General features: G+C 33.8%; 2 protein-coding genes across 2 annotated transcripts; both read left to right on the top strand.

Moving 5' to 3' along the window:
- The first annotated feature begins 36,768 nt into the window (after window positions 1-36,768).
- On the top strand, window positions 36,769-38,001 carry LOC140748986 (NADH dehydrogenase [ubiquinone] iron-sulfur protein 3, mitochondrial). The gene has a single exon (XM_073081986.1). The coding sequence runs from the start codon at window positions 36,819-36,821 to the stop codon at window positions 37,611-37,613; it is 795 nt and encodes a 264-aa protein (XP_072938087.1). The 5' UTR covers window positions 36,769-36,818; the 3' UTR covers window positions 37,614-38,001.
- A 1,172-nt stretch (window positions 38,002-39,173) lies between these two features.
- LOC140753693 (lachesin) lies at window positions 39,174-68,657 on the top strand. The gene is made up of 9 exons (XM_073088460.1): window positions 39,174-39,316; window positions 46,502-46,637; window positions 47,307-47,413; window positions 47,493-47,678; window positions 50,398-50,590; window positions 50,998-51,126; window positions 52,605-52,724; window positions 66,249-66,419; window positions 67,919-68,657. Exons 2-9 carry the CDS (start codon window positions 46,568-46,570, stop codon window positions 68,299-68,301), a joined length of 1,359 nt encoding a protein of 452 aa, XP_072944561.1. The 5' UTR covers window positions 39,174-39,316; window positions 46,502-46,567; the 3' UTR covers window positions 68,302-68,657.
- Window positions 68,658-70,969: the final 2,312 nt, after the last annotated feature.

Here is a 70,969-nt window from a genome sequence, read left to right as displayed (position 1 = left end):
GACATAGATATATTATACTTCAGTAGGATAATATATCTATGGTGACAGAGATATTTGACACGGCTAGAATCGTATTAGGCTTTGATCACAGATGTCCATAGGTCACAGAGATTACTTAAAAACTGGATCCCAAATTGGAATTCGTGATTATCCAAAACGTATCCCTTAGGTTACAATAAATAGGACCTCCCGCAACTCGACAACACGATTTAATTTTTAACTTAGGTATTCTTAGGTATTATTCTTAGTTAGCATTGTACATAATGTCCTCTACAATCTGATGAAATAGTTCCTAGGTTTTGCTTTAGAAATTTCGCACGTACGGTCCGTCAGTAGCAGACAGTACTGACTTGCATACGACGAGCGGTCTGTCTGTTGACACAGGATGAATATTAAAATGTTCTCGTATTTATTTTGTTCAGGTATTTTCAGTCTCATAAAAGAAATTGTCACACAAATTTCATCTAACGCAGAATTATGGTACATGAAGGAAAGTACTTTATTTTCGTAATATTAGTCTTACATTTTATTTAGTTACATATAGTTGCATGTAAACTGCAATATAAAATATTAAATAGGTTGACATCGACGGCATCATGGCACACTTATTTCTGCCCTATAAGTTAATGTGAAGCGCTAATGTGTCAAGTTTGAAGAGTATAATCTTTAATTATATTTCTGCCTAATTACAACAATGTTAAGCACTGCTGTGTTTAGGTATGAAGGGTGTGGTAAGGGAGACATACTTTTCCGAGGCATTCCAGCTCAGTCTCACCTGTAATGGCGCATCTGTGGTCGACCTCAGGTAAAATCTTATCTGGGGTTAATTGCAAATGTCCATACGCTGTGTCATTTACCATCATGACTGTGTAATGCATGCTACTCCTATACTACAAAATCAAAAAATAAATAACACTATCCTAGATGGCTTACAATAAGTCCAAGCAATACTTCTGTAAGGAAATTCAAACAAGCGTCACATACAAGCCATCTGGTTTAAACTGCAATGTTATATTGCTCGGGTTGGGTCTTGAATATCAGCCAGTTCCGAAGGCCAATAAAAATCCACGAGCCGGTTCAAGGCGGAAGTATAGTAAGTAGTTGTATTTAAAGCCTGAACGTGTAGGAACGTAAAATGTGGCTACACGCCAGATTTAAAACCTTTTTTCTTTGATATATTTTATTAATATCATATCACAGCGGAATATTGAAGAATATTTATTTATTACACTTGACGTAACTTAAGTAACAATTTATGTGATCGTTTGTTTCACATTGATGCCGTTTCGTATTTCAATATTTTTATAACAGTGAAGTAGCAATCAAGAATGTACCTAATTATAGACCGCGTAAAACTGCTAGTCCTCTCTGAATATAGAAATGAATCGCATCGCCATAGCAAATTGTATGGCTACATCTGCTCGCAGCAACTTCAGAGCGGACTAGCAGTTAGGCGCGGACTATATTTCATGGTAAGTGTTCCTTGCCGCCCATGGAAATTTATAACAAAGTCCATTTAGCTTATATATGAGCGGTTATCATATATCCATACTATACTTTATTATGGGTAAAACGTAGCCTATCTTCCTTTCTACAAAGGTATCTATTTAACATAAAATCGCTCCCAAAATTAGACGACTCAGACTCGGTTTATTGTTATTGTTATACACATAAATATAAACATAACAGTATGAACGAAACAAAATTAATATTGGATTATAATTTGCTTTCCGTTATATAAATACAACAGACACACACTTCAATTTTATTTATGTACAGAATATTACATAGCTTTCGCAGTATAACTAAGCAGAAAAAAATATAGTGTCGATACAAGCAGACAATCCAAACAATAATTGTTTTAAGTACTTTTACCTTTTTTTCTTTCTTTCTTTGTTGTTTAAATTTTACCACAACGTAAATTATTATCTTAATCTAATCTAATCTAAGCTTAAGTACAATAACTACACATACTACCAACACATACCAATAATAGTGGGTGGTTCTATTTGTATAGCCTTGGTACGTTGCTAATCCGGAGAGGACTGTTATTTAATTTGATGTTAGCAATTCCACCCATCGAGTGTTCTGTCCAGATAAGATACTTGATTGTCGATTATTATTATCAAACCGGCACAACGTTCAGAGAGGCATACGGATAGTTCTATACGGTCTGAATTACATTGGAATTGTACGAGTCTTGTTGTCAAGTGGCACATTATGAACGTCGATTCGCTTGAAGAGAGTAGTTAGTAATAATGAAGGCACGAAAATGAGAGGTTTTATTTATATAACTGAATACTTTTATGTAAAGATGAAAAATAAATACGGTTTAACTCCGGTATAGCCAAATAGCGCCAAATTGTGCTTTGAAGGGTAAATCAGGCTTACATACAAAATTTTCCATTTTTGATTGTACGATGTCATGCTGTGAAATATCTTTGATTTACAGTAATGTAGTTGTGGTGATAATATCACGGTCTTCCTTTCCTTGGACGAATAAGGCAATAAATCCAGGATGCTAGCAGTTGCGTTCCTTTGTATATTAGTTATTGCATCCTCATCATTCCTTTGTATATTGTTCCTTAGCTATTCCTTAATTATGATCACCTTATTAAGCCCTGTATCCAGACGTTTAAAAGTTGTTGAAGAACGACAGATTCTACTTTCCTTCTAATTTCTTTTTCAGTCTGCGAATCTATGAAAAATCTATCAATAGGCTGACATAGTGATCTATCAACGCACAGCCCAAACCACTGAACGGATCGGGCCGAAATTTGGCATGCAGGTAGATGTTATGACGTAGGCATCCGCTAAGAAAGGATTTTGATCAATTCTACCCCCAAGGGGATGAAATAGGGGATGAAAATATTACTTCGTAACGCGAGCGAAGCCGCGGGCAAAAGCTCGTACTCACTAAACACAAACCTGATGCACATCCACTATTCCCAACAGTCAACTAAAATTTGTATGCGAATAGTGCACAATACCTAAGTACGTTCCCGAGTAACCCTTTGTAAAAGTATAAATATATTTGTGTTTAATTTCGCCGACGCTAAATAAATTCATTCGTACTGTGCAGCGGGTAGCGCGTAAATCTGGAGGGTCCTTTTCGTACATTTCCGAGGGAGACTAACGGATTATGCTCCGCGCCCAGAATTTGTATATTTTGCTCTTTGTCGCGGAGGAATATTGTAGAGCGAGCCATTGTGGAAAATAATAAACATTTTTTCCAATATTCACGCTGCGTAAATGTGTTATCTTTGTATCGGCTTCTATACAGGATTGTTGTTGTAGACGTCATTTGTTTTAAAAGTGATGATGAATTGTTGACAAATTGAACGAATTATTTACCTTAGTTGTTATGTTTATGTTTTATAAAATAAAGTTACCTGTTTACCCGTTACTATGTTTTATGTATATAAATATAATAAAATAAGATACTGTTATGTAAAACAAAATTCTGATTTCAGAATCATTATTTGATGCGTGTATTTTAGCAGTGGAAATAAATAGACATAGTGGCTCCATTTTTGGCTTAATCTTTGGTCATACGTGTCTGTCAACTTGTCAAATGTGGTCAATTTATATTATCAATTAATCATCGCAATAGTTATTTTGAATCAAGCAGAGTTTTCTGCTTCTCTATAAACGCACCTATCAACTACAATAGTTCGCAGTGTAAAAGTTTAAAAAACTAATATTTCAACTGACTTCTCTGCAAGTACGAATTCATGTTAGTTTAGAAAAAGAGTAAGAATTAAACTTACGTAGTTTCGTATATATTGCTAAATTGAAAAATGAGTTTTCAGAACAAAAATAGATAAGATAAATCCCCGATATTAACTGAAATATGAATCCAAATGGATTTTAATTTTTAATATTTGGAAAATACAAGTATTTTGTCCAGGTTGACACATATAAACAAAAACCATTTTCTATTAAGAATTAATGGTAGGTAGGGTATAGGTAGTATTCTATGTGTGTTATATTATAATTGTAGATAATTCATACATATTATTAAACTCATATACATTAAGGTAACTTTCTTAGATAAAGTGTTTACGCAAGAAAGCTCTATGAAAAAATAATTGTAGTTTTATTTTGAATCAGGGCGATCACAATTAAGTCATACCAAGGCACGTTAATGATAATAAAGACTTATGATATCCTTAACATCATAATAAATTTAAAATACTTGTTACCAAAAAATCAAGTTTAACACTTTTTAAACTACTTACTGTATATTATAATGCAATTTATTCAAAAACTACTTCTAAATTTGACGTCTTTACTGGAACACGAATAGTTAATTCACCGACGAAACGAGTACAAGTGCACGTCTCCAATTCCAATATGAACACGTACGTAAAGTATAGACATCCAATCTATTGTTAGACTGTTTGCAAACAGACGCTTTATTGTTCCTTGGGCTAACAGTGTCGCGAGGTCTCGTTCTTAAAACAATCTTAAAGATCTCTGAGATGTTGCTACTCTATATTTTGTTTACGGAACGAAGTATACGCCGTTGATATTATGTGACGCGGGATTATACGATCTATAGATAATATAAGCCAAACTACTCTGTGACAATAAAATATCATCTATATCATTTATTTGATATGATTTTTTATATTTCCATTTATATTTCAACGATTTATACGATTTTCATGTATATCCGGAAAATCGTCAACATTATTATATATTATTATATATAGTCGGAAAAAAATACTTAATTTCTAACTTATTGGTGCAGTGTTAAGCGCTGTTGTGTTCTGGTTTGAAGGTTGTGGTATCGAAGACATCCGATCTTCCAGCTTAGTCTTCAGAGATAACGGCGCATCTGTGGCCGGCTATCTGGAGTTGATTACAGATGTGGGCGGCAGTAGCCACTTACCATCAGGTGGACTGAATCGTTTGTTACTCCTAAATTATATTGAAAAAATATTTCTTACCGTTGATACCGTCCAGTATTGTAATACCTGTTACAATGCTTTATCATTATAATCCGAATGAATTAAAACTCTCTTCATAATTATTATTTGGCGTCCGAAATATGAGCAATACATGTTGTTTATTTAATTATTTAACTTCATAATTAATCCGAAACCCTTAATGCTGGCTGAAATGCAAATTTATGGCTTATAATGTAATAATGTTCTGGTTAAACAATGCTTGCCGATATATTTATCAATTCTTTGGAATTCTTTGGAAACAGTAAAGTGAAATTATTAAAATTCCCTTGAAGTCTCACTAACTATTTTCATACAAATCAAGTTACGTTTTTAATACCATTACAAATGCTCGTTATTATTAATCAAACTATCCTGTTTTACCTAAATCGAAATTTGGCAATGTCTAGTATGAAAAAAATGACAAATGTCGATCGTCGGTACCCAAAAATTGTAATAGATTGATTATTTCAAGCGTTAGTCTATCTCTTGGATGCAAAACTAAAATTATATTGATAGAAATCAATAATTTGCTGTCATTCTGTAATTATCTATATCAATACCAATTTCGAATTTATTTTCCTTCTACTAGAAATTGTCTTAATTTTTATGTACATAAATAAAATAAGCGCGTACTTATCAATGTAACTTCTTTCTCCCTTTCCAAAAGAAAGACGGTAACTCCACCACGCTGGCCAAGTGCGAGTAGATTTTACACAAATTTGAAAAAAATATAGAGAACTTTTAGGCATGTTCCCTTAATATTTTTCGTCGTTATATCAAGTCGCATTCATTATCGTTACGTGCATTATATAGCACTTGTCGTAACTGTGACCCCAGACCAATGAACTACTTTAATCAAATACAATAAGACAAATTACACAAGATAATGCTTACATAACGATAACTTCCTGAATCTGAACGATCTTGATTATAGTAGAAAGGTATATTTAATGTTGTATTGTTAATAGGACAATTAATACTTGTTATGTAGCGTGCATGATGGTGATAATGATCGAATAGAGCACACGTGTAATTATGTATTAAATAGGTTAGTAACAGTATATTTTATACATTTTTTTTTCTGGAACAAAAACAATACATCCCTATTATCCCTATCCTTAGTATACCATTGTTGTATATTTCATATCAAATTCTATACGTCGATGCGTAAGGTAAGACTCTTCTTTGACAATTCTGTTTGATTCATAAACTGCATTGATCGCTTACCTTCAAGAGGAGATTCGTATTCTTAAAGAGTATTTAATGCCACATCAGCGATAGCAACGCCGAAACGAAACTAAAACGTGACACCTATAGTCCAAGGTACCGTAACATCGTTATGTTACCAAGGAAAATAAAAGCTCAGTCAAAAAAACATCAAAATCTCATTAGTTCCCATTTCATGCCGAAACGACACTACGGAAGCAGTATAACTAATGTACGGTAATAAACAGAGACGAGAAATGTCGTATTTCTTTTTATAACTTCTCAGTTCCATCCATTTTCTGGTTTAAAAGGTATCTACGGAGCACTGGTGTGAAAATGGGTATCAGAATTACGGAGTATTGGCTGAGTTAGCACCCGGTCTGCTAAATGCTTGCTTGAATAAACTTGCAGGTTATAGGATCGAACTTTGTAAGAACACAGTTAAATGTTTAACCACTTTACTGTCGATTTCATATTAAGTTACATAAAAATCGTTTATACATAATTCCAAGATATAACAATAAATAAAGTTCTAACGTAATCGATTTTTTTCTGATTGACAAATAAAAAGTAAAAAATAATCACGACAGTGATTAAGACATTAAAAGCGTCGAAGAAAAATATCGTCAGGAAACAAACACACCCGAGTGTTCTTTAAAAAAAAATCGCAAAGTTGTGTGAAGTCTACAAATATGCACTTAGCCAGTGCGGTGGATTGCGTACCAAGACTCTCTCACTTTGAACAGGCCTCTGAACAGTGGGACAATAAGTAACCGCGTAAAAAATATAAGCAGTGATAATTTAATGCTTGAAACATGGCCTCTCAATCGAAAGTATGAGGTTCGAATCCCACGCGCACTATTGATTTTCAAACTTATGTGTACATTAGAAATTAATTACCACCGCAGAAGTAACTTCTTCAATTTCTTTAGATTTTTTTCTAACAATAAAATGAATATTCATCCCGCCTACGCAACCCTTCACGATGTGTGGACACGCACTTGGCCGCTTTTTTATTCTTTTGCCATGATAATATTATGTATGAATTGTGATGTGCCAAACTTTGCGCCGAGTTGAGCAGAGTCACATTTCAGTCAGGTAGGCAAATGGAGGTTTCGTGCTCTTGCTGCAACTGAACATTTCATCTGTCTACATAAATTTGCAGTCAAGTGAAAAGCCATCAAGACTTTGGAGTCTGTAACTTATTTTCGGAGCTCGAGTTATATTACTAACGACATTAATAATGACAGCTTCTAACTAAGCTCGAATACTTTAGTGCAGCTGCGTTAATTTTATTAACGTTTATGTCCATTACTGTGTTTTTCCCGTTCCTTTGACGCTTCATTTCTATGTTTCGGCTTAATTATCATTATTATTGATTTTAGTAACAAGAAATATTTTTCTATTACATTATTCTTATTCCAGTGACTTAATAACGTTATTTACGTTACAAGTATTTACCATTATAATATACTTACTAATTAATAAGAGTCTTGTAAATGCCTTTCATAATTCAAAATTGTTTTTCGTCGTAAAAGTAACAACAACGACAATAAAAAGTACAAAGTGGATAGAAACAATGTAAGTATAGAAAAAAATCTTTGATATAAAACCTAAACACAGTTTTGTAAAACAGTCGTAATAGCGAAATAGTTATACATTTTGTTTCAGTAGTCCGTACATACGCCGTAAAAAGCCTGTTTGCGCTGAGCTGAGCTAAGACCCAGGCATTTCGGTCAGGTAAATGGAATTCTCGTGCTCTGTTAGCGCACAAGCATTTTGTCTGTCTATTTAAATTTGCACGTGGACTACGTTCAAAAGTTTTCGCTCCTTCCGACATGAATATGTCTCTGACATTTACCTAATTGGATCCGCTAATATTCATAGATTTAAACCAACTTTTGCTCCGAACGGATGTAAATTGTTGAAAAGGGAAATCCATAATTTCCTGCTGCATATGGCACGGACAGGCACGGAGGCAATAATTTCATTTATTCTAAATCAAATGTGTTCGAACATAAATTTCAACTGTGAATGTTAGTGATTTTGTAAATGCAATTTTTATTTTCGAATCAACTTTCGTTCCATGGAGTGGAGTATTGTCGACTTAAAAGAATTCCATGGCGATTAATTACCTGAAACGGCGTTCTAAGCCCTTTGTTTAAACGAAGAACATTCCTTACCAGAAGGGTTTCAAGATTTAATTGAATGCTTTGATAGAATTTTTGCGGTAGGTCACTAGGATAATGAATAATGATTACTGTGATGGGTCTGAATTAATGGCTCGTCTCAAATTAATGTTTCAGCACCACTGTATCTGCGATAGTTGGTGGTACAATTTGCAGAAATATTTTTGATATTTATTATATATGGTACTCTATATTATATATGATATCCTTTAGTAAATATTAAAGCCCTAATAATTTCGTACTGTAACTAAGTCTACCTGTATATCTGTATAAATGTATTCCTAGATCTTATAAGGTTAAATAGAGGTTGAAATTTATAAAACAGAGCATGTAATTTATAAAACAAAATATAAGTATACTTAATGGCAATAGAGAATGGTGTCAAGTATTTTGCTTTGCAGTTCCAATACGTACTAAGTATTGAACCTATAGTGTAAATTTATTACAATGCATAAATTGTGTGTTTGAAACCAAAAATAATTGACGTTTTTAAAGTGTTACTCGTATATTAATGTCACAAAATAATTGTATCTTCATGTGAAGAGGAAAAATACGCAGTTTATTAAAAACAAGGATGTTCTGATATCAAAATGACACACTTCCAGTGTCTTTGTTATTAAGATTTCTAGAATATAATACGCATTCATAAAAACATTAAATCAAAACAGACTTATCTATAGATAAACGTTTTAGATACTACGTAGTGGAATATTATTTTTTTCCTTTACAAATACACATATATTAGTAATAAGACTTATTTATATAGGGCTCATAAACGTAATACAGAAACGCATTTTGATGGCAATGTTGTTGACAAGTAGGCCTTGACTCTTCTTAGTGATAATCTCTTGTTGCTATTTGTATTATTTTGGATCACTTTGCGATTATGTATTATCTACATCTACCGTATTACTTATACCAGTTATACATATACAGTTACCTACATCATAATACGAGTATAGTCGTAATGCCACCAGTCTGCATTAAGCACAATAACTCGACAATTGAACTACCTCTTGAAATTGCTAGATTTTAAGGTGGTTCCTTTGTGGTTCAACTCCGGCGGCACCACCGCCACACCTATTTATACCTAATAACAGCAGTGTTAGGCGTTTTGAAGGGAAAGGGAGGTGGTAAGAGAGACAAACTTTTCCGAGGCGTTCCAGCTTAATCCTCAGGAGTAGCGGCGCTTCTATGGGAATATCTATTCCTATCTGGGGTTGATTACAGATGTCCATGGGCGGCAGTAGCCACTTACCATCAGATGGACTGCATGCTCGTCTGCTACTCCTATATTATAAAAAAAACTTTCCCCTTTATGAACGCCTTACATATAAAAATCGGTGGCTTAATATAAGTAAATGCGAGATTCTAATGGCTTCTCGAAATACACAAAAGTATTTCTGTAGATAACTTAACCAATACCATACCGAATCATTAGTAGAACATATCGACGGATATTCACAGGTAGGAAATTGGTATGGCAGGAAAATACCAAAGGAAAGACTAAATTAAAAATTCCTTACACCCAGCCACGTTCCATTTCCATGTTCAAATAATATTCCAAGAACGGTTAACAAAATTATCATTTAGTATTCCATAATATATTGCAATAGTCCCTTAATTAATTTATTTATATGAACTAAGTTGAAGGGTTATTGTTATTCAAATTGACACACTTATGTATTTTTGCCAAAACTGGTGAACTCAATAGAACTGCCTATTTGTTCGTTTTCGTCAGCGCATAATAGAAAAAAAGCAAAAATCTTTTTTCCAATTTTAATTGATTTATTCGATACTTAAAAGCAAATGCTTACTTTAAGCATCGCACAAAACAGTTGAAAGAAACAAATCGAAGCAAGACTACAGAGGATGGCCGCCAAAGCGCTTTGAAAGCGAGTAACCGCCGGAACTCGTTTGACTGAACTAAACAAATCCAATCGCCCGCAAATACTTTCAGCAACTGTTACAGCCCTAAGTTTCTTAATTGAGCTTCGGTAATAGTGAAGGTGGTCGAACACTCCTCGATTCGAATCCGGCGGCAACACCGCCATACGTATTTCTGCCTTATAACAGCACTGTTAAGCGCTGCTGTGTTCTGATTTGAAGGATGTGGTAAGGGAGACATACTTTTCCGACGCGTTCCAGCTAATCCTCAAGGCTAGCGGCGCGTTTCTTCCCGGCTTCAGGTAGAAATTTGATCTTATCTGGGGTTCATTACAGATGTCCATAAGCGGCAGTAGGTACCTTCCATGAGGTGAACTTCATGCTCGTCTGCTCCTTCTTCTATATTATAAAAAACAAGTTATTCAGTACAAAAATTTCACCAATTCAGAAAAATAATTATTTTATTCGATACTTAAAAGCAACTACTTACTTTAAGCATCGCACAAAACAGTTAAAAGAAACAAATCGAAGCAAACTAAGCTTGCAGAGGATGGCCGCCAAAGCGCTTTGAAAGCGAGTAACCGCCGGAACTCGTTTGACTGAACTAAACAAATCCAATCGCCCGCAAATACTTTCAGCAACTGTTACAGCCCTAAGTTTCTTAACTGAGCTTCGGTAACAAGTTTTCATACATAAATAGCCATAATTCGAGCGAGTAGATTAAATTGTTGAACTAATTAAGAAGTCCTAGTGGCGTGTTCACGTTGGTGTTGAATATTGATAGACAAAAACAATTTAATTAAGTGCGATATTTATATAATAGATGTAAAGCACATATGCAGATTTTTATAGACAGTTGCTATGGCCTAAAGTAGCAGTTTGATATATCCATAAATTTAAAGTGCCATACGCATGCATTTTAGAAAAGTTTGGAAAAATCACAAGAGTTATGTATAGCGTTAGCATTCTTTGAGTCTACAAAAGTCCTATTTGCATTTGTATACAGTCATTACCATAATTTCATTACGAAAATTATGCGAAAACACCTTAATTATTACGTAACTACGATGTACCGCCCACTTTTAGCTTTACGTTTGTGAAGTATAACGAGCGTTTTTATGCACATCGCTAACAAGGTTCGGGCGAGGCGAAACTTTCCGCTATTCTTTTTATAGACAGATAAAGTTTAAAATAAGGCCCATTTAAATCCCTTCGGAAGTTGGAAGTTTCTTGAGCGCTCGCAGGCGTTACCGGTGCAAATTTAAAGTATGTATTACTAACGCCGCAAACCGTTGGAGGCGCGAGCATGAGAATTCCATTACTGCTTCTCAAGTGACGCGTTCAAGCTCCGCCTCTTTGAAACACTCGTCGATAACAAGGCATTTGTTCAAACCGACCGCTAAGTCACTTGTCTGCAACGGGCCTTATGGCAGTCTTTTTTAAGTAAAATAATCTGGAACACCGTCAGTCTTCTTCATAATATTATCACCAAAAGTCGGTTTTGTTAAATTCATTAGACTGATCATTATTCAGTACTACAATGGATACGGAAGTAAAATTTTATAATGAAAACATCCAGCACAGAAGCTTATCAGAAACAATCATCATCACAGAATGAAAAGGATTAGGCCATAGTCCACCGCGCTGGCCAAGTGCGTATTGGTAGACTTCACATACCTTTGAGTTTTTTTTTTTTTTTTAAATCTCTCAGGTATGCAGGTTTCCTCACGATGTTTTCCTTCACCGTCCAGCAAGTGATAATTAATTTCTAATACGCACATAACTTTGAAAAATCAGAGGTGCGTGCCTGGGATTTGAACCACGGACCCCTCGATCGAGAGGCCGAGTTTCTTGACCACTAGGCTATCACTGCTTCAGAAACAATAATCTTACGTATACCAGAGCGTTTTATATGTATGAAACACTACAAAAATAATCCTATACATATATAAAGACAATTAGAACTACGTTACTGAGAAATCTAATTTCTTTACTTACACTTTATGTCGCGAAGTAATGACTGCCCATAGTAATTACTTATCTAATTACGTTAGTGTGGTACGAAAGTTCATAATTGTATTATGTACCTACACAGTTACATATATGATATTGAACATTACTTATTTAATATGTTCTTTCACAAGCATGTATTTGTGTACGTCAGATCTTTTCATATTTCCTTTGTAAGTTTACATACGAAAAGGGGTATAGCTATCTTCATGTTTCGACTTCCATAGAAACTAAGTATTTCTACGTTTTCATTGCTGTGTTTTGAAAGTAGTATCCCTTATTATTCAGTATAACTTCCTCTGGTGTAGCATTGCTCGAATTAAGAAGCTAATTATTTTCGAAATTGTTTGCTTATTTATAGGTGACCAATGAGAGTACTTACAAGCTGGTCTCCCATATCTTTTACATAAAAATGTGTGGTTAACTAGTAAATACTGCAAGCAGATTTCAAGCATCTTTATGTGCCACCACTGGGGAGCCTACCTTTATCCGTATCTAAGGGATACCTGGTATATGCTTCACAACGCTGCTATGAAATGGGTTGGTGATTGGTGAAATTATTGCATGGCTACACATAAATTCTTTCTCTGGCTTGGTGGTTGAAACTCGACCTCTCAGTGGATCTCAATCTGAAGTTCGAATCCTCAGGTGCCTTTGATTTTTCAAAATTATGTGCGTATCAAAACTTATTTACTACTAACTTTAACGATGAAGGCAACATCATGAAAAAACTGCAAGCTTAAGAGTTCTTTTAACAAATTCTCAAAGGTGAGAAGTGGCCAGCGCGGTAGACTATGGCTTTATATCCCTCTCACCCTGAGAGAAGATCTGTACTCAGCAGTAAAACAATAACAAGTTAACAAATATCAAACTGCACAATATATTTGACAAGAGATATAATATCTATTTGATAATAGATAATGCTAGATGAAAGATATAGATATAAAAGCTACTTGACGGCGTGTCAAAAACAATGAGTATTCAAAAACTTATCTCGAGTATCTATTGGGATTTAATGTTTGTAGTAAATTGAGAGGTATGACATTTTTTTTTATAATATAAGAGTAGCAGACGAGCATGCAGTCCACCTGATGGTAAGTGGCTACTGCCGCCGATGGACATCTGTAATCAACCCCAGATAGGATTAGATATTCCTACCTGAGGTCGGCCACAGTTGCGCTGCTACCCCTGAGAACTAAGCTGGAACGCCTCGGAATAGTCTGTCTCCCTTACCACACCCTTCAAACCGGAACACAGCAGCGCCTAACACTGCTGTTATTAGGTAGAAATAGGTGTGGCGGTGGTGCCGCCGAAGTCGAACCACAAAGGGTTCTACCACCTTCAAAAATTTTATTCACATTTCATTCACATTTCCCTTTAAATATACTAGTAAATGTATCTTTTATCGATAAATATTGTATCGATAGACTCCATTAGCTGAGAACCAGGTGTTCCGAGGACTTCTCGTATGTTAAAGTTAAAGCGAGGGTTTTTGTGGTTAAATATTTGACTTGGTTTTAAAATTTTATACACACATGATAATGGTTTACATGTGTTTATACTACCTTTTTGTAAGTAATGATTATCTTTATAGAAATAATTAAAAAGTAGTGTAATTTGAAAGCTAATTTTCCTACTATTAAAAATATCTGTACTCTTTTTCACTTGAATGGAAATACTTTAAAATCCATAAATACTAATATTTTTAATTGAAATTATATTATATTTACTCAATAAGAAAGATAGTTGGGACTTATTACTTACGTATAATTTTTTTCAGGGGATTTCTAGTTATCGATGTTTCAACAAAGATGTGAGTAGGTACTTAATTATTTATGAATGCGGTATAACGTAATCAATAACCAAAACTAAATGAGCAAATAACGTATACATCAGTAATACAAAATGAATTTACTTTAAGTTCCACCTAAGACCTAACATCGCATGTAACGCGATAGCACTAAACAAAACTAGATACGTAATTGGTTTTCTGTACAAACTGATGCGATGCACATTCGCCATTCGCGCGAAACGACGTGGTGAACTCATAAAACCTTATCTGTCTCCGTCGAGGAGCGTTGTAACTGTTTTTGTTACTTGACTAAATGATTGGGTAGTGGATAGTGAAATGTAATACATACTAATACATATAAAATATAATTACTTTTTATTTTTTGATTATAAAGAAATAAATGCAATACATTGAGTGAAAATGAGTTATGATACTTGTGATACCTATAAAATTATGATAATATAAAAATTGAGAAATTGTTAAATTTACATATTTATAGTGAGAATGCACAAAAATACACCTTTGAATAGACTTTTTGGTTATTATTCAAATTATCATATCTTTACTGGCCAATTAAGGTATCAAATCACTAATCACAACGTATATTTAGGGAGAGAGCTTTCCACTAGCATACATGTGGGCGCGCCGGTAGGTAGATCTACAATGGTATTTCGATTCAACTAATTTAACCAATATTTATAAAAATTATAGTTAAAATAATTAAACGAATAAGCGTTAATGCCACCACAGTAACAATAACACCCAAGCAAAATACCAAACAGTTCAGAGCACCACCGTGCCGTGCCCACTATTGGACAACTTCTGATCTGTTGACAGTTGCGCGCCCCTTTTTTATACCATGATACGGGTAGCCAATTGTTAATACGGAGCGGTAGTTCGAAATTAATATCATGTGATTTTAAAAACGGAATATTTATATATATGAAATGAAGCATTCTCCCACATACACTTACAATATAAAATGTGTTTTTCTGTCTATTTTATAGAAGGAGCAAAAATTAGGGGGAGTTGAAATATAAAAATCAGATTTAGGAGCACACGCTTTTCAATAGATAAAAAAAATTAAACCGGTCTATAGGATAAGAAAAAGATACTGGATACATAGTGCAAGAGAGCTCAATTTCATAAATAAGTTATAAGATGTATACCTAAATTAATATTAAAAAAAATGTGAACCCATTTCATTTCGCATCTAAATTAATGTTTTAAAAAAAATGTAAACCCATTTCATTTCGCATCTAAATTAATGTTTAAAAAAATGTAAACCCATTTAATTTCGGGTGTGATTTAGTTTAATTTTCCTTGGTATTGTTTTCAACTTTTCCTGTTCTTCAACTCACTCTACATACCAATCCAAAGTTAATTAATCTAGAGTTATCAAATAATATTATGTGATATTGTGGTACTCACAACTTTGTCCCACTGGTTGTCCCAAAAAATTTAATATTTATTTGAGAAAATAGTATACTAAAGTATATTGAAACTACAAATACAATTATTCCATCTTTCAATAAAACATACGCACGTCAAAATTAGATAAGTAGCTTTAAACTAAGCCAATATAATTAAATGAAGCCAACATAATCATTATACGGAAAATTATTTTCAGAAAGGCAGCGAGTAGAAAGTATTAACCGTGGAATTCATTTTACAGCTGAGCACTGCCACTTCAATTAATTTACTGGTCGTCAAGCGCACTCCACCGTAAGTATGTATATAATTGCTCACATGTTTTATGCAAATAATTATAATGCTAAAGTTTCCAATTTCATTAACAGTTAACAGGTATTTTAATTATATATTTTTGACATCTAAATGTTACGAGGGATGAATAACATTTATTATTTCAAGTGTTATGTAATTAAAGTTTTTTTAGTGTTACGTGTAATAATATTTAAATACTTGTGCATATTTTGTTTCCTGTAACTAATTAAATATAATTACTTATAAATACTCAATATTATACACACGTACATAATAATCAAGAAATATTTATATTTCTAAACGTAATAAAAACTAAATTACTTATAACCATTTTTATACCCAAAAATACTCTCAGTCTTACTCGCTCCAGTACTCTCGCCGTATCAAACGCACCCCAGCGAGGGGTCCGGGATTGAAGTACCAGCAACAATGAGGGTCTTTGGCTTTTGTAATACTTTATTATGTGCCGGGAAAGATCCCCTGACAAAACTTTATTGGAACATCGAGTATGAACACTCGGCCGATATGAGACACTAGTTATAATGGAGCATCATTGTACCATCGAAGCCATGTATATGGGACATCTATTCAAGTCTCTGGCCCGTATTTTATTACTTTCCCACAGGTAACAAGTAATTTCTTAATATTGCGTTGTAAGGATTCATATAAGGAACGTGATTGTATAGTATAGGTCAATGTTACACATGGTATGTTTAATATTATACAGACATAATATGTATGTATGAAGGTCGAAGCCTGTCAAAGATAAACCTATTATAATGAGGGATACGATATTGAGGCCTATATTTAATAACATTTAATAATAAGCTAATAATCAAGCACTGATAGAAGGATTATGTAAAATAAATAAGAGGATTGAAGGTTAAAGGCATATTGCTTAAACATTTAAGTCACCTGAATAATATTTTTTTATAAACAAATCAGGGATTCACTTGCGTTTTTACTTATGAATTACAAAACTTACAATCTTTATTAACTACAATTAAAAACGTAAAAAAGTATTGTGTGTATGCAACACAAGTCATGGAAATCAGACACAGAATAGAGACATTCTCTTACTTAATTTCCACAGAAATGCAATAAGGTAGCATACCTAGACAATGACTAATGAGACATAGCTATCCACGTGTATGCGATTAGATATTTCCACTATACTTGTACTGAAGTATGTTATTACAAGAGTCGAGACAGTCTGGCGCCATGAAGAAACCAGTCAATGATATTCTGTCTTTAGTGTTTCACACAGATTGATTTTTATTTTCTAGTCTCATGCAATAAATATCCATTATTATAAAGAAAAGATTCAGATGTTTAGGAAGTAAAGGTTTAAGTAAGATAGAGTAAAAGTACGTAATACGAAAACTAAACCATATTTTTGAAAAGTGGGTTACGTCAAAAGGTATCATGGTGACTTAACAAATGATTTTGTGGGATTTTTACCATAGATTTTTGGATTTTACCTCCAGGATCTCTGAAATACAAACGGAGTAACCGCACTTAAAGTTTCCCACCTCATGCCACTTACCCATAAAGATTAAACATCATAAATCTTCGATAAGTTTAACGGTTGCTTACTTTGTATATATCACGTTTATAAGGAAACAGGCTAATAAGTAGAATGCATGCGTATTATTCATGCCCTTACTGCATATTGTCATTCACAACTTAGACAATCCATCACTTCATTTAAGTAGATACGTATAAGAGTAGAGTACTTTATGTGATTGTCAGTAGTGATTACCATTATAAAGCTGGTAGAAATCTTTGAAGTTTCTTTGTAGCAGCGTCAATGCCGCATATGTCTCGCCTTATGACAACGCTGTTGTTTTGTAAGAAGGATGTTATGACGTCATCACTAATGAGCTATTGCAACACTCTACATGTGCAGGAATAGCAATGCATCTATCACTCATTTTTTAATATCAATTTAAGATTTAAGTAGAATACGAAATCCGACCACATAAATGGTAAGCGGCCACTGCTGCTCAGATCTAACCAATTCTATATAGAATAAGGGCTGAAGAATAAGGACCTGAAGTGCTCTTCCACTCTTGAGGACTATAGTCGTCGTTTATGTAAGTTAGCAGGCATCCACACCCGAATGCATACAATGTAGCTAGAAATAGGTGTGGCGGCAGCAGCTCGCCGATTAAGCCAAATCACTTTCTACCATACAAATGTTCATAAAATATGTTTTAACTATAGTTTCCACTTAATACCCGTACCTGTATTCTTCCATTACATAAACGTTTATCACCAAACTTAAGGGACAAAATGTCAAAGCGCAAGGTACTTCAAGTTTATCTGTTTCTCAAAAAGCGCACAAGATGCAAATGTGTAAAAACATATCGAGTGTCAAAAACCCCATAGTGAGTTCGACTCCTTGTCCACTGAACCCTGACTAACAGGTCATAGTGGGGATAGGTACACTCCACTACACACGAATATCGAGAGCTTCCGACAAAACATGACATTGACTAATCTGCTCGACGCATTCTTAATTCATTTCACTCGATAAAAAGATGTTTCGTTACCAAATTGATGGTTATACAAATTGTTTTCCTGTCTAGACACGGACTGGATTTGAAAAGGGAAGTAATAAATTTGGTTGAACAGAAAAAAATAAAAACTATTGACTAGTTACTGTGTTCTTAATTATTTTCTTCCCTGGCTTACGATTTATTTAAAAAAAAACGCTTAACGATTCTTTTTCAATTTTATATGTCATTTTGTGAAATTTTTGTCTGCTTAACCGTTTTTGGATTAATAAAAAAACTAAAAAAGATTTCTATAATTACAGACACGTTGTCACTCTGTAGGGCTTTGATGGTAGCCTAATAAATCAGCCACCACCCATGCACCAAAATGCAAGAACTCATGCTAAAAAAAGGTGTGAAGGTGGTACCTAAATACTGGTTCTATTATTTCTCTATTGTAAAACCTTGTCTCAAGAGAATTTTCGAATGTTTCAATAAAAATTAATTCGTCTAATCGTTATATTACCATCAGCCTTGCTACTGACGTAGGAGAAATTAATAGTTAATAATCATTTCGCTCCTAGTAATATCAAGGCAATTAGTTGCAAAGAATATCCAATTTTAGATTTTAGGATAAACATTGATTACGCTTCGGCGAATCAACTAGTACTGGTGGTAAAAAAGCAGTAATAACTTAATGTTTAAGAAACTCGACCTCTTGATCGAGGCGTCCGAGGTTCAAATCCTAGGCACACACCTATTTTTTATAATAAAGGAGTAGCAGACGAGCATACAGTCCACCTGATGGTAAGTGGCTACTGCCGCTTACCATCAGGTGGACTGATATCTAAGATAGGATTAGATATTCCTACCTGAGGTGGGCCTCAGATGGGCCCCTACCCCTGAGGACTAAGCTGGAACGCCTCAGAAAAGTCTGTCTCCCTTACTACCACACCCTTCAAACCGGAACACAGCAGCGCCTAACATTGCTGTTATTAGGTAGAAATAGGTGTGGCGGTGGTACCGCCGGAGTCGAACCACAAAGGGTTCTACCACCTTCAAACCCTCTGATTTATGTGAATTATGTAGATACGTATTAGAAATATCACTAGTAATTATCACCAGCCTAAAAGGGTGAAGGAAAACATCGTGAGGAAACCGGCATACCTAAGAAATCTTAAAAAAAATGTTTTCAAAGGTATGTGACGTCTACCAATTCGCACTTGGCTTGCGCGATGAACTATGGCCTAATTCTTCTCATTCTGAGAGGCGATCCAGCAATGGGACAGTAATGGGTTGATGATGAATCAACCACTCCAGCTGTTTGAAATAGTAAAGTTATTCGACCCGCGGAGTGAAAATATCGCTTATACATATACAATAGATAGTGATGTGTTGCCACTTGTTTCGAAAAAGAAAGCAAGATAAACATATTTAACGTGGATTTAATTAAGCCTAAAGATAAGATACGATAAACTCATATAGAATTTAATATAAAGCAAAACATTATGTCTAAGTGTCCTAGATTAATTTCATTTTAGTCTTATGATTCCATGTAATATTAATTGTTTAGTCCATAAAGTGCTTATTACTCTTAGTTTCACCTTAGTAACAGGTTTTTCAGTGAAGTATTAATTATTTATCAACCATGTAATTTAAAATTAAATTTACTAACTAAACTTCTTCAAAATAAATAAAACGGTTTAACCATATCAGCATCATTCAGACATTTGATGCTTAACCTAGCTTAGCACAGATTAAAAAATAATTATTTCATACTGACACTGTAAAGCAGCGGTTCCAAACCTTTTTTTGGTAAGGAGTCACTTTTATATCATTCTCGTTAACAAGGACCACTATGTTTTATAATATAGGAGTACTGCCGCCTATGGACATTTGTAATCAACACCAGATAGGATTAAATATTCCTACTTGAGGTCGACAACAGATGCGTCGCTACTCCAGAGGACTAAATTGGAACGCCTCACAAAAGTATGTCTCAATTACCACACCGTTCAAAACAGAACACAGCAGCGCTTGACACTGCTCTTAAAAGGCAATATTTATGTGGTTTCTGACATATTCTTCACTAGTTCGGCTATCCTAGTTTTAATATTGTTACTCAAAGTTACACGCAAATCATCACTTAATTTCGAACTGCTCACCGCCCGCTAAATTGAAATTCGTTCGCGGACCATATTTGGGCTTCTGTAGACCACTGGGGGTCCACGAACCACTGGTTGGGAACCCCTGCTGTAGAGCGACATTTGTGGGTGCCTTACCAGACATGTACGTTAGCTAAGCTATGGGAGTGTGTCAACTCTACGTACAGGATTGCTTTATTTGTTTAAGTTATCGTTACTCTGGTAGCTATTTCTTTGTTAACTTGAGGTTTAAAAAGAGTCCTATATAAATCAATTTTGAATAAATGAGATTTGAATTTGAATTTGATCTCACAGATCTCTGGTGGAACCCTTATCCGAAGGGCCTGAAAAGTAAAGTATTGTACTTGTATTGTATGTATTATAACAATAAACTTGTAGATAGATCTAGGAGTTATATCCATAAACCTAAAGTTTATTGCTACGCTAATATCCATATTTCTATCATAAAAAGAATCAAGTTGGGCTCATAAACTATTTTTCAACTTTAACTCCAAATTAGACATCACAACACAAAGGCATCAACATTTTAAAACAGAATATAAACAGAAAACCAAAAGCCTTGCGGCTAAATTATTAAAAATGCGAGTAAATGGACTGATATGTGCTGAGTTTTACAGCGGTAATAACTCATAAGTCAGGAGCGTAATGTGCGTGAAATAGATTCGGTGCGCCCTCTCGCGGTTTCTAGAAGAAATGTTTAAATTCGGTGGGGCGTGCATGTCTGATATTGAAAGCGTGAATTTCCATCGCTTCGTTATACTTTCGATTGAGTGTTGTTTGACATGAACATAATTTACTACTTTACATCGAATTAATACCATTTATATGAATTATAATTATTATAAATACGTGTATGTGTAAATACTTATTATGATTTATTTATTTTAATCAACAAAAGGACTTTGTCGCTGTTATTATACATACTTGCACGCAATCAAACGTCAAATGTATAAATCTGCATCTGAAATCTCATCTTAAATCTTAATACGTACTTTATTCTCAGTCTTCTTTTGATCTAAAATTTGATGTAATGTGTACATTTTGTACGTAAATCTTAACCTTACTTATTATCCCATCCTTACTGATTATATAGCATAACATATAAAAAATAGAAAATTTAAACAAATATTGATTATGTTTTTACTTCACGTGATTTGTGATTGTAACGACGGTATTATTCTATTCTTTCACAACTTATCGCCAAAGCGTCGCTTTGCCTAACTGCGTGACACGATAACGCTTTCGACAGTTACCCCGCTAGTCCCAAAACTGCTGTAGCTCACTGGCTCGGAACGTTAAATTAGCCCGCCATACTGGATCGTGGTGTTTGAAATATTGCGCGAAATGATATGAATATCAACGACGCATATTTTATCCGAGCAGATTATTTACTTGAGCCAAAACAATATCGTGATGCACCGTATCTGAAGCCTAATTCGAGTGTTTATGTCATCTGTCTTATCTGAATAAATGTAGTTTTAGAGATACTACAATGACCTTTGTTAAAAATAAGAGATTTATCTGTAGCTTGTCATTAAGTGAGATGAGTGAATTAGCTTACATACTAATCTATTATCAGAAAAAACTAAGTACTCGAAATACAAAAATCTATGATGTTGCGAATATAAGGTGGGAATGCAGAGATTTTATACACATAGCCAGGCATATACTACGAAACGGAATATTTGTTAAATATATAAAATGAAGCTTACCTATTCTACAGATACTCTTATAATTTCTTTGAAAACAAACTAATATAGATTATATTAGATATACCACTCGTGTCTAAGACATCTTACCTGTCACGCGTGTCCGCACGCACATTAGGATGTGCTGAGTGTGTCACTTGCATTATTGTTCCACACCCTCACGCAACCAAATCGTGAAGGGACTACAAAGAGTTCATTCTTGTTCGCAGGTGTGAAGCGCGTGCGGTCATTAACACGCGCGACAGGAAAGGCGCTAATAACTTCTAAAAAACGTACCTAAGGGCAAGTATATCGTTTAATTGACGATCCGCGTGGCGGAGCGGTCACCATGCCGGTCTGATACGCAGAGGGTCCCGGGTTCGATCCCCGGCCAGACAGATTTCTAAATGATGAATTTAGATTTCTGTTTCTGGGTCTGGGTGTTTGTGTATTTGTCTCTGTGTGTGTCCATAGTATCCACGATACAGGAAATCCTAGTGTGGGGCTGTGAGTGTAGAAAGCGTTTTAATTGTTTCTAAGGGTATTTACCGCTTAGATACAAGATGTTTTTTGTTGAAGAAAACTATCTTGTCTCTAGCTATGCACGTAAACTTGTAACATAATGAAATAATAAAAAAATATATAAAGTGAAAACGTGCGACGAAGCTTGGCTCTGAAGCTGCTATGAATAATCCGCCGTCAGTACCACGCAACCTCGCTACCCAATTAAAAACGAAGTATTTTTAAAATTATAACAAATTTCAAAATACCCTCCGGAAAATTTGATCAGCGTCTTTAGTTATTACTTTATTAATAACGCTCTTTGTATCGTAATATTAAACAATCTAGTTTCAAATAATGTTAATTACTTTTCGCCTAAATAATGATTAGTTTTTTGTTAGTTCTAGTTTAAATAGGTTATGAAAATTAATAAACTTGTATTATTACAGATTGGATCATTTAACCTTCATTCATAAACTCAATAATAAAAAGAACGAAGGAAAAACACGTGTCTAATCTGTTGTATTCATTTTATACTTAATTATAAACGTCATAATTATTCGTATATTTTACACACCATGATTTTCAAATTCTACAACGATATTAAAGTAATTTAAAATAATCTCCCGAAATCTATAAATCGCTTTTATGCTAAATTTCAAGTGAACTAAAAGTGAATAAGCGACGACGCGTCGCCTAGAGCTATGAATAACCAGACGTCAGGAGCACGCGAACTGGCCGCCCAATTAAAAACGTACTCTTTCCACGATTTTTAGCTTAGAATATTGTATAATAAGCCAATAAAATACCCCACTTAACGCCTGCGAGGCCCGCTCGCTATGAAATATGCACTTCTCACCCTCATTACGGCCTGAGACCAAATTAAATGCACAAGCCGCTAGCGCCGGCACTGTCGTGCGAAATTGATCGGCTTTTCTCCTTATTACTTGTATAATAGTAATAAATAACTTATTATTGAAATTTAATAATACAGTATTTAAATTCGTAAATATTTTTTTACGTATAATTAAATATTTTATGCTACATCATTATTATTATTATGGTGTGTTTGTGTTAGTGTTTGTGTTTGTGGGTGTGTGAATACCCTATCTATGAAAGAAAGCAGACTGAAATACGGTTTCCTAGACCGAAGGTCTAAATGCGGATCTGTCATAATTTGATAGTAGATATATATATTTCTCTCCAAGTTATAATCGTATTTGAGTAAATGAATTTACATTTTTGCTAATTTGGCTTGGACTCATTCCGTACCAAAATTATGATGAAATGAACAAAAAACGTAATTTTGGAATGATAACTTAAATCTTATATATAAAATTCTATATGCATATTCAGTAGGTCTGAGAATCGGCTACTATCTATTTTTCATACCTCTAAGTGATAAGGGTTGTTCACCGTTACCATTTTTGGAGTTTACTCCTTAAGAAACGATTTGAGTTATAAGGCCCGGTACGGAAATTTTATGAGGAGTAAAATCAAGTGTAACACGAAAAGTTGAGGCGTAACGTAGAAAGAGACAAACATATATATCTGTAGGATTGAACGTGTAAAAGAATGAGATGGAATACATTACACAGCGTATCTCATTCTCGGGGTCTCCTCTTTGCGCGATGCTTCGTAGTCTCACTGTATAGTTCACTACCTCCAGTCTGAGAGTTGAATGTGTGCGTATGTTTGTACGTGTGTGTTGCGCGCCTGCGTATTACGAAGTTCTGTCACAACTAATTCAAAGTGAAAGAAATCAATCATCCTAAAATTGGATTTGTATAAATTGAACACAATTATTATTATTATTATTATTTATATTATTTTGTAACATACTTTATGTAATACGCATTATTGAAGTAATATAAATAATCCGAATAATTACAGATATATGTTTGTTTCTCTTATCATTTTAGCAGATGCGTTCATTTACCCTTTTTTTCTATTCGATATATATCATAATTATCGTTCGTAAGGAGTAAACTCCAATCGTGCGTCGTAGCTGACACACATACACATTTTTTTATTTATTTTTTATTTATATGGCAACACAACGTTTGCCGGGTCAGCTAGTAATATATAAAACTTAAAGTTAATCATATTTAGCAAAAGCTTTTACAAAACAAGTCAGAAAATACAAGAATCATTTCATAGCGCCCGCTTGAAGTCACATTTTAAAAGAACTGGGGTTAACAGGACATTTTAAAAAGGGAATACTTATTTCGCCTCAGCAATCGCAAAAGGGTCGACGGAAGCTTTCTACTCCATTCGCGGTGAAAATGGCCACTTACGTGAACATTCACGTCAATTTCTGTAATATAAGAGACATTGGTTACCACGATACGAAATTTATAGAAGAAAATCTGACCACAGGACTTACACTCTGAATGAAACTCACGTACTCGTAACACATTACATCTCTACAGTTTTAGTCACACAAATGGATTTTTTGTATCGTGTACATTACTGTACATACATAAATACAGTACAGTACTAAAGAGATATTAAAGGTGGTAGAATCCTTTGTGATTCGATCCCAGCGGCACCACCGCCACACTAATTTCTGCCTATTAATAGCAGTTTTAAGCACTGCTGTGTTTGAAGGGCGTGGTAACGGGCATTCTTATATTTTTCAGAGGCATTCCAACTTAGTCCTCAGGGGAAACGGCGGATCTGGGATTGATTACAGATGTCATACACACCCTCCAAACTAAAACACGGGAATGCTTAGAATTGCTGTTATGCAGCAGATATTGGTGTGTGTGTCGAAAAATGAAGGAATCTACTATATTTAAAAATATATGTAAAATCCCATGTATGAAGTTCTTATTAAAATCTTACATCCATAATTCCCAGTAGTGAACTATGATATCCTAGAGTCCACAGACAAAGGCATGTGTGCACGGAAGCATCACACCCGGGCCAGAGTCAATATTTGTCTACAACACAAACATGCGGTGCGGCTCCTGCTTCAAGTCAGGTTTTACCTCAATTGGTCAAAGATATTTCCGTAGTATGATTTTTATAATAGTAGTGGTGCCATCTATATTTTATACTATATATTTTTTAATTTTAGATATTATAACATTTGAAATACTTATAATTATAGTATTTGCTTGATATTATTATAAAGAAGTGGAAAGAAAAATGCAGTTCAGATAGCAATAAAGATGATGGACATCTGTAATCATAACCAGATACGATTGTAGTTCCACCTGCTACCAATCTGATAATTAATATAAATACATTCCGACCGCTTTTTGTTATATTATTTCTATTTAAATCTCGCGTATGAAGTTCTTATTAAAATCTTACATCTATAATTCCCAGTGGTGAACTATTATATCCTAGAGTCCACAGACAAAGGCATGTGTGCACGGAAGCATCACACCCGGGCCAGAGTCAATATTTGTCTACAACACAAACATGCGGTGCGGTTCCTGCTTCAAGAGAAGTCAGCTTTTACCTCAATCGGTCAAAGTATAATATATGTTAAAATAATTCATTTAAAAACATTCTTAAAATACTATATTAGCAAACGACTTACAGTCCTGGTGGTCGCTGCCGCCCATTTTTGACTAACTCTATACAGTAAACCAACATCAATAAAATTAATTATAAGTACCACTATGTAAAATTGTATATTTACCCTTTAAAAGATGCAAATATGCACACGTATGGAGTTTCTTGCGCCGCTTCTTTTCCATAGCGAAATACCTTCCGAAGCGGTGGTAGTTTGTTGACTTTCAAAAAGTATGAATCAATTTTGAATAAATGAGATTTGAATTGAATTGAATTAAAGATTGATTGATTACGTAGACCAAGACGGTTGATTACGTAGGGAAATCGGCATTCACGCTGTTAAACCGAAACTTACAAGAAGAACAGCTCCACTCTAAAAGTAAGTTCGTGTACTCTACCATTTTCAATTAACAAAGTTGAGCTTTAACGGACACAGGACGCAAAGCTTAGACAGGTGGATCAGGAAGCATTTATAAAGATAAACAATGTTTATGATATTCCTATACCGAATTGTAATAGGGGCACATGTACGTATTGATTCATAAACATATCGAAATACAATTGCATTGGCTTGCCATAATGTTGAACATTCAATAAACATTTGTTCCTTTACAAAATCAGACCAATTTAAGTAATCTAACCCGATTTTGATGGTACAGTTACTGCGCATTAAATTCCGATCTAACGGTTACGCTTGCTTATTGTTCCTGCCGTAAGGATAAACAAAAAATTGTATTGTTTGTTTTATAAGTTGTGTTACCGCTCAACAAGTGGTTGGAGATAAACAAAGAGATAACCAAATTTATGTTAAGTGTAAACAACGGAACGCACACGTTGTGTAGAGACCGTTACGCGCCTATGAGAATACTTTGTAGTTCTGTCTTCCACGTTTTTTTGTGTAATGACTGAGTTAATAAGTTGTTCATTTGGTTCTGGTTTTTAGATATACTCTATACATTAACATATGCTTTAAACTATATAATGTTAAGTATTCAGAGGAAATAGCAAAAAATACTAATAATCTAAATATTTTGTATGTTTTGTTTACATTTTGTATTTGTTTTATCTTTCTAGCAATCTCCGATTTTTATTATTAATAGGTTTCTAGTAAATATTCATAACTTTAATAGTAAAAATACTCTGAAAAGTGATATTAGAGAGAAATCTGAAAAATATATGATTTTAATCATAATCAGATCTTAATCTTATTCATAATCTTTTCATAGTGAGAAAACTTGATTATGATGTAGTTAAAAGGGTTAATGCAGCAATTTGTCTTGCAACCTGATAGCTCCGGGTACTCTAACATTTTTTTGCCAGTAGTCACATACACATACTACTCTAAAGGGAAAAACGCTGTTGTAACCAGTCACCTATTCTAACCTTGACCGTAACTACAGTGTAAATTTGACACCATTTATAAAATGTTATTATTAAATTGATACTGCGATCGCGTGTAGGTCCTTCATTAGCATTTAATGTTACTACAGAATTACCAACGAGACAATTTCTTTTAAAAGCGTCTAATATCTTTTTAAGAGCTCTTATCGCGGACGGGGTACTAAACAAGGCTTGCCGCGAACATTATTTAGAAAAAAAGGAAACCACGGAAAGTTTACTTGTTTCCAAAAGGCGGGATCAGATAACGCAGATTTGCGGCCACTCCATTAACAAATTACCCCTTTAGCGCTTCTTTATGAATTTTAATGCCGTTATTTAAACGGGAAATGCCAGGTTCACAAACTACACATACGACGTAATAGCGCAAATTAGGTTCTCAAATTAGACACTAATTTGTCACGTCATTTTGTCAATTCAACATTATTTATATACATTGAACACATCTAAAGTTTGACACATTTTTAGTGAAATGTTGACCTACATAATTATAATCATGTACTTACCGGTATTCAAATAAGTATAAAATTATTAATTTCTTCTCAATAATAACATAATGAAGTACGTACTTAATGCATAATTATAATATAATTTTATTGCTTTTTGTTCATAATATAAGATTACTTATTCAATAAATGTAAAAAGACGATATCACATTTTGAACGAAAACCTTAAATTATAATAAACTTGAAATGTATATAACTGCAAGCAAAAAAATAGGTGTTTTTATTATAAACAAATGCATTGCAGACCAATACAAAATTATTAAGCCGGCGCCAGCCGTAGCACCTAATATATAAATAATTGCAACTTTGCAATATAAGCAGTTATTACCTGGCACTGGTATTTGAACATGCAAAGTTTGAATAGATTGGTCACAGTTATTTGCACATGTCTGGCGCCGGTCTAATACCACTTCTTTTTAGTGCAACGTATACTTGTTTGTTTGTGTGTGTCTTGTTTTATTATAAGACAAGCTTTAAATGGCCCTGATTATGTATACATGCTGCAATGTTTTTTTTAATTTGTCGTGAGTCTACTATGTATTTTTGGGTCTATAAGCCCTGTAAACATCTTAATAAATGAAAATTTTGTCCAAAATTCTCCCGTATATTGAGATAAACATATTGAAAACAAAACAAACATATTTAAAGATGGTTCAACTACAATGATACACACACGGTGTGTGACACCTTAGTTTAAAGGGTGTAAATAAGAGAGGGGCAGATGTAAATTGGCAGCAGTAGCCCCTTACCATCATGTGGACTGCATGCTCGTCTGCTACTCCTATATTATAAAAAAAAATATTCATCGGAATATTGATATCATAATAATAATATGCAAATAAAACATTATAGAGGTCCTAACTCAATGGTTTTGAAAAGTGTATGCAAATTTTTAATTATGTAACCATTTCTGAGTACTAGTTTATCTCAATTAATATACCGCAGTACTATTATAAAATCAAATTATTATGTATTATTATAATTATGAATCACTGAACTATATAGAAATTAAATTGTAGATTCAATAAGTCGAATAATTTAGATCTAACACCACATTAAAATTGACTTGGTGCAATTTCTGGAAAACAAAACGAAATGTTTGGCTATTACGGATGGTAGGATTTTATTATAACCAAATACGCTGAGGTCATTTACGCTTCAAAGGCTAAACGCAAAAATATTAAATAGCTGGTAGCGTAACGAAATGCCAGGCTTTACCTAAACGCCCACATTTAGTGCTTTGTAACAATTAATTAATTATTCCCACGAGCTATGCGGTTACGTAGCGTTTTTGGATCGCTCACTCCTACGAAATCCTACGGTTGTAATATTAATCTAATCTGTAATAGAAGTAAAATTGTAATGTCCCTGTGTTTGTAAGTTGCATATTTTGTTTTGTTAGTTTATTTTTGAAGTTGTTGCTGTTTTAATGACCATTAACTTTTTGGCTATTTAACATTAACAATAACTTTTTGCTTATTTTTAGTTGTGAAAAACGTTAAGTTTAAAATTGTATGCACTTATTTTTGATACATAATTAAATGAAAATCTTACAATATTCTCATCAAATAATACACAATGTATTATACAGCCCCTCTGTCTCAATTGGGGGCCCTATTTTTTTATTTTCACCAATTACAACTATAGAATTCGTACTCTGCTATAAAACTGACACGAGGCAGGGGGAGCACGTTTGTACATAACTAATAATGAAATTTAATATTTAACATCATAAGACTAATTAACTAGCTATAAAAGGTCAAGGAAATCATATTAATTACATACAATTATTTGTGATTTTAGTAATTAATATGATTTCCTTGACCTTTTATAGCTATGTTAGATTATCTGGCTTTTTACTTTTTACTCATCCACCCTTTACGCCTCATCGAGAAGAAAATTGTTTGTAAGTTTTATTTTGTTCACCTTTTGGACTTTCAGTACGGAATAAAGAAATCAGAATGATTTTTAAACTGACTTTTCATGGGAACGTATAATCATTATTGTGCGCTAACTTTATGAGGCGACCATCCTTATGTGTGGCACAGGGTTTATCGAGATTTTGTTTTATCTTATATATAAAATTCTCGTGTCACAATGTTAGTTACCGTACTCCTCTGAAACGGCTTTACCGATTTTCACCAAATTTTATATGCATATTCAGTAAGTCTGAGAATCGGCTACTATCTATTTTCATACCCCTAAGTGATAAGGGTTGTTCAACCTTAACTTTTTTTTATTTATATGGCAACACAACGTTTGCCGGGTCACCTAGTTATATATATAGTTGGCCACAAATGTCCATATGGCACTTAGAACTAGCAAGCTCGTAGCAAACAGTAATAATACTGTCCAGGCGAACAAAGTCGCGTGTAAGGCTAGTTGCTTATAAATTATAAGCCCGTTAAGCTACAATCCCGAGACCTCTCGCCACCGGAAAGAAAGATTTAACCAAGTTGAACCACGCTAACTCGTTCCCATTCATTTTAACGAACGCTTGAATATTTAGTAACTGTTTATGAGAGTTTTGTACTACCAAGTTTTATCTTTTTGCGTCTGTTATTATGTACTTGTTGTGGTTTAGTTTTAACATAAATGTACACATACATAGTAATATATACATACATTTTAAAAGTAATTTTGTAAAATAAAAATAAAATTTCAGTTCTAATCTGTAGGGGTTTATTTCAGGGTTTCATTTCAGGGATCAAGAGACTAGCTGTTTCCGAACGACGTCGACAAAGATAAATTATTCTGTTTTTATTTAATTTAAGAAAACGCGTAGAAATACGTAGGTATTTTCTTTATTTACTGAAGCTTAAAGATAAGTCAATCAGGCTACCTGTTGGCAAGCGGTTAGTTTTCCCCACGGACATTTGCAACACACTAGTAGCTCTTTGTACCCATATTATACAGAAATACAAGGCATTAAACATTCATCATTTCACACATACGTACGTATTCAACAAATTGTGTAAACTGTAGTTATGCATTAATATATATCTACAAGCTTAAATTTACGAACGCAAGCACGAACTAACCCGTGCATGTTATTACACACATGCAACAAAACACTAGAAATACACTTGCAACGAAACACTAACGCACAAATACACGCAAACACATTAGGAGCGTTCACCTAAGTGATCACTTATGTGATCATAGGTGCCAGGTGAACAAAATGCACTAATCAGTGGAATATGATCAACCACGTGATCAAAGTGGAATAGACAGAACATACTTAATTATCATGCCTATAAGTACAGACAAATTCATAGATGTATGAACGTATGAAACCGCGTATTTGGTTTCATTTAAATCCGTTTAAACTTGTCAACCGCCCCCAAAATTTCAATTAGGTATATTTTTAAAATAATTATTAAATAGTACCTACAACAATTATAACGAAGTATAAACGTTAGAATATGAGTGGCACTATGGCGCAGTGGCACCGGAAGCGGAAGTTGCGGGGTGACGGCGCACAATCTGTAGCCGGGCGGCGGGAAACACTGAATCAAGAGCATAAATTCCTAGTTTATGTCTTTGCGTTATTGTTTCAAATGTTTGTAAGGTAAATTGTTGCTTTTTTATTTATAATAGAGAATATTATTTTATTTATAGCAAGTGCACTGTCTACTTAACTTACAGACGATAGAACAGTTTGTGTCAACGATACAATTAACAAATAACTTTCTCTAAAAAGTGACAGATTTTTTGATGTGAAACATCTATAGCCGCACGTAAAAAAGATTTCTGGCGTGGCGACGCTTACCTTTAACTACATAGACAAATGTTCTATAAGGGACAGAGCTATTAGAACAATGTGATAAAAAAGGCAACTAGTGTTTGACCTTGCGTTTCAAGTGTACGCAAACGTAAATATTGACAATGGAATATAGTGACCAATGATCAGTCAAAACGGGACATCAATTTTTTTATGTCAAATACTTTTTACTTGAAAAAATATAGTTAAAAATAATAAAAAACACGATTTTATGATAAAATTAACTAAAAAGTAGAAAATAATTCTCAATCTAGGAATCATTTAAGGAAAAGTAAATAGTATAATTGTGCAAAAAATGTGGGGCGCTTTATGAAAACTGATAAATGGAGCACCCCAAGGTTTTTTTTCATAATTATAATATTTACTGTTACTTAATTGACAATGGCAACGGTTCATTTCGAAGACAACGGCACGAAGCATCGAAAAAAGGGACTGTCCCGTTAAAAACGGGACGTATGGTGGTTTTCCCATTGATACGCATGCTTGTCAAAGACAATGAAATAATGGAACAGAAGGTAAAAAATGTCCAAAACTGTCGATAATAGTTTTAGTACATCGTTTACGTAGAAATGTTATAGTACAGTTTAACTAAATAAATTATTATTATATAAATATATAATTTGAAAGAATGTATCTATACAGATGTATCGACTGGTTTAAAATATACGATTTAAAAATTGTTTATATTTATTATCATAGATTAGTAAAGATTACTCACTCCTAACAAGAAAATGTACCCAGTTTTGAGAATTGAAATAGTTGCGTAAAAAGTTTTGCCACGTCTCCGTGCTAAAATGTCCCTAAAATATTTGAAATAATTATTTATTTATTATGTAAATTACGCAGTATTAGTTATTTATTTGTAAATTTTCTCTAAAAATGTTTTTATTTGTCAAGAATTAAAAAAAAGAACTTACTAATAAGCCGTTTGTGGCTTCATTCAATTTCAAGGCGGCGAAGTATCTTTACTAATTTATGTTTATTATTTTCAGTTTTATTTTACACACGACCATTAATTGCTAAGTTGTGTACATTTTATAAATGTTATGTACTAGCTGACCCAGCAAACATTGTGTTGCCATATAAATAAAAAAAATGTTAAGGGTGAACAACCCTTATCACTTAAGAGATATGAAAAATAGATAGTAGCCAATTCTCAGACTTACTGAATATGCATATAAATTTTGATGAAAATCAGTAAAGCCGTTTCGCAGGAGTAAAGTAACTAACATCGTGACATGCGAATTTTATATATAAGATTCGAATCTTACCGTGGTCTTTTTGAGGATTCATTTCTGGCTATACAAAGATTGTTTATTAAATTATGTTTAGGTTAATTTATTCAATTAAAGAAATTTTAAAATACCGTATACTATCCTATATAAATTTTATGGTAATATTTTTTATTATTTACCACAGGTATCGAAGAAAATTTAGAGATTAGGATACAGAATTTCCCATATATCGCTTTTATTTTATTAAAATAAACTATAAAAAGTTATATTTTGACTAAAAACACACTAATATAAAAATTAAGCAGTGGGATCTTAAACTATAACATACGACATATGAACATCGTGAGCTTCAATAAAATGTCACTTCTGTTCTGTTGATCTATGACCATGCATTTTGCGTCTTTATCACTTTCATTAACAAAAACATACTTTGTCTCTTTCTGGTTACTCACGTAATCATGGCGGATCGAACACGAAAAATAAACAAAATTTAATAATTTCTCTTTATTTACGTGTGATAGGTGATTCCATGAAGCTTGTTTCTTTTTCGAGCATAATTTTTGCATTTACGCATTGCACAAGAAGGCATTTTGAGGCTTAAAATTCAAAATAATGACGTTTAACGTGTTCAGTGACATTAGTGTGTATTACTACGCCGCGCGAGAGCGACTGGAGTCGTTTTAACTCGTTTTACACCACTTGACGTATTTTGTATGTTTCAAGTTTTGCCCGCTTGCGGCGTAACTTCAGGTTATAGATCAATGCTTGAAAACAAATTATTTTTCTAATAATAAAATGTCTGACCGTGATAATTTAGAGAGTGAAAGTGATCAGCCTCCTGCAAAGAAAGCAAAATCACACTATGACACACCATCAAGTCATCAGTAAGTTAATTATTTTTTTATAATTAAAGTATGCATTTATCTGTGCATTAAGCACGCGTATATTTGGTGTGTTTTGAGCGCCAGCAAATGTAAAATCTACTATCTTGGTAGATTAAAATTCACATAAATTTCATTGCATACAATGTTTTTAAATTATTAATTAATTTTAATTTCATTCTTCTCAGAGAATAAATTTATTAAGACTGACAGAATTGTATTTCAAAATCAGCTGATGGCGTGCAGCGCACGAAAGTTTTTTCTTATTTGTTATAAATATGAACATTAAAAAATTAATTAATTTTTCTAATCATAGTGGCATTTATTGTGAAACATTCATTATTGATACTTATAATTTACGATTTTAGTAATATATTGAAATAACTAGCTAAGATTCTTGAGTTTACTAATATATTGGAGCCAATTTAAATTTTTCTGTATATTTTAATAACATATTTTTGATGTGAAACATCTATAGCCGCACGTAAAACCGATTTCTGGCGTGGCGACGCATGCCGTGGCGACGTCGCCACGCTATACGATGGTATATATATACAGTCTATATGCAGTAGTGTGTACGGTGTGGCGACGCGTCGCCATGCGCAATCGACCACTGATTAAACGAATTAAGTAGTCACGATTTGAAATAAATTCGTAATTTTTTGTATTTAATGAAAATAAATGTTTATTCAATAAATAGTCATCGTTATCTGGAAAAAAATCGTAATATTTTATTTTATCATTATGACATATTTAGTTCCTATCACAATATGTTATTTTCTGCATATTACTTTTACAAAATAATGTCGATGTTTCACATCTGCCAGGCGTCCCGTGACGGCTCACATTTTTTTCAATGTAAGATGGGATAGAGAGAATATAAATAGCGATTTCGTTATCATCAACCCATTATCCCATAGCTGGGCCCAGGTGTCCTCTCAAAGTAGGAGGGATTAGGAAGGTACGAGTATGAACCTGGCCAAGTGCGAATCGAAACTATTCACAAAACTTTAAAAATAGTTTTTTTTAGAATTATCAGACGTGTTGGTTTCTTCATGACGTTCTCCTTTACGGCGAAGCAAGTGATAATTAAATTCTAATACGCACATAACTTAGAAATAGAGGTTCATATCAGGGAATGAAACCTCGAACTCCAGAATAAGAAATCGAATTTCCAACCTTGATTCTATCAAAGGATCGGTGGGTTATTGAGCATTAGATTAATTTCGGCTTATTAACAAATAATATCTAACGTACTAATAGTCATAAAGTATACATTTTAAATACTAACAACAATATAAACTTATTTAAAATGTATAAGAACAAAGACAGAACTCGGCACAGCGTACCTATGTGGAGCGCAGTGTCGCGGGACACATGTCGGAACTTCCACTCGAAAACTTGCGAAGAACGTAGAGCCTTGTTATGTTCCTTGCAACCTGCTCGATCTCGCTGGCACACTTTTGTAGGGGTGAACGAATACGATCATTCGAATACAAAGTATGAAAAATCGGATCGATCGATGCACTGATTATTTAATTGAAATTCAGAAGCTTTCAAAAATCTAAAGATTTACCTAATTATTTTACAACTACTTAAACCTGCACCCCGATTGGGATACCTAATTTCAAACTTGGCTAAATAGGCTATCACTAGGGCGTAGGGCAGTGATAGCTTAGTGATTGAAACTTGGCCTCTCGATCGAGGGGTTCGAGGTTCAAATCAGGCACCTCTGATTTTACGAACTTATGTGAGTATAGCAAATTAATTATCCCCTACTTTAACGGTGAAGAAAAACATCGTGAAGAAATCTGAATTCCTGAGAGATCTTAAAAAAAGCTCTCAATGATAAGTACCAAAGATAAGTACTCAAAGATAAGCATTTGGCCAGCGCAGTCAACTATGGCCTTATCCTTCTTAGTCTGAGAGAAGACCCATGCCCAGCGGGACAGTAAAATGTTGCTGATGAAGCTATCACTGCCCTTCATGATTTATTGTACGTGTTGCAGTAAGTATAAGTATGATATCTACAACAATTGTTGCAAGTACATCTTTAAAAGTGTTTCTTTCCCCAAATGAAGAATATAATATTTCTACTATCTCTTAAATATGTTTATGTAAAAAATACGTGGTATTTCATAAATTTTCTCAGTCATTAATTATTGTAAAAGTAGATTTACATGTATAAATGCTCTTAAAAGTCATGTTTTTGTTTCGGTTTTGGAGCTCTTATTCGGAGAGACAACATTGCCTAATAAAAAGCTCTCTGATTCCATTAAACATTCACTCGAAATCTCTTATACTATTTGGACATTTCTGATTTATTTATTAGTAAAATAAATTCACTCAACGTTACTTAACTACATTCACTATGTAGTAAAATTAAATTTGTGTAATTTTATTTCATAATTGTATTAAATTTAGGTACATACAATAATTTAAAAATTCATCTAATTTAAATACTTATTGTATTTTATTTTTCCAACAGATCCTCTAGATTAACAACTAGCTGTCAAAGTTTGGGATTGGCACCGTAACAAGAAAACCAGCTCAAGCATAGATATTAGTCAGTAGAATAATATATTATATATGAGCTCAAGTAACATCCAGTCGTCATTGTTTTTTTAGTTATATCAAAAAGGTTAAAAATAAAACATAAAATTAAAACAGGTCGCGTATTTAAGAACATAATTTATGTAAATGAATGAAAATATGCATTTAATCGTTCTACAGTCAATAAAACCTCATTAATCCATTTATCATTTAAGATACTTTATATATAAAAGAAAAATATCAACACTTTGACACTACTGACACAAACGCTGTTGATTTGACAAAAGTGTCAACAGAGTTGATTTCTCCATTGCACGATGAAAAGTATTATCTCAGCTATTCGTCGCAGAGCTATTAATTTAAACAACTGTAAGCGTTTTTTACGAACAAGCCAAAAATTAAATAACGAGGATAATGTCCAAATAGGTAATCCATTTTGCTTGGAGCCTATAGCAACCGAGAGCCATACTTTAAGGAAACATGACAACCACAGACGGCAAACTGTTTACGAATTCGGTCTCTACGTGGCTGCGTGTATGCCGAAGTATGTTCAAAAGGTTCAGATGCAACATACTGATGAACTGGAAATCCTCGTTGCTCCAGAGGGCATTCATCCCGTGCTAAGTTTCTTGCGCTACCACCAGCACGCATGCTTCGAACAATGCTCTGCAGCTACTGGAATGGACGTACCAAGCAGAGTGTATAGATTCGAAGTAATCTACTTTCTACTAAGCCTGAGATTTGGTGAACGGGTTACCGTGAAGACTTACACCGATGAACTCACTCCTCTCAGATCCGCGTGCAGCCTTTGGCGTGGTTGTAACTGGTTTGAAAGAGAGATTTATGATATGTTTGGCGTTATCTTCACTCATCATCCGGATTTGAGGAGAATTCTCACAGATTACGGGTTCGTTGGACATCCTCTGAGGAAAGATTTTCCTTTAACTGGTTATATTGAGGTCAGGTACGATGACGAATTGAAGAAGCTGGTGTATGAGCCCGTGGAATACGCCCAGGAGTACAGGCGCTTTCAATTGGAGTCACCCTGGAACTACATGAACAACTTTCACGAAGGTTACAACTGTCCAATGCCGCCACCACAAAAGAAATAGTTTTGTTTTGTAAAATTTTCAAAATATTAGAATTTTCTGCTTTCATTAACTTGCTGTAGTAACTTAATAAATATTTGCCTTATTTATTAATTTAAAAATTATTTATTAATTTCCAGTCTCTTTGTTTTTACAGTACAAAAATGTAAGAATATTTTTAACCAATAGTTGTTATTATGCATTCAGAGTTATTCATTCAAAATCTAAGTATTATCTGTTACACATTTTCCGAATAATTCCTAAAGGAGTTCTAAACTGTATGAGATTATAATATCTAGTTATTGTTGGATAAAATTATTATGTACTTTCACACCACACAAATATAGATATAAAATTTTATATTTGTTAAAAATGCTTTCTAAGCTGATATTTTAAACGGTCTTTATGAAAACAAAGTAATAAAGTAATACACACTATGTGTGTTTACTTATTAAATTAAGTAAAAAAATTACAGAAACAAATTTCTGAAACCTTATTTACAGTAAAATTGCTTATTTTTTGTACACAAAAGCTATGTAATAATCTAAGACAATATTATACTTTTTCCTCTACTTTGTAATTTTACAACAACAACCCTTAAATAATCAAAAGGTGTTAAAGTATGTGTGAAGAATACAGAATACACACAGACAACGCCGCGAGGGAAAGCTAGTCCAATAATAGATCTATTCAACCCCTGGGCGGCCAGATGACGGTCCTTTCAAACGGTTCTCAATTAATAACTTTGGAAATTAGCGGGAAGTGGCTAATTATTCTATCTCCATTCTAAGTTACTTGTTTTATAAGTATCTGTGGCGGAGGTCAGGGAAATTGCGATTTTGTTCGTTAGAAGTGACCTCTTAAATTTGTTTTTTAAGTCACTATGATTTTTTTTTAATGATACTAAAATTAAACTTTATTAATTTTAAATGTACAAACTACAATATTATAATGAATATTTATATAAATCAATAGTAATAAAATACAATAGTAAAAATGTAGAACTTAAAATTTGACAAATTTTGAATGTCATGCGTGGAAATACGAGAAATTAACTTTCAAACACGTTACATAATTTTATTACTAAGCTTAAAAGCATAATCTACTTAAAAGTTCATAATTTACTTAATAACTTTAAGTAAGCAACCAAAATTACAAATATTCGCCTAGTAAATTGCTAAATGGTAAATTTCCATTGAAATTTATCACGCAGTATGTACCTATTTATTTTCACTCAATTAAATTCCTATTAAAGCTAATCTAGTTGGTAGTTCTTGAACTAATAATATTACTCTAAATACCCACATTTCGGTTCTAATGGTATTTAGTTAACCCAAAGAGGGAAATACAAACAGCTGAACATTTATTATGTTTACAGCAGAACTTCAGCTCACTTAAGCTTAAGCAATTAGGAGTTGCGCGAAGTTTTACCGGGGTACTAGGTTGCAGCGATAGGTATGTAGTTATGGATAGTGTATAGGGTTGCTCGAAAATTATATCTGGTTCATATCTGCCCCATCATACGGACATCTGCGTAAGAATAACGGCTGAGTGGAGGACTGAATGAGCAATCGGCCCGCAGTGTGTGGCGCGCTCTCGGTGGGACACGCCGTCGGTCTCCCGGGATCGAACCAACTTACCACGTGGACTCTAAACTTCGTAACGCGATGTCTACGAAATATTAAACTAATATAAGCCCTGAAACGTTTTTGCGTTAGCGAAAAAAGGTGAGTTTTATCCGTTTGTTTTAGATACTTTTATGTTGTTTTTGTTTACTTGTTGGCACTTTTGATTAGTTTTTAGAGCAACTTGCGCACTGAATAGAGCTATATATTTTTCAGTTCGTTTAATTATTTTATATGTAAGAAGTATTTTCACATAGTTGCAGGCATTTGATTATATTGAAAACATGGCAGTAATATTTTTACATACTACACATGTATACCATCTTTATATTCATTTATTATAGTCGCTCATGAGTTATGCATGTTAATTGGGTTATATATATTATAGTGTTCAAATATACAACATATAATTGTTCAATTATAAATTAGATATTTTAACATAAAAGCATATAAAGCATGGTACTATAGACGTGTGCATTTTGTACATAAAACACCTAAATTTTAATGATTGTACGATACTTGTGATAGTAACAAATTTGAATATAGTACAAAGTAACGTAAACAATATTATATAATTACAATATTTTTATAGGGGTTAAATTGTTATTAAAATGTATGGCATTAAACTAAGTTACGGTATCTTAGTAAACAATAAAAATATATTTCCTCAGTTTAAATAATATGAATATAAATAATAAATTTACCAAAATTTGATATTAGTTCTTCTCAGAATAGTATTTATTTTTAAAGCTTTCGTTTCACACATAATCATGTGGGTATCACGTGTTTTTCAAACTATCTTAGGAAAACATATATCTTAAAACAAAAAAAACTTTAACGCTTATTTGAGTTTTTATGACGTGCTTTAAGTAATGAAAACTTTATGAATGTAGGTACCTATTATAAGGTTTATTTTTAAATTTACTACATACCTCCTACAGTTATATTACTAAGCACAAAGTTTAATATCAATCACTTCACTTTTTACAAAGTTCTGACTTTTCGTCACGGGATTTGGGTAAATAAATTATAAATAGTCGTAAATTATGTTGTAAAAGTATAATATTCAATGTACATACTTCTAGTAAATGTTTATGTTATGTCAAGCAAGCCAAAAAAGAGGCAATTAAGTAAAAAAGTAATTTGCGGTTCTTGCGGTTCGACGAAAGGGTGTGAATATCGGCTCTAGGGCAGTGGAGTTAGTGGTTCAGGTTCAAATCATAACTTACATAAGTTAGTTAATAAAACTTGTATATAACTTTACGAATATTTTGGTATAGGTAGCCCTTACACCTAAGCCTTTGGCAGTCATACATTTACTGAAATATAATTATTATAAAATTTACCTATTCATACAAAACTAGTGGAACTAGATTCAACATAAGCACAAATTAATGGGATCAGATACACATGAATAAATAAAAAAACGAAATTTATCAATATTTCACCTCATTTTTCCATTGCGAGTAAGTGTTGATAGCTAATAATGTTAGATGTTTAAACACTAAATAATTCCTCCAAAAAGCTTAAAGAATCCTATTTAAAATAAATAAATTCGACATTCTATTCATTCTTCGTTTATAGTATTTTATTGTACGTGGAGTTACTATCCCCTCACTAGAATATGTAGGAAATTCGAGAGGACGGAAAATTTGAAGAATGTGATTATGTTCGAGCGGGGATTTCTGGTGCATACGCCGCGTAACAAAACCGGGTAACCAAATAAAAAATAATCAACCAGTGTGTCACTCTCAAAAATGGTACCGGAGACCGAGTTGTTTTATTTGCCCCCGGCGGCGAAGCTCAAAAATATGAAACCAGTTAACGTTCTGAATACTGACGCACAAATTCTGAAAACCAAGTAACGTACTGTCAGATTCATGGAGCATTTTGGCTTTTTTATCTTGAGGAAAAATGATCTCATTTTTTTTGTTTTTTTATTAGTAAACTGTTTGAAATATTGCTAGGTCGCGGTAACAAATACTAATACTACTTTTTATTATGTACCGGGAACTCACGATATGCTTTTTTCTATTGCCGATATTTCGACGCAATAACATGGATCGTCGTCAGGGCGTGCATGAGCATGCAGTCCACCTGATTTTTTTTTCTTATAGGTGTAGCAGACGAGCGTCTGCTACCCCTAAGTATATTATAAAAAAAACGTACCTATTTCTGACTAATAATAGCAATAAAAGCTGCACCTTTAAGTATAGTTATTGGCCCCTGACTTCTAATAATATTAATCACTTGGTAACGATAACAACAAGCACTAATAGATACACGTGTAACCCATACCTACATTAGCGTAAAGCAACTCTCGTCCGCGCTGATAGCTACTTTATTTTTAAGAATGATTAAGCTTTACTCAAACCACCGATCTGCACACTATCTTTTTAACATCTATTTAATCAACCCTAACAAATATTATTTACTTAGGACGAGTTGCGTCGAAAGCCCGTTTAAAGTTTGCGTTAAAGTTTAACATAACAATAACTTTGACTATAGCAATGGAATGTTAGAATTCTATGTTGCACTAATTTATCTGTCATTAACGTCAGTTATGTCGCTGTCACCACAATTTTTAGTCGACTTTGATGTGTCAAGTTATTGTTTTTGTCAACTTCAGTACATATACTGAAGTTGACAAAAACAATAACTTTAACCGATCGAAATCGAGCGGTTAAAGTTATGTGTAAGTTACGACGTAATTTAAACTTTAACTAAAACGTTACAAGTAATCATTTTTTAACCATAGAATTAACGGTTGTTAGGCTTTTGTAAACGTTAAATCACAGGATGCAACTCACTCTTACTTTATAATAACAAAAAAAAAAACAATTGCATTTTATAAGATTTTTTGTTATTGTAGTACAAATGTAAAACTATATGTATATAAGCGGTAAATTATTTAAGCGACAACGCTTCTTTTCAATTAGTGACCTACGAGACGACAGAGCTACTGACAGACAGATGGATGGGGTTGACAGACTGCACAAATACAACTTGTTCATTTATCTACAGTGAAATAAAGAAAACCCAAATAAGGTATTTTGTGTGTGCCTTTTCTATTTACTACTGATGTTACAGAGAGATCAAATAAAAGCTTTATTACTGTATTGATGCTGCAGCTGCAACACTATTTTGTCTCTGATCGTAATGCCTCGAATATACTCTGGGCACGCTGCCCCAAAGTTTGCCCATCAAAAATTATGCAATTTATACACCTAAATAAATGATGTAAGAAATGTGTCTACATTAATGACGCCTATAGATATTTTATTGTAAAAATAAAAGTAGTTATCAATATTGAAGAAAACGGTAGAGAGAAAACTATAAAAACTCAACAGGTCCTCGATTCAAATGACTGATTAGCCGTAGTCTATGTTTATTAGTACATATCTTAAAGCTGAAGGATGAGATAGAGAAAGTAAGTTAAAAATATAATGTAGTAAATGTATGCAAACCACAATATTGTATAAACGTGTGGTGATGGTAGTGCCTCAGTGAAGCTACTTTCAATTATATCAACGGCAGTGTTGGGCGCTGCTGTGTTCCGGTTTGAAGGATGTGGTAAGGGAGACAGACTTTTCCGAGGCGTTCCAGTTTAGTCCTCAGGGATAGCGGCGCATCTGTGGCCGATCTTAGGTAGAAATATCTAATCCTATCTGGGGTTGATTACAGATGTCCATGGGCGGCAGTTGCCACTTACCATCAGGTGGACTGCATGCTCGTCTGCTACTCCTTTATTATAAAAAAAAAGTGTGGTGATGGTAGTGCCTCAGTGAAGCTACTTTCAATGTATATAAATTATCACTACTAAATTTATAGGAACCTGATCTATGATTAAGTTGACCGCCTCACGCGTTACAGTTGGCATCCACACCATCCCACTCAAACGCTTGAACTGCATCACGTCAAACATACACACGGTGGTGGAAGCACCTTCCCACTGGTAATATGCTGGATCTAACACCTTTCAAGAAATATGTTCTACCATACTCTTTTTGAGTTCTATCTCTAGTTGTATATTTATTTGTTTACCTGTCCTGCAAACATGACATAGGAAACTTCATTTATTATTTGTATGAGAGGAGTGTAAAAAGGCCAAACTATTTATTTTTACCAGTCAAGTATTTCCAAAAATTTCAAATCGGTTCAAATATTGGTACAGTACTCATTTCAAAAGGTAAAGTAGCTCACAGGTGAACTAGTTAATCAAACAGTTGCTTCCGGTGAAGCTAACTACAGTCAAACATTCCTGCTAATTACTGAAATGTTAGAACAGAAAACCTTTTAGAGTAACTACCTAGTTACACGGAAATTAAAATCGGTCTTAAAAATAATTATTCGTTCATTCGTGTTCGTTATTATTTTAAAGTTTTTTATTAAATTATGTGATGTTTTCTATTTTATTGAATTAATAAGAAACAGAAATTTAAACTATTTTAAAATTCAGAAGATTAAAATTCGCGCAAATGGTATTTATTGGAATACCGACGTTTACATTTAATTATTATTACACAAATAAATTATTAAATTAATTACATTTAATTCCACTTTATGTTTATTATAACTATAGCTATATTTTACAAAAAACTGTAAGTATTTTAAATTATTTTGAAAAAGCTTAATAATTAACAAATAACAACTTTCTCAATTGAAATTATGAGTAAAGGATATAATAGTTCGAATGAAAATTTTTGGGAAGTAAGCCAACCGCACTTGAAATGTGTACATAACTGCTATTTTACGGTAGAACTCTGGCGAACTGTGTGTAGGAATAACTTGGACGGAACTTTGAAACAGGGAAGCAAAGCGAACCGCAGAGTGCCGCTTTGCTACATGGAATATATGATAAAGCTTTATGTTTAAGATAAAAAATAAGCATAACAAAAGAAGAATAATGACTGTTCTGATTGCAAACTTATTATTGATAGGTTTATTATAATTTTGTGGTGTAAACGATCTTTTTATTTCATGTTTACTTATGGAAAAGAAATTTAATTTTCAATTAAAAAGATGACGGTACGAGAGTCTGACAATTCTCTCTCTTTTTATTGTATTGTCTTTTTTATAATATCTGCTCTACTGAAATTTATATACATGAGGAGTAAGTATTTAAGGTAATGTAGGGCTCCTCCTTAGATGCGTTTTTCCAGGAAAGACTTTCCATGGACCAATCAATTTATAAGATTAGGCTATCGATCGCCTTATCTTGAATAATTTATTTTTGTTCCAGCAAACATTGAAATAATATTTTTTATGAAATGTTAACATTGATAAATAATTAGTAAAAAATAATTGATTTAGTACTTATGACGATGATAAAAAAATACCATAAGCTTAATTGTATATTCTGCACAGTGTATCCGTACTAAATCTAATGTAGGCATTATTTCATTATATAGAGCTTAGATGGTCTTAGAGCTTATAGGTACTTACGTTAAGCATTCACAGCTGAGATACGGTTAAGACGGTCCGGCTGTCACAGACGAGACATTACGTAACGGATGTGTTTATCTTTACAAAAATCTATACGACAGTCATAATACTCGTATCTTCAGATAACACACTCAACGAACCTTTTTCCATACAATGGTTGGCACCGCGGTCGAAAAGACGTTACAAGCTCTGCTCGTGTATTGATAGGGTTAGAAGCGAGGCTGTCTCGAATCTTTCTCAAGCATTATCGTGTTTTTGCGGAAAAGTAGTTACCGGTGTACGATCGCGTCCGCATTCGTTTCGACGTTGAATCGGCAGTTCGCACCTCATGTCGTGGGGCCTAAACGACCATCTTCGTAAAGCATCACTCAAGTGTTGGTTTAATACTTGAGATATTGAGTCGTTTTGATCTCTCGAACTGCAGCGCTTGTTAGTTTATACGGTAAACAAACGTTGTTCAGAAATTATAGAGTTTTTTAATAATTATTGTTGGTAATATTACTAACCCGTCGTATTAATCATGTAATCAATTATTCACGTAAGTTTTCTTATAACTTTTAATAGGTCATAGGAATTATATTTCATTTATATTTTTTTATATCTTTTAATTAGACTCACACTTCATAAACTTATTGTGGGCCTATAAAATAAAAATATACAGTATAAAAAATATTATAAAACTGATTTTATTACCGTCCGTTTAAATAAATAAAAATTGTCTCAAATGCTCTGCTATTTAAAATTAAAGTCAGACACTACAATTTAATTACATATTGTAATATACGCAACATCGTTACAGTACCCTTACCGTGAGTTTTCAAAACATCCCACAATTTACGTTACGTTTACACAATCCATTATTCTGTTCCGTTTGCTTCAGTAGACTGAGTAAACTTACGTTTACTACGAGTAAGTGCTGAAGTATTTTTGTATTGTATGTTCGCAAAAAAGAGAGACAAAACATAAAGCGCCATTTTGTCAATTTAGACATTTTATGTTACGTTACTGACACTATAGTTCTGATACAATCCGCTAGGGGCGCTGATTGGAATTTATATAATACGTAAACAAATACCAAAACAGTCATATTTGTCAAAACGTAAAAACTGATGGTAAGGGTACAGTTAGGTTTGAATTGAGTGATTATATTGACTGATCCAATCGTTGAAGGGAAATGGCATTTTATATTCGTGTTGTACGCATGCACTGTAATTACGGTGTTTGCAAATAGCGATGTGTATTTTAATGTTATACACGTTTGTTTTGTTACATTTACTTCCGATGCATGTTTGTTTAGCAACGTAATAACTACATTGTAGTCTCTAAGTAAACAAGGGTTTATGTAGAATTATTTGCTACAAAACAAACTGGGGTTGGACGATCAATTTGAAAAAAGTTTATTTAAAGACTTTTTGGATTTTTTGTATGGATTTTTCTATTACGAGTGTATTTTAGAATTTTTCGCAAGATCTAATGATCATTATTAGATTATTAAAAGAATCTAAATCTTGGAGAAGCACTACGCTGCTATTTTAATGAAAAAATATCGACCTGACACACACAAATCTTAGATCAATCTTAGCCAGACCATCTATAAGAAATTAGATTTCTGAGTTTATGTATCTTTGTATGTAAATAAGGAATCTAAGTGTCGATGATTTACTTATGAGTGTAAAAAAACGTAATTAGTAAAACTTTCGACAATATTACTCAATATATAGATATAGTCACATTTCCACTGACAAACACAAGATATATCCACTTTTATACCAGCACATAACAATAGCCTCCATAAAATTTATTCTTGAAAGCAGTGGATGTTTATTTTATTTTTATTCACAGTATCACATGGATATCCCGGGCTTTAGTGAGTGACAGCAACGCAGAGGATTTCGTGTGACGGGAAATATGCAGCAACCCTGGTGGTCGCTTTATCTGCTCGGTATTTTCATGCTGGGACTCGATTCTAAACTTGTTGGTGAGTGCTTTGTAAATCAACAAAATATAACAAAGAAAAAAAATGTTTTTTTAGAGCTACTGTCACAATACCTTTTAGCAATTACTTTACTATGACCGTACGTATACGAAAAGATATTAATTATATTTACTGACCCACTGCGGGTCGCACATGGAAAGAACAAATACCAAAATACCAGTACCACACGAAAGTGGCATAGGACTAGAGAGCACTAACTATTCGCTGGCGCTGCTGTATACAGTTTATTTTTTTACTATTTGTAGACAACGTGACAACGTCATAAGAAAATACTGATGGAATGGTTGCATTTGGCATTTGCCAATTTGTCTAACGCTGCCTTACGCAGAGGCCGATTGAACCTCTTTGTCGCTCGTTCCGCGCCCTCGCTTGCACTTCAAGCCTTAAATGGAACGCCTCAGAGCGAGGTAACGCCGCATGAGTCATGTTTTTGGTGCGTGCAGCCGGCTCCATAAAATTATAAGACATTGTCACGTCAAAAAAGAATATACATTGTTTAGAGTAAACATATACCTTACTACAAAATTTCACATGATTATGTTATTAAAACTTAGTTGTTAAAGTTAAATTTTTATTTTTAAATTAGTTTGATGTTATGTAAAAATAGTTACTTGTTAAGTTATGCATAGATACAACTTAGTTCACTTTCAGGTCAAGCGTTCCAACCGGAATTTGCAGAGCCTTTAACTAACCTCACTGTACCAATAAGTCGAGACGCTACTTTTAGATGCTTAGTACAGAACTTGGGAGGTTACAGGGTGAGTTGAACACAAAACAGCAAGATAATATTTAAATTTTTTTACAGAAAAAGAGTGCAATACCATTATAATTTTACAGGTAGGATGGGTAAAAGCAGACACAAAAGCAATACAAGCTATCCACGTTCATGTAGTCACTAATAATCATAGGGTAGCAGTGTCCCATAACGGACAGACTGTCTGGAATTTACACATCCGAAACGTTCAAGAAGAAGACCGGGGGCAGTATATGTGTCAAATCAATACGGACCCAATGAAAAGCCAGGTAAGAACCCTATAGCTTCATTTAACGTGTTCATTAATTAGACGTCAGAACACTCCATTCTACATCCTCTTCCAAAGGTCCATTAGATGTCGTGTCAACGCTTTCCTTGCGTTGGTATTTCTTTTTCTTACTATACCCCCGGATTCTGACTTGTCTATACAAAAATTCTCTGGTCATTATTTCCGGGACAAACATCTTTCTGCTTCTAAATAGTATTTTGTTCCTTGGACCCCAGTTGATTGTTGGTTTAAACAAGTTTTTCAATTCATCATAATAATAATATTGTTTTATTTGGATTAATAGACCGATAAATATTATTAAAAAATAGATGCCAATTAAAATATACAACATTAGTTCATCGCAGCGCAATGAAATTGATTGAATTATGTATGAATCATCAAACTCCTGAGCGTTAATATTCGTCCATTTAAATCCCAAAACAAAACCAGTTAAAATAGGGCTCATAATCCACGATATCTTCCAGTAATAACTCGGTTTTACGCCAATCATAAAAATAATATCAACACTATGATTTTTAAATCCATAAAGCCAATAAACGGTCACCGAGAAAAATACTATATTTGTAAGTTGTAAAATAATTATGACGTCGTTAAGAACTGCAGCTAGATCAGAACAATAAAATGGTGAAGAAATCGTGCATATAATTGCTATTAATAAAACAGAAGATAACTTATCATACTTTCTAGCTAACTTCACGTTTTTGAACATTATCTCTTGGAAAAATAAATATAAAATCCATAAATTAATAAATAAGCAAAAAAATATTGCTGAAAACCAAATGAAAGCCCAAATGGATAGTTCGTCAAAGTACATTAGCGTTTCTGTAACGGACGCTAAAACTGTAAAGAAAAAGCTTTCACCCATTTCCAGCACATTTTCCTCTTCGCCGTGGTAGTATGACATACTTTTAATACCACCAAATATAACGAGCGCTAACAAAATAGTAATAAAAATCGAACATAAGGGTACTGTTACCGATGTCATAGTTGCTGGACTTCGAAATGGAACATCGCGAGATAAAAATGTTATAATGCCACAGCCGGCACCACACGTTAAAACACCTCTAGTAAAAGCAGTTATACAATTTGTTGTATCAAAATCATACCAATTTATGATTATCTTTGTCGCGTACCATGTACCGGTCGAGGACAATGCCACCCAAAATAAAACAAAGACGACGAAGCACACATAAATCCCGAGCAGCTTGACAATTGTTTGGATAAACTTCTCTCTTTTTATTGATAAAATAAATAGGACCGAGCCGGTGGTACAGCTTGCAATTACAACTTTCCATAAATTAACACAGTTGGAGTTTTTGGTATTGTTATTGCCAATTTCACGTTCAAAGAAGCAGTTACTACCAGTTTTCATGCCACAATCAGTGTCAAATAAGGCCTGAGCTTCGATGCAGTGTTGAAATACAGAAACATCTTTTCGCTTTATCATGCAAGTGGTATCATTGAAGTCATCACACGTAAACCACGGAGGAGGATCACGGGCCGCATAAAACGTGTATTCCAAATACCAAGAAGTCAACACCATCATGTATATTGTTTTTAATATTATAAAATAAAATGCACCGTAGCCAACACTGCGAAAAATAGGTAGAAAATTCCACATCGAAACGATATTGCAGTTAGTATATTGGGCGATACAAATCTCTGAATAAACCAGTGGTATTCCAACAAATATAACTGCTATCAATTGTATGGTTCCGTGGACGTAAAATCCGCTGTGAGATATTTCGACCGGAGAAAATACTACAGCAACTTCGTTCATCATCCATGCCCACATTATATACCTGTAGGTACTATACGTCTTCCATCTGACCTTTTCTGAATGATGATATTTGTCGTCCAAATTGTTCATTATTTTACTATTAAAGTAAATCGTATTAATTTTTTAATTCGTTAGAATTCCTATTTTCAATTACATATGTTATGTCAAAAGGCCATCTAGATTGAAGCAATCGTTGATATTAAATTTTTCTACCGTAGTTTGTATGTTGTTTTCAATAGTCCGGAAATACTGAGTACAGAAATGAAAATGCAATTGCGATTACAATAAACGTTGGGGATAAAGTGAATTAAACTACAGGCTGGCGGAAGCGAGGGAGCGACGCAGCGGGTAATGATTCGTATATGGTGGTCCTAAATTATTGCGCTCGGCTGTAATTTATACTCGGGCCTGATAACGGCATAAATTCCAAACGACGACAGTGCAGCTGCAGGCTTCGACGACGTCCGCGCGGCATGACGCCACTAGACGTAATGTTCCAAAAATTATTTTCAACCCCCGACCGATAACCATTAGTTCTTTCAAATTGACGCAATGTGTTTCGTTGTGCGCTGCTTCCAAAACGCTCGGCTTATTTGTTCTGTTTATTTAGTACGACTGTTTGTAAAAAAATGTATAGTTTTCTAAAACCACATGTATAGTTTTCGAAAACACGTATAAAATAATAACAATAGACATGTTTCTAATTATTAATATATACAATCTATAATCCGCTATGTTACAAGATCTTCGATATTTACGTTCTAGTTCCATCGCGAGACTCTAAAAACAAAAACAATATTGAACATAATGGTCACAAAGTGTACAAAGAGATCCGAAGAAATTTCGTCTTACTATTAATAATAATAAAATATTTCAACGAATTACGATTGTGAAATTGATCATCGATACATTTTCACAGATGGGCTACTTAGACGTGGTGATACCTCCAGACTTCATTGCTGAGGAAACATCAGGAGATGTGATGGTGCCAGAAGGGGGCACTGCTAAAGTTTCGTGCCGGGCGCGTGGGCAACCGCCACCGCGCATCATGTGGCGGCGGGAAGACGGCTCTGACATTGTGATTAGACACCCCAACGGAACCAAAACTAAAGGTTTGTATGCCATATCTAGTATAATAACCTACAATCTTAGATTATTTTTTTATAGATATGTCTGTGATTTCAGTAAAGAAAAAGTTCTTTATATTTAGCAATCTGTTTATTTATTAAATTAAATCCGAGAGGTGTATCAACGAGATGAAAAAGTACATTCTTTACGATAGGTTGATATTTTATTCATAAAGAAATGCTATCTGTATTATTGAATAAAAATACACAAATAAAACAATCACATATTTTAAAATATATTCATAATATTATCGAGTATTATTATTGTATTGAAATAAAATATCTCGAACAATAATCATAATATTATCTTACCAGACACAACCATTCTTTTTCCATGAAAGCATCGTAATAAAATGTAACGTTTAAAGCCCAACTTTTTTGTCTGTCTATAGTCACAATGTTTGAAGAAGAAACCCTGACGCTTTCGAAGATTTCGCGGTCAGATATGGGCGCTTACTTGTGTATCGCGAGTAACGGCGTCCCGCCGTCAGTCAGCAAGAGGATTGTCATCAAAGTTCATTGTAAGTCCATTGTAATTCCAATCCATCAATCAATTAGAGTAACAGGAAACTAATATAGATCATTATGTCTTGGATGCCAGGTCCGTCTTTTTTATATGTAATATAGGAGCAGCAGACGAGCATGCAGTCCACCTGATGGTAAGTGGTTACTGCCGCCCATGGACATTTACAAATTACATAGTAGTTACCTACCTGAGGTCATTAATACGACGCTACCCCTGAAGACTAAGCTGGTACGCCTTGAAAAAGTATGTCTCCCTTACCACACCCTTCAAACCAGAACACAGTAGCGCTTAACACTACTGTTAAAAGGCAGAAATAGATGCGGCGGTGGTGCTGCCGGAGTTGAACCACAAAGGGTTCTACCAACGTCTAAAATGTAAGTTAATCATTTGATATTCTCCTAGTAATAATCGAACTTGAAACTTTTTAGTGTCAGATGGATATGGGAGCTACTTCATGTCGATGACTACATTATTGCTCATATTAGACACGCTGTTTACATCGTTATCCAACGAAATATATTGAGCGCCGACTTCAGAAATATGTACTAAACCAACATTTATTTCAATTATTTTTTACTTTGTAGTGACATAGAAGTCGGTTGTATTTTTTTGTTAATTTTTTTTTTTTGTATTCTTTTGTTCTTTTGCTTATTATACTGAACTCACGAATACATAAGTGCCTACTAATTTCTAATTGCAGACTATATAACATATTTTGTTATAACTTACTTTGAACCCTATTACTAAACCCTTGTAACTAGCGTGTTGAATAAATCACAGGATAGGTGACAGGAAGCTTTTGTTGCTAAATCCTGAAAGCTCGTATCTTCACAAGGTAATAAATTCCATTTTCTTGAAGATATTTTTTATTCAAGGTGTGCGTGAAAACTCATTTAGCGAACCAAAATTGGTGCTCGGAAAATTCGTTGTAATTGTTGTTTATCTCGACAAGTTTTAGAGGTTTCTCCTTATTAATGGTGTTATTTAACGTCAACGAGTGGCCTTTAATTATTTTAGCCATTTCGTCTGCCTTTGACTTGGAGTAAATACGCGTCTTATTTTTAGAAAAATATTTACTTCGTATAAATATTAATTTAGGACAAAAAATTTGGAGTATCTTATTAAGTTGGGCTTACCATTTGGGTTTTGATGGTATGCTTACTGTTTGATAGACTTTTAATCGACACATTTATTTCACACTACTTCAACTAAATAAATGACGTAAGATATGAGTTGCTACGAGTGACTGTAACAGTTTTGCAGTGATGACCGTCTGGCACTCTTTGTCGTTAGGAACTGCCACGGACTGTCGCCTCCTGTCGTTAGCAACTGCGGCCGATTGTCAGCAACGGTCGCCAATGCGGGCTATCGTAGGATCCGTTACGGTACATAATTCTCCAATGCCCCTAACTAGTAATCCCTGAATTCAAGTAAGCAATTTATCAAATTAGTAAACAATATGTTTTTTTACAGTTCACCCAGTGATCCAAGTACCGAACCAGTTAGTGGGGGCCCCTCTCGGCACAGACGTGACCCTCGAATGCTACGTAGAGTCGTCGCCCAAATCCATCAACTACTGGGTTAGAGATTCTAGTAAGTACACTAATAGGATTAGATCAATCAATAATTTGAATTTATATCATAACTTTTTAATATGAAGTCAATAAGTATTCCATTTACGAACTACAAAGTTATTGTATATGATTTGTAAAGGACAAATTAAATCATAGTTTATCTCATTACGCCAATTACTATCGAATGGACTCAATTACGACGTTTTTTTATTGGTAAGTAATACAAGTTACAAGCAAGCAATCCACTTGATAAGTGGTTACTGCTAGTAAATTTTTTTATATTGAAACCGCGTGAATTCAACGATTATTATCTGATGTGTAACGCACGTGGCCATTTTTTTTTTTTTTTTGTTTTCGAGGGGGAAACCTTCGAAAGGTACCCGGTGCCGTGGGAGCGACACAGAGTTATGTGGGATTCTCACCGCACTAAAACCCCCCCGGTGGCCGTCCTCGGCGCTGCGTAAAGGACTCCGGGATCTCCAGAGGAACGCAACCGGAGTCCTCTTAGCGCGTTGCCCCGTCGGGCTCCGTCCAGGTGAGCATGCCGCTCGCCGCACCGTCTGTTGTACACGACGGTATGCGACCACACATACCGCCGTCCTTCCCGGGGTTGCTGGCCGGGCGGTTTGAGCTCCCACTCTTGCCGCCCGCAACCCCGGAAGCCCCTTTTAGTCGCCTCTTACGACAGGCAGGGGATACCGTAGCCCTATTCTGGTCCCGGAACTACAGGGACAAACGCACGTGGCCAGCGCAATGGACTATGGCCTAATCCTTCTTATTCTGAGAGAAGATCCGTGCCCAGTGGGACGACATGTCAACATATTTAATGAGAAGATTCAAGAGAGCTTAAAACGAGATCTCCGCGTGGGCACGAGGTTACTGCGCTTATAAACACATGAACATTTGAGAACGACTGTATTTACAAAAAATCGCACATAAGTTTTAGAACGTGAACTTATTTTTAACACATAAAAACCAAGCTTACGATTTTCCTCTGTTCTCGTAGAAATAAATCAACTCAGCCATAAAATATGTGCTCCAAAGACGCGAGGCACTAAAACGATAAGCTACTTTTTATCACATCAAATGTTACTAAGGAACCTCATCTCGTGTCCACTCCGTTGAGTCACGCGAGCTTATTGTTCCCCGGGGAATATGTCACTTCGTCGCCATGACTACGACCTTCATCACCAAACCCGAGGTAATCGTATCGCCGGTAATTAAAGATACGATACCACCGCGAGGGTTGGCTAAGTCGAAAATAATTTGTATGGGACGTTACGCTCCGAATATTAAGACTGGTGACCTGAACTACATTTAGGTTTTTAATGATATAGGAGTAGCAGACGAGCATGCAGTCCACCTGATGGTAAGTGGCTACTGCTGCCCATGGAAATCTGTAATCAACCCCAGATAGGATTAGATATTTCTACCTGAGGTCGGCCACAGACGCGCCGCTATCCCTGAGGACTAAGTTGGAGCGCCTTGGAAAAGTATGTCACCAAGAACACAGCGATTACACTGCTGTTATGTGGCAGAAGTAAGTGTGGCGTTGGTGCCTCCGGAGTCGAACCACAAAGGGTTCTACCACCTTCATTGATTGAGGTATTTATGGCTAGATTACCCGACTAGTTGTTTAAGCGTAACAAATGCGAAACTGAAATACATAGTGCGTTTGGAACAATTCCAGTTAATGTGCGAAAGTTATAGAATTAAAAGTCCCAGAAAGATTTAATTACAGTCCTCGAGATTAAACCGTTATCCAATAACAGTCTGGAGTGAAGATATAGTTCGCAGACGCCATTACCATAAAGGTATTTGCACGACCTTCTACAATGTCTAGAAACATTAAACTTGTTATAAACGAGAAAAATCTATTACTATTCGTTAAAATTCAATAAGCAGTAAAATCTATATACCTACTCATTTTATTACAGATAAAATACAATACATATTTGCAGTAATTTTATATTGTCGGCTAAATCTGATTATAAAGAAATCTACTTGTAAATGTTTGCTACACGATATTAGACAAATATTTAACACACCAATGCAATTAAATACTAATAAGTTTCAAATGTAACTTGGTGTGCGAAATATCATTATTAGAAATCGTGTAATTTGTATTAAAATAAAACTACTTTGAAGTGCAAACGTTTTTAGACGCATTGAACGATTTGAGGAAATCTAAAGGGTTTGCGTCACCGACATTCTAATGTTTACAGTACATCTGCAGCTAGTGTAATATAATTTATGATCAAATAATTATACCTCTCTTACTTCATTCGCATTATTAATTTCAAAAATACACATCCGTAAATGAAAACATAACGCCTTGTATTTATTTTTTAATTAACACCATCAATCTTATAATACGAATCGTGCGGTCTGTTCGAAATTGGCGTAGTTTTTTGGCAAGCCGCACCGAAGGCGGGGCGTCGCTTGCAAGTAATGAGATATTAAGATTTAATTTACGAGTACGTTGGGTTTAAGTCTTAAGAAAAGTGACCTATTGTGGTGAAATAAGACAATGCTCGTTAGTTCCACTTGAGTGGACATGGCGTTTACGACGCCGTCGGCGGAGACCCACAAAGCTTTTATAATTTATATCTTATGAATGTACGATATTGCCTCCATTATATTATTCGGGATGGTTCCACTGAGTTGCTTAGGTTTCTTTAATTTTTGATGAATTGGATTAATCTTTTTGGAATATGCAATGCAATTGCCAAAATTGTTTTTGATTAAAACTTTCTAAAATGAACCAACACTTTTTGTTTTCATTGTAATTTAACATATATTTAAAAGAAAAGACATAGTCTCCTATGCTGCCTGCTTGTTGATTAACACACTTTTATACCTTTTAGATAGTTAAAAAATCAAAGGGAAATTATAAGCTAAGTTTCGTATCTTTGATATATCTGGCCACAAATACAAACGAAAACCATATCCTCATTCCATTTTCAAATTGAAAACAACACTTTTGAGGAGAATATCCATACAAATCGACTTCTAGTCGTGCAGTTTGCTTATAGCCAATCCCGCACCTACAGCAAACATTCCGGAAACTCGAGTCAGGCTTTGATTCGCAAAGTTCTGCTCGAGTGAGCGGACTGACAGACAGATAAGATACTTCTGTTGCAATTCCTAAACGTATCAACTGGCCTTAAACATTGGATAACATATTTTGCTTTATTGTTTCACTATTAGTGCATAGCCAAATTGTACTAGTCGCTCAAGTTTGAATTTACCGTTGGCCAATTGAACTTTCTTTTTTTTTCTCTTTATTTATTTCGGGGTTTGGGTACTAGTTGTACATGTCAACCCTATTGTACCTTATATAATCTATTTAACATTTTAATTAAATTATCTTATATAATTAATTTCTATGTTTGAGAGATGCATTGATGAACGCATAAACACATCTCGCAGTTTCAGAAAACGGCTCCGACAAAATAGTGTGAACTGCACCAACATTCATTTGATTTATTTTTAGGTTTTTCATTTATCCAATTGAACTTAAAATGTATATTGAAACGTTTGAAGAGTAGTTTTACATTTTTCATAGTTTTTAAACAAGTGTCTTAATTTGTTTCGAAATTAAAAAAAAAAACGTTTTCAAGTAATTTCTGACATAGTTCAATTATGCGTGGCAGTTGAAACAGCTCCTCATGTTGATGAAGTATTGAAGAGACCATGATTAATGCACATATTGTGCATCAATCATGGTCTCTTCAATACTCATACTCAATACTCATGGTCATAATATTTTAGCTGAAATTATTTTGTTACTGTTTATGGAGTGGTCCAGGCATAAGACTCCACCAAGATCGACATTTAAATAATCAATAGCATTTACGCTAAAACAAAAAAAAAACTATCAAAATCATTAATATTTTTTGCTAAACTGCATACATAATTAAAATCTACACCTTCCCAAAAACACAAGCTAATTATATATTACAACACTTCAATGAAAGTAATACAATTAACCAAATGTACAGTTCACAGTAAAGGGTACACAGGTATCAGATCCGGTGTATTAACTTTACGAGCAATCCAAGCAAGTCTACTTCAAATGAAGCAGTTTAAGTGCTGGCAGCAAGTTCCGCCAGAGCAAACATTCCGGGAACTCGAGTCGGACGATTCGCTAAGTTCCGCTCGAGCAACCGACAGACGGATAAGACACTTCAGTACAACTCCTAAACATATTAACAAGCTTTGAAATTTTGAATATTAAATGGTCCGGTGTGGACTGTACCCTGACATCGCTAAGCTAAGACAATGAATAGCTCATGATAAAGTTATCGGCCGAAGTGCTGAAGTGTATTATTTTTCTTTCGTTATTTTTTTTAAATGATTTTAACACTTTTGACTTGACATTTCATCAACCGGATTGTGAATTTCTGTATTTAATGTTTGTCTCTCTCACCCAATAAATTTTAGTAATAATTAAGTTCGACTGACAAGAAATTTGAGTTTTGAAAGTGTATAAAAGGTCTTATATACTCACTGGAAATCAATCACCTTTAAACGAGCAATTCTTGTATATATATATATATATATATATATATATATATATATATATATATATATATATATATATATATATATATATATATATATATATATAAATGATCTCGGAAAGGGCTCCAACGATTTTCTTGAAATGTTATATATAGGGGGTTTCGGGGACGAATAATCGATCTATTTTCGGAAAATGTCGTATTAACCTGGTTTTCATTGAATAAAAACCTCCTACAATATCATTAGAATACGAAGCTAAATTTCGCCACCTTTTAAAAAGGTTCATAAACCGCGAAGTTATGACTGTTATATTTACATGGGTTGAGGAGTTCCCCTCATTTTCTCCAGAACCCATAGATGGATCCTAACCATATTTAAGTGGAACCAACTTCCTGCTCGTCTCTACACAATAAAAAAAGAATAATTAAAATCGGTCCACTAACGGCAGAGTAATTCGTGTACATACATAAAAAAATATGAATTGAGAACCACCTCCTTTTTGAAGTCGGTTAAAAAACATCCCAGCACTTTATAATAATAGCATCTAAAGAAGAATTTCATTACATCCCAAAACATTACTATGCCTAAAAAAATGTTCGCAACAACGCAAAATTACTTCGTACATTTTACAGTGGCAACAGTGGAATATGCAAAGCTTTAATACTACTTCTGTTATTCTAATAGTTCGTAATACGTAATGAAGTTGATACGGCGCCGGGAGGAGAAAACAATTTCTAATAGTTCGAACAGCTAACGGTTCAATAATCGACAAGTCACGCAAACTTCACTTCATAATCTCGACTGCATAAAACCAAATGTTCAATAACACGGCGGTAACGGATCATAATAAAACCTCACGTTATATCAACAGTGAAATATCCATTAGCAGCTATTCGGGCGTAAAATAAACCAACTAAACTTACGTAATAAAATAATACATTTTCTCTCCCTGGTCTCATAACAGCTTATATGTCAAGAAAATCTGTGCGCAAAACGTAGCGACCCCAAATCACGCCATTACGTATTCACGAAAAATGGTAATATCAGATTGTATTGCATTTGAGAAGTAATAGAACACTAGTAATACATGATAACTGCTATTGAGACTATATGTATAAAAGCTGTAGGTAATGAGCGATATTTTTGGATATTTGTAAATTTAACAATTATTTAAGTAAATTTGATACTGTTCGTATATTTAGGTGTTTTAAAGTGATACCCATTAAATTATCACATTATTTTGAATGTGATTATATTATGATACAAGATTATAACTAGTTGTTTTTGTTTATTTTCTCCTTTAGCCTTTACTTTTTACTAACCAGTAAAGAGTAACAAAAGTTAAAAAAGTGATATTGTGTAACTTTCGTTAAACATAATCCTTCGAAAGCCCCGACCGTAATTTAATAATCCGAGAAAAGCGGGAAAGATTATCTTGATGTTAAAACACTAAAATTTCTAAGACAGGACCGCATTGAAAATTAACCCGTAAATTTCAGGCGACAAGTGCTGAGCGGGGAACTTTGTGAACCGCCGCAGGGTACAAGAAGAAATACGAAGTAACATCTCGTTACCCTTTAGTTTAGCTCATTACAGCCAGTTTTATCACAGCTGAATCGAATTGCTTAATCGAAGACAACTGATTTATGGATTTACGATGACAAGCAGTTCTAGTCTATTTTAGAATGCTCAACATGTTCGCGGTTAGTTACTTCTACTACATAGTACGTTTCTCACTTAATGACCCTCGTGGTACATTAGTCAGTCCAGAGTACTATTCAGAGGGTTTTGGGTTTGAGTTTATCGAATTTAAGTTTATATATTAGTAATTCTCTTTGGGTATAACTAACTGGTCGAGTTACATACAAGAAAGTGCTAATATAAAAATATATTTTTCTAAAACAAGGAGAAAGTAGGTCTTCCTCTTACATCTTACATCATCTTTTTATACCCTTACTAAATTAATATTAACATTCACATTCACTAAAAGTTAAGATAAATTATATTCGACTTTAAAACAAATCGGTAAGTTGTGCTGTTCGGAATTTTAATCACATTTACGGGTTAATTAATGTTCATTGTAAAAAAATACGTGGTTTTACGTAACATTTTACATGGAGTTAGATTCGTCTAACGAATTGACGTAACTTTTTAAAGGTTAGCAACAGCAACGTCAGTTCCCCAGGGGTCCGTTCTCCGGTCAAGTGTGACGCGTTATTTTAACGACGAACAATTTGTTTCGCGGGAAGGGGTTGGTCCGCATTGTGGTTATTTCGCTACTTTACTCCAATTCACCCTGCCACCTTTAGCCATTTTGACATTTTATTTTCAAGGGGTAAGAAATATTGAGGTTTTGCTTTACTTGATTTATTAGTCGTTATATATCTTACTAGTTTTTGCCCATGGCTTCGCCCGCGTTTAAAAGAAAATAATATAACATACTAACATACATAAAACTGAAAATTCGTACCTTTAACTTTGCTAAAGATCATCACTTGATCAAATGCATAGTTTACGATTCAATCCTCACTAATATTTATTAAAATAATCGATGTTTTGGGTCCAAAAGATCGATTCTCCGATTAATCGATCTTAGATCGCCATCCCTAGTTCCCATGGGATTTTCGGGATAAAAACTACCCTATGTCATTTCTCGGGTATCATACCATCTTTGTACAAAAATTCATTAAAAACGTTTCAGTGGTTTGGGCGTGAAGAAGAGACAACCAGACAGACAGACAGACAGAGTTACTTTCGGATTTATAATATTATTAGGAATTAGGAATTAGGATTAGTAAAGATATATCAAATTCTCGTGTCACAATGTTAGTTACCGTACTCCTCCGAAACGGCTTTACCGATTTTCACCAAACTTTATATGCATATTCAGTAGGTCTAAGAATCGGCTATTATCTATGATTCACCCCCCTTAGGGTTGTTCATTCTTAACATTTTTTTAATTATATGGCAACACAACGTTTGCCGGGTCAGCTAGTTATTTTATAAGAAACGTTAAAATATTGGTTATTTTACTTTGATCTTTCTGCTATCGACTGCAATAGTTAATGTTTAAAAAAATAATGTACGTATATTTTTGTTATACACATAGTTACCCCTTAAGAGGAAGATTAAATGTTATAATTATAATCTCCTCTTAACCCTTAATATTGTTGAACGATTCAAACAAACAGAAACTGTATTAAAATAATTTCCAAGAAACCGCTAAAATAATTTACTTTAACATTAGGAATATTACACACAACATTACTTACTTTAAATAGATATGATTAGTGACAAGACAAGGCCGTACTAATCAAGTTATCATATGATATACTTTCGTAAAACAATTCTAACCCTCACCCAGTTACGAGATTGACACAGGACCGGGTGTTAATTATTAAAATGCATTAAGGCTTAAAGTTTCCGACGATACGGCACTACGTCGATCAAGCCATTGTTGTAGAACTCAGTGACTGGCGCTTTCGCAAAGCCAAAGGGCACGAGGGAACAGTAGATCGTCATTCTCGTTTGTCATCAATCTATGTTAGGGCTGCTGACATGTAAGTGTTAATTAAGCAGGCCTTACTCGAGCGTAATTAAGAGTGTTACAGTGTTATTTTAGACATTAATTGAGATGAAATTTCTTGTTATAATGAAACAAGGTTCGGGCTTGTTAAGTAATTTTGTTTGAAGGCCATCTTGCCGCACGTCGGCAGCGCGCACTGAAGAGTAAACAGACCGAAGTTTCGATCGAAATTAAGATTAGGCAAAACATTCCTCCTGTTATCGCTTCCTTTCAAAGTTCGTAACGGTGTTTTCTTAAACGCTACAGTCTATAGAATAGATACCGTTTAATTTTCAATGCTGGGATGATAACATTGATTCATATTAGGTAGGTAACTATTATCTTGAACTCTAACTAAGGATGGAGAACAAGGAACAAGGAAGAAAGGCTAGTAACTAAATATATTGTTTTTTTATACATCCACATAAAATAATTTAATTTTTTGTATATTTCTATAAGAATATATTTTATAAGTATATCAATTTTTATAATCGGTATATTTAAACAATTAAACATTTCACGTAACTATAATGTATATGTATAAAAAGTTCTATTATTAAAAGCTTCCTTACTTTAATGCTGTTTACAGTGTAGTTAAAGCATCTTCATAATAATAAAGTCTGTCTTTTTGTCTGATCCGCGTCATGCTGCCTCAGTTTCAGTTAAAGCCTCTTCATAATAAAGTGAATATTGGCTATTTGACTGTTTGACAATTAATTAACTTTTAATGTCATGTATTTTTATATGAAGGTGTTCACGGCCCTAGTAGACTTGCTACGTTAGTCATTGGGGAGAGGCGACTTTCTAGTAGTAATAGCAGTTGCTACATCCGGCCGCTGTAATATAATTGCGTTTTTCTCGTTGAATTTATGCATATTCTAGTAGTAGCTGCTAGTTTAGCGTTTCTTTACTCTAAACTGCGAATTATTCGACCACTGAGACTAAAGGAGCATCACTTTTGAGGACTTTTGCATCACCTTATACTCAATTGGCCGCTTTATTCGGTATATAATCTTTTCCGGGCGATATGAAGCTTGTTCCTACTTTATTCGATAGTGATGCTTAAATTGCAAATTTTACAATAAGCTTTATTCTTTTAATCTATATTCTTGCACATTTAATTTTGTACATTTTCACCCTCTGTAATAAATACGAGTAAAATAATTGTAATATAATGCCGGTATCAAGTACGCGGTTCACGCAAGTACTTGATACTTAAAGTGCTTGATATATAAAGTCAGGCAATTATTTTATAATGAATCCAATTCAAAAGATTAAACTTAATATTTTATCATTTCTAAGACAAGAATAAATGATGATCATAATAGTAATTAAAAAAACATCATTTAAAGATCTGTCTGACCGGAGATTTAACCCTGAACCCTCTGCATTTCAATATAGTGACTGCGGTGCCATCGAGTCATGCCAGGCGAGCGAGGTTTATCATACTGTTTTTTCGCTGTGTTACTTTACGAACTAAAGTAGCCTAAATTGAGTTAGCCTGCGCAGTTTATGGAAAAGGCGCCCAGTAGTTTTTCAACAGTGACAGGCTAGGGTTTAACGTAGCTACGAAACTAAGATGGAGGACTTAACTTTATAGTCACTTGAAGTCCTGCAGGTTTTTCATACACCATCCTTTATAATTAATTTAGAACAAACATTGTTATGGGCTGTTGGAATAGAAAATCAATTTTTTTAAAGAAAGAAGGATTAGTTTAAGTAACTAAGTTACACAACTATCCAATTCAATAAGTAATTAATATAAAGTCTTTCATAGAATAATAGTTGGTAAAGTTCATTATCTCTAGTCTTCATCTGGTGAATATTTCGGACAATTCAATACGATACCTTCAAGCTCCTTAATTCTCGACAGGTTTTTAATTCAGTCAAAAAATGCGCAGGTAATTTAGATTTGTATTATCAATGTGAAAATATTTGAATATTTTATAATGTAAAATATACTGAATCGATTCTAGAAACTACTAGTAAATAGATAATCATAAAAAAAAAAACATTGAGGGCTCCGGTTGCGTTCCTTTGGAGATCCCGGAGCCCTCTATGCAGCGCCGAGGACGGCCACCGGGGGGGTTTTAGTGCGGTAAGAATCCCACATAACCCTACGTCGCTGCCACAACCTTTTGAAGGTTTCCCCCTCGTAAACAAAAAAAAAATTAAAATCTACTGAATCGATTCTAGAAACTACTAGTTACTATACTTATAAAAACTTATAAAAACATTGTTTTAACAACCATATATTTTCATATAGACATAAAATAAAGATCAATATAATTCGTGTAAATAACACCTCACGACACATATACCGACTATTAAATTAAGAATAATAACTTGCGAAACAAGAATAAATTACTTAATAATAAAATCAGTTTATTCGGATTAAATGTCCGTAGTTTATCAACTGCGGATAACCATCGGTGTTTTATGTAGCCTGAGTAAGCACATTCGGATAATTAAGTGTTGCAAGAGCATTGCTTGAGAATAAAGTACGTTGCACTTTGGAAAAAATATAATAGACAACGTAATTTAATAGTTGTAAGCAGGATGAGTAAAACTTGATGATACAAGGTAATTGTCCAGAAATCTTAGTAGGAGTATTTTTTAAAGTCTATAATTTTTTTTTTGCATGTATAAAGTACCGAATGAGTAATAAGGTACTTTATATTAATTAAAATCTAGCCTACTATAAGACTAATGAGTAATTTTACGCTAACTTAAACTGCTAAATAATCATATAATGAAGGCGGCGTCCTCTGACACTGCACTTCATCATATGCTCACATAAAGGAGTAGACACATTGTTCTTGTGTTATATAATGTTCACTTATCACTATTTCACTAACACTACACTGTGTCATGTCACTAACTCAAATGGTTTAGTCCTTTTGAGTCTTCTCACTAGGTCCGTAGTATCTATCTAAGTCTGTCTAAGTCTAGGTCTATAATAATGTGTAATGTATATGTCGACTGATTTTATAAAAACTACAATAATAAACAATCCACGAACTAAATAATGGACTAGGTATAGTTAAACGTTTCTAAAATTTAAAAAAACATGCCAACCTTAAATACATAATAGTAATTTCAAGTAACACTTTCATTATGCCATAGAATAAGTTTTATTAAAACTCATCCACACTTAATTAGAAATAACATAATATCTGAGTTACGGCCCGTGGCTACGCCCGCGAACATTTCACGCAAGGCTAAATGTTTTTAACAACGCGTTACATTTTCAGGGTAAATAAAAAACATGTTTTTAATTTGAAATTATGTCAAAAGAATTAAATATCAATTTTTATTCAAATACTCGTATATACCAGAGAACATAAAATTATTTATGAATATAAATAAAAAGGTGGGATGATAGAAAATATTTTATATAAATTTTAATAATTGTATTACAAGGAAGTGTGTTTAAGATTTTATCTTTTTTATTTTCTCTTTTTATTTCCTATTCATGTATTTTATCTTCTATGACAAACTACATAAAAATAGCTTTATTGGAAATCGGGAAGGGTATGAAAAATTGTTTACAACATCTGACCATGAAACCGCAAAATAAAAAGCGTGCCACAGCACTCATCTACACTAATATTATAAAGGAAAACTTTGTTTGTATGTTTGTTTATAATGAATAGGCTCAAAAACTACTGGACTGATTTTAAAAAATATTTCACCATTCGAAAGTTACATTATCCACGAGTATCATAGGCTATATTTTATATGAAATATATTTGATAAATAGATTTTGAGGCGGTACAAAGTTTGCCAGGTCAGCCAGTTATTTCTAAACGTACGTATCTATGTACCAAAGTAGTTCAAGAATCTTATAATTTAGTATTAAAATAATAAAAAACATAACCTTAATTCGTTTTTAATATCATGCAAATGAGCATAAGCGTCGAAAGTGAGATAATTATATTCCGTACCAAATATAGCCACTTTATACTTATTTCCATAGATTTGAAACTAAAACAAAGTTTCAAAGAAATAAAGCGTAGAAGCTGTACAGTTTATCAACCGCGGACAACGTCCACCGGGGTTTAACGTAGCTTGGACAAACACTGGGATAGACCGGGCTTTGCTTTTGGAAATAGTTTCACACGATCTTTATGAAAAATAAACTTTTGTTACTAACTTAAATAGGTGTACGCTTCACATTGATAGCTCTACAATATGTTGTACTAGAAAAGGAAAGATAAGATAAGATGAAATAATGTAACGTAAATATTATTAACGAATTTGCAGGATATACAATATGTATGTGTACTTACATACAATTTTGTTATATCCTAGTCGGAATTACAATCGTATTACTATCCCACTGCTGGGTACTAACAGGTCTCCACTCCGAATGAGGGTGACTTAGGTCATAGTCCACCGTGCTTTCTATGTGCGTATTGATAAACTTCACACATACCTAAGAACCTTTTTAATAAACCTATCAGGCGGATAAGATTCCTCATCTTCATTACCGTTAAAGCAAGTGATAAGTAGTATCTCATTGAGCAATATTTTATAAATTACTAATGTACAGAAATATAAAGTACTCAACGTACCCTATCACTTTAGAGCGGAAATGTCTTCCTTAAACAAATATTTTAAAGATACCCAAAACATAGTTGCAAAGGCTTTTTTCTATGTTCGTCGCGTCGTAAACTTGGGTACTTAAAGGTACAGACCGCCGTTCTTTGTCCAATTTGTGAATGCACTGCCCACACTGTTTATGTGATGGAAGTGTTACGGTTTCACTGTTTGAATGATTCGTTGGCGCTATATGAAGTGGAGTTAAACAAACATGGAAATAATTTTAAGCAACATTTTATTTTCTTAATTTGTAGCTTTTCTAGATTTGCTTTAGATATTTTGCCATCTTTACAATTATAATGTATGTCGATTGTCAGTACATCTTCACTATGTTTCATTTAACAATCAAATTAGAGCGACGAAGTTACTCATTAAATGTGTAAAAAGACATTAGTATTTTTATTTACCAAAAAAGGCGGACGAAAATGTACAAAAAAATCAACATAAGGTTTTTTTATAACAAAGGAGTAGCAGACGAGCATGCAGTCCACCTGATGGTAAGTGGCTACTGACGCCCATGGACATCTATAATTAACCCCAGATAGGATTAGATATTTGCATCTGAGGTCGGCCACAGATGCGCCGCTACCCTGAGGACTAACGTGGAACGCCTCGGAAAAATCTGTCTCCCTTACCACACCCTTAAAAACTGAACACACCAGCGCTGCCGGAGGCCACCACAAAGGGTTTCAGATATAACGTACCTAATACACTAATAGTTTACTATAAAAACAAATTAAATCTAGGTATTTATAAATTGTTAATTGTTATTGAATTAGGAAGAAACACTACACTTCATATTGTCATACAATATAGCAACATTCTCTAAACGAATATTTGTTACAGATGAAATGGTGATATCATCAAGCAAGTACGAAGTTATAAACTCAGTGATAAGTTCGTTTGAGAGCCGCATGATACTCACTGTGCGACGGCTGACGGCCGCCGACGTCGGTGGCTACCGATGCGTCGCCAAGAACTCGCTCGGAGAAGTCGATAGCATTATACGGCTATATGGTAAGATACGTTTGATGCATATCTTTCAGCAGCCGTTTTTTAATTGGGGAATCCCTGTATGGGGGCAGCGGAGAGGATATGCCGGACTCCTACAGTCTAAAACCCCAAGGTGTTCCCCTGTTCGCCCTTTGTCGGGAACATGAGTACGGTAATGGCACTCGTCCGCAGTATCCTATCACCTATCGCAATTATTATATCCATCCTTAAGATTACAAGTCCACTGTAGTATGGACCTCCCCTTGGTCTTTGGTGCAATTTTTGCGTTTAGTTAAGCATAGATAAGCGCAGTCAATGAATAATATCGCAAGAAAACGTTAACGATCTTAGAGTAACTTCTTAAACTTATTCTTCGACATCGAAAAAAGGGAATTGTGATTGAAATCCAATGTGACCAGTACTTATGCTCTAAAATACTAGTGCAAAGCTGTGTTCTAGTAGGAGGAGTGTTAAGGCAAACTTATTTATACGAGGCATTCCAACTTAGCCCTCGGGAATAGCAACGCACCTGTGATAATTATGTGAGGTTATTGTTCTATATAGTGTTAGTTAAAGTCGAACTTAGGTAACTACTAAGGTACACCTAATTTTAGAATATAAATTCGAACTGATATATAATATTTGCTCTAATTTTCAAAAATAATAATATTCGAAAATGTTATAATTGTTTAATGTACACAAGGAGAAACTCGAATTTGTAGTAAGACTAGATACCTATAGCAACACCCAAATAATTTTGTTTTCTTAGAGAACTAAGTCTGAATACGTTATGTTACGAGTATATAATGATTACATTCATTATGATTTAAGTATCTCAATTAACAATATCGTAAACTGTATAGGTTACACTATATGTCCACTAATCTAAATTGCCTTCCTTACACATTAATTAAAACAAACATTAACCGGAAAGCTTGTACTCTATCATTCACATTTGAATAGACTTAGGTTCCAATACAGCTGGTACTAATGGCACACGAGAAGTGACCTAAATAGGCAGTAGTGCATAAACAAGCTAGGCTTAAGACTTACGAGAAATTATCTATAATTAAACTACTCTGCACCCGGTACATAATTATAATTGAATTGTTAAAAGTTATTTGACAAATCTTACTATCTTCATTAGCCCATAATAGTTTATCTAGCCATCGACACGTTTGCCTTTTTGTGTTGTTAGCAACAGAAGGTTATCAGAAGACAATCAGTAGACAATGTCTATTATTATTATTACTTTATAATATAGGAGTAGCAGACGAGCATGCAGTCCACCTGGTGGTAAGTGGCTACTGTCTCCATGTACATCTGTAATCAACCCCAGATAAGATTAGATATTCCTACCTGAGGTCGGCCACAGATGCGCCACTACACTTGAGGATTAAGCTGGAACGCCTCGGAAAAGTATACCACCTTACCACACCCTTCAAACCAGAACACATCATCGCTTAACACGTGTATTAACTTTTAGTTTCGTAGCAAACATCAAAGTCTTAATCTTTCCTCAGAAATCCCCGGACCAACAATAAGAAACACGAGTCCTGCGACGAAAAAAGATGAGTACAAGTTTTCGACGCCGATGGAAGGCCCAGACAACCAGTTTGGGTCTGCCGAAAGACCAGACGATGAAGACGATCGGGATTCCGTCACAGACACTATAGAAGATGGACAAAGAATTTCATCCATTAACGATAACGCCACATATAAAAACAAAACTATACATTCAATAACTGAAAAACAAAATTTAAGTAACAAAATCCGTAAAATAATAAACAAATTCGAAATAGGAGAGGAAAAGTTGGAAATGAATGGAGGTTATGATTTGCATTCAATGCATGCGTTTTGTTCGCTGCTGACAGGCGCTGTCATCTATCATTGCGTTCGTACGTGAAATTAGTCAAAATTAATTATTCGTAAAGTTACGCGCTAGTCCTTTTTGTTGTGTTGCTATTATTACGTATAAATTAAGAGTATTGGGTTACGTGTACAAAATTATCTTTTACAGTAACCGAAATTACGAATTATCAAAGCGATATGGAGTTCACTATCAATATTTCCATACAAAAACTTACATTCCGTTTCATATTGACGCTACCTCGGATAGATTGACGTTTGACATGTATTTAAGAGCAACTTATTACCAATTGATTATACATGATACTTTTTATTCAAATTTGCTTTACTACTATATTAAATTTGACGATAATAAATACCGTACGTATTTCTATTCTTAGTCCACATTTAAACTGACATCTATTTAAATTAAGGTATTATTCGTGTAATTACTTAAATGGTTATAATAAACATAACTACGGTTTTTTTAATCCGTTTTGAGTGCAATGACGTCACTACTACATACATAACATTGGCAATGAAGTTCTTAAACGAGCTCTCGTGTTGATCAACGTGTTAATAATAAAACTTCATTAACTGATGTAATTCTATATGTTTTTACAGAGCCACTCGTTAATCATTTATGATTTGTAACACTCGACAATAATTAAAAGTTCATCGGTCATCTCGAATAACATGACGGCTATTAGGAACCTTGTCAGCAGTTTAGATTATTCACACTAATTAACGTGAAGGTTTCCGTAAGGAAAATATTTTAAATGGATACACGCTCTTTATTTTGAAATGTAGATAGTAAGCAAGTAAAAATTCTATTTAATTGTAAGTGGTCAGTGGTCACTGGTTTATGAATATCTATATTCAACCCTAAATTGGAGCCCTTCATAAAATAGACCACAGATGTCTTGACATTGTCATCGTCAAAGTATCGTCGCATTCTTCAAACAAGAAGATGTCTCACTGCAAGTAAGGCAGGAATAGGTGATAGGGGTACCCCCGAAGGTAGATCTAGATAGGTAGAACAAAAACATACTGTTATCAGTTCATTAAATTATGGAGGACACAGTTCCTGAAAATTGTTATTAATTGAACAGCGTTGAAGTAGCTAAACTGATATTGATGTGAAACTTCCGAAATTTTAATATCCTGTAGATGTGATCAGCACTTTATATTGTGTTATTTTCAGGTGTACACTTATTTCAGGGATGGTAAAATTTATAAAAATTACAACATATGTTTTTCATAAAATCATAGATTAGTAAAGATTACTCGCTCCTAATAAGAAAATGTAACCTTTTTACAATTGCCACTGTCATCTATTTTCATGTTTGCAAAATATTAAAAAAATATAGTTTTCAGATCATTTTCGAATGAACGATATTTCTTCGCGCTTTTTCTTCGAATAAATCGCATAAAATACGATATAAAGATGTATATAATTATTTACAGAGAATATAATCTTGTAATGTATGTATCTTATTAAGAATAATAACTGAATCATCGAAAAAAATATCTTGATAGTTACTATAAATTAATATAAGGCTTTTAAATCGAAGTATGTACTGTACTATATAAATAAATTACAACTATATGAATGTTATTGTGTTAAAAATATAGTACAAATCTCTCTATACTTTATCGTAAAATAAAGTAACTAAATATTCTGATAAAACATTTTTCTTACATAATAATATAGTTAGTATATTTGTGAATATGCCTGTTAAAAATACTTTCTACGTAATTGTAAATATAAAATTATAATCAATATAAACAACGACTTTTTGTACATAAAACTATTTTAATTTTATATTTAGCGCTAGTTATTGGTTGATTTAATAAAGAAAATGTTTAATTTGATTTTTGCATTCTAAGAAAATATCTAATAAATAATGTTGTAAATTTATTCATTACTAGCTGACCTGGTAAACGGCGCGTTGCCATATAATTTAAAAAATGTTAAGGGTGAAAACCCCTTGTCACTTAGGGGTATGAAAAATAGATAGTAGCCGATTCTCAGACCTACTGAATATGCATATAAAATTTGGTGAAAATCGGTAAAGCCGTTTCGCAAGAGTACGGTAATTAACATTGTGACACGAGAATTTTATATATAAGACTATCACCGTATGTTGCATCAATATTACTGTTATAAAAATAGACCCATCTTTCGAAATCGGCTACAAATACCTATTACATAATTACTACTTTCGTAGAAATAATGCTTAATTTATGTGGCAATGCAAGCAACTACACCAAAATGAAATAACAGTTAATGTAAAATTTATCGTCAGAACTCCCGTAAATTGCTTATTATAAAAGGCACATCTTGCAATTTTCAACACCAGTACATATTATCTCTACCGCATTTACACCCACCATGTGACTATACTCGATAAAATGGGACGGGCATGATTTATCGTTTCATATATTGCGTTGAAGTTGTTAAAATAGACACATTAGATATCTTTCTTCGTACAATCGATTGAGAATTCAGTTATTGCACTTGTTCTATTTCATTTGAATAGTCCTTAATACATTTGCAACGTCGGTTTATATTACCTTACAAGCATACCTATGCTTGTAAGGTAATATATATTTCATTTTGTATTATATTTCATTTTGTAATTTGTGACTTAGCAAATTAATATAAAAATAAAAAACTGAATTTAATGAAAATATAAAAATACAAAACTGAATTTTTCCAACTT

Source organism: Epargyreus clarus, unplaced genomic scaffold (assembly GCF_041222505.1).
Source record: "Epargyreus clarus isolate Ecla_fem2 unplaced genomic scaffold, WU_Ecla_fem_2.2 ptg000003l, whole genome shotgun sequence".
Lineage (NCBI taxonomy): Eukaryota > Metazoa > Arthropoda > Insecta > Lepidoptera > Hesperiidae > Epargyreus > Epargyreus clarus.
Note: the sequence above shows the minus strand (reverse complement) of the source record. Positions and strands in the feature narration are given on the sequence as shown.

Excerpts from the sequence above, each read along its gene's own strand:
- LOC140753693 (XM_073088460.1), top strand. The coding sequence starts at position 46,568 with ATGCAGCAACCCTGGTGGTCGCTTTATCTGCTCGGTATTTTCATGCTG. Across the intron at positions 46,638-47,306 it reads ACTCGATTCTAAACTTGTTG|GTCAAGCGTTCCAACCGGAA; the intron begins GTGAGTGCTTTG and ends GTTCACTTTCAG. Across the intron at positions 66,420-67,918 it reads TAGCATTATACGGCTATATG|AAATCCCCGGACCAACAATA; the intron begins GTAAGATACGTT and ends ATCTTTCCTCAG.
- LOC140748986 (XM_073081986.1), top strand. The coding sequence starts at position 36,819 with ATGAAAAGTATTATCTCAGCTATTCGTCGCAGAGCTATTAATTTAAAC.